The following is a 72,089-nucleotide window of genomic DNA, read 5'->3' as shown; positions in this document are numbered from 1 at the left end:
TTCTCCTCTAGAAAATGCTGATAATAAGATCGACTTCGCCGGGATTAAAGGAGATGCCACATGTAAAGGATGTAGTACCGTATAAACTGCAGACATGTGGAACTCTTTATTCTCTGCTTTTAATTTACGTATGTGATTCTTTTGAATATCAATTCTATATTAGATTTTTAATGACACCCGTTCTTTGCAGGATTTTGTCATTAAGAACTGTGAAATTAACCAAGTTCAGATTTGAAATATACCTACCGGTTATGGAAGACACACTAGTGCAAGTGTTTACTATTTCAATTTGATCTTAATTAGCAGGGTGAGAGATGCTTTTGATACAGCATGAAAGTGTTTAGCTAATTCTCCTATTCAGTACTCTCAAGGGTGATAGCTTCTGCTTTAGTGCTTGGTCAAGCCTTAAACTTTATGTGTTTTGGCACTGCTCTGTAACAGAAGTCTTCATGGCCGAGACTGCCAAGTGCACAGAGTAAATAGAAATTTTTATCAGTACAGTAAGTGTTCATAATACTGACTGTCAGTGTAAGGCTATGGTATGCTTTTATGATTCCAAATATTAGAAGAGCAGCCAGGCTTAGGAGTGGCTGTGGATGCTTCAAATGTCAGCTGCTGATGCCCACCAATCACTACTGTACATATAATAGTTCCCATGATATTTAGCATGGAATAAGCGAGGAACCAAGAGGCCAGGGTTCAGGATCTAACCCAAGCTTCATGATGACTCTCTGTGAGCCATGCAAAGTCCCCAGAAGTCTTATCTGTAAAATGAGACTATCACTGGTAGATCAACCTTGCTACAGGCTTGCTAGGAGAAAAAAATGCAATAGCACATGCAAGAATGACATGGAAGTTCTGAGGCATGACAGTACAACTGTGATGGCCTTCATCCAAGTCCACTCCATTGTTAAAGAATCCAGAGATTTTTCGAGTTAGCTGTTGCATTAACACAGGCTATGTATGTGATGATACAGGATAAACTCTTTTACACTCAGATCCATCAACTTCAGAGGGATCTTCAGAAATCGTGTTGCCTCCTCAATCTACTTCCAGTCATTTTTAACAAATGCAGATAACAAACAAAAATGCTCCATACACTTTACTTAGGGTTGATGACCTAGATTTCTCTCATCTATCAACTAGCAAAGCCTGGTTGAGCAAAGATCTGTGCTGATCTAGGGACTGGCTTCTAAGGGATGGTGGTACCACCATGCTTATCGTGGGAGAGATTCCAGTGTCACAGGAAAAAACTAAACAAGATATTACAGAGGGGAATAAACAGCCTATGGGGCAACGCCTCCTAAAGCAATTCCAATCTATTCCTCTTCTCTTCACCTGCTCTGTTCAAAACTGGGCCCACGCTCACAAGAGAGCATTGGAGCATCTGTGCCACTCCAGCACTTTTATATAAATATTAAGTCTACTTGCTGTCCAAAAAAAAAAAAAAAAGAAAGAAAGAAAAAATGAATCCTACTCTTCTCCCTTTGAATGTTATTAAATTAAGTCTCAAAGTGCCAACATTTTTTTGGAACTCCAAAAGATAGCTTGCTTAATCTAGGAACATTCTTGGCCAGAGAAAGGATCTGAGGTGAAATCAGAATGATATTTTCTGCCCTAGAAGGTCTTTTGAGATGTTATGCCTGGTCTGGGATTCCTGAAGCCCTGGTGAATCACGCATTTTCAAAACTGGTGATCTATCCTACTCTTGGATTGCTCTCTAATGGTTTTATGGTCCTTCATTTTATATTCTAAAGCAAAAAAGGGGCAAGGACAGCATCTTTTACTTCTGCCATATCCCCCGTACTACCCAACACAGAGCTAGCATTCAGTGCAATTTTAATACGTATTTTGTAAGTTCTCCTAGGTAACATGAATAATTCAGTAACTCTTTTGTTAGAATGATCCTTTCATTCATCCAATAGCACATGCTGTTTATCCTTTTATTTAGCAACAGAGATGCTCCAAATCTTTAAGCTAGTAGAGCCCAAAGGGCATTTCGTGCCTGGTTCATCTGGTTCATCTGGTTCATTCTTGCGCTGAGTGGGTACCTCTCGTTCTCCTTCTCACTTTTCTCTTCTCACCACATCCAGCTGATCATGTAGCTTTACCAGTTCCATCCACCAAATCTCTCCCCCATCCCCTTCTTCCCCTCTACCCCTAGTTCTGCTGCCCTAATTCAGACCCCCCTGTCTTCCACGCGGACTGTTTCACGACTCTCCAAGTTATTTTGCCACATTTACTTTTTAATGTAATCCATACGTCGTCTCGAGTACTGATGACGAACCTGGTGCTTCCTAGGCGCTGGGGATAAGGACTAAATCTCTGCTGTCAGGGGGCTTTCATTCTAATGCTCAAACAGTAACCAAGAAAACAAACTAGATCATTTCAGATGATTTCTAGATAATTTCAAAGGAAATTATTTTATTACTGACTGGAGGGTATTAAGGGAGGATACTTTTTTTAGGAAAGGCATTTTGAGTATGTAGCATTTAGCTGAGTTTTGAAAGATGAAAAGGAGCCAGCCAGCTGAAACTGGGTAGAGAGTCTCCCAGAAATAGACAGAGGCAAAAAACTGGAATAGAGAATAAGCCAGCATGAACGGAGACTAGACAAGGTGAAAGTGTCACAGCAGCTGAGATGGGGAGGGGGGCTGGTAGTAGATTATGAGGCTTCATCGGATATTGAAAGGAGTCTGGATTTCACTCTAGGAGCTAGGAGCGTCAAGATGGTACTGGAGAGTTTTAAGCAGGGAAGAATATTATTAAATATAAACTAATTTTTGATTAGCTCACTCTTGCTGTCCTGGGAGATTGGATCGCATACGAACAGAGCCTGAATCAGAAAAGCGCATTAGGGGACTATTACAACACTCTAGGTAAGGGAAAATGGTGATGGAGAATGAAACAAAGAAAAGAGATTTAGTGTGTATTTTAGATATGGGGAGTGAGCCCACATGAGAAATAAAGAATGACACTTAGGATTGGGGTTTGAACATTTGGATGGCTGATTTCCCCATTTATTAAGATGGGCAAGAATGGACAAGGAGTACATTTCTCTCCATTCTCCACAAATAGAGCAGTTTTTTTAAAATTTGTGTCTGGTGATGTTTTTGCTCACTTAATACATTTCCATCATCTCCTTGCCAGGCTAGACTCTGAGCTTTCTATCGTACGCATGGCAACGCCTGTACTCATGCCTCCTATCCGGCGTCCTCTGCCATCGCTTCTCCACAAGGCACCTGCAGCTGCGGCCATAATGAGCTGCCCACTTTTCTGCAGACTGTTTTCTCCCTTCTCCATGTCTCAGCACTCACTGTTCCTTCTGCCTAAGACTCCTTTGACCTTCCTCCTCTATGTTGCAACTTCCAACTTACCTTTCAAAGGCAGCCTGAGTGTTACCTTTTCTCCAGGGTAAGTTAGGCACTCCCCAGCATCCTCATGCTCTCCTGAACAGCCTCAGGGATTGGGCCAATCACATTGCCTCGACTGGACGTGTTCTGACTTTGAGCTTGGTCACCAGTAGGGAGTCTCACTCCACTTTGTGCCCTAGAACACAACACATGACCAGGAAACACATGAGTGGTGCTGAGTAACTGTATCTGAAGGACATTAAAGTTCGAGACACTTCTAACACACTACACTCCAAAACTATCAGTCTATGCAATTCTCCATCTATATAGACAGACAAATCGCCAGACAGAGGGTATTTAGAGGTCCACAGTGTGCAATCCTTAATTCCCCCAATAGCCCTCAGGCCTAGGCTGAGAGGAACCTCACTACAAAGTCACGTTTGGCAATTGCTCTGCAGCTATTCTTGATCTGATTTATTTTCTACTTATTTTGGTCCCTGAGGGGCATGGGCATGGATAGAACTGGAAAGGAAATTTCAATATAGATATATACCTGGATTTTAGCCGAGTTCGTGTTAGTGTCTCAGACAGCACCAGGAGCCCGCAAACGGACTTGAGGAGTCGCTGGTGACACAGCACTCCTGGGTAAGCCACATCACACAGCTCCCCCCAGGGGCCACGTAACCTGTATCTCACCCCAGTGATCACAGTACTATTCCTCCTTCTGGTGAGCAGGGTAGGGGTCTGTGCTAATTGCTCCTCTGTGTCCTATATACATGGCATACAGCCCACAGCACACCACCCACTACTCTTACCCAGTTGTGTGGGTAAAGCTTTTTTTTTTCCCCTCTAGCTTAGCCATGGACATTTAGAAACATGGAAGATATTTTTGTGCAAAAAAAAAAATAAAAACATGCCATCAGGATAATTACTTGATGGGTCCCGAGACCCCTGAGACTAGCCACTGAACTTTGAGGCAAGATGTTTTCTTAACGAGGAAGTCATTTTCAGCATGTCAAAGTCATAAAACTTAACGCCGACCCCTCCCTATATTTTATACTGCGTCTGTGCTGTGCTTGCCTCGATCTGCTGCCAGGAGATTTATATTCTAATAACTTGATTTTTAATTAGTGAGAAACCAAGGCAGTACCAGTTAAATGTCTCACAAAGCATTGCAGATGACTCTAAATGCCTTATGATATAAATACCTTTAGCAAAATGAAAACACAAGTAGCTTTGCATATATTTATATGTTTTGCCCTTTAAGTTTTGAGTTTAAAGGCTGAAAGCAGAGCCAGTGGTAAAAGGAAAGCAGCTTCCTCTGAAGATCCATGCATTAAATTAGTCTGACTCAACTCGGTGCATATTTACCAGGCACCTACTGTGTGCAGGGACCAGCAGAGACAGTGACACGGAGGGCCTGCCACCAAGCTGCTCTTCAAAGCAATGTATCTCCCAAAGGAAACCTCTTCTCTCTGTTGAGCAGTCTAAAAGACAGGGCAGGCCAGGAGTATGCATCAGCTCTGGGGTCCTAAAGCATTTTCTTGGCAATTGGTAAACCACACAAGTGGAAGTGATGAACTCTCTTCATTATAATTAATTTTTGAAAAGTCAATATTCATTTCCCCTAAGAACTTTAGGTCCTTTTTCAAGTAAAAATTTTGAAGTAAAATAATTTAAACAACTAAAACAGTTTAAAGGTTAAATTGTCTGAATGAATAAAAGAATGTATTCTGTGACATTTCAGCTCTGGACTAGAATAAAATTTCTGGTTCCTTTTAACTCTAGACTAGAATAAAATTCCTAAGCAAGCATGATCAAGAGTCTCTCTTTTATTAGGGAAACAGAATCAGGTGAATTCTTTTTACATAGAAATCTGTCACAGAATCAGTGTTCAAGACTGGGGAAGAGCAGAGTTTAGGTAAGCCGTTCGTTCATTCATTCATTCATTCACTCAGCCATCCAGCCGGCTCGGGAAGGCGCCAAGCACACACTCGTCGGGCACCTCTCTGCTTCAGGCTCTGCCTCCCGTGCTTCCGTTCTCTCTTCGTGCTTCAAATACAATTCCTCCATCAGGCAGAATCATTTTGGTGCATTCTCCCCTCGCTTACGGAACAGCATGTTTTGTTTATTTTGTTTGTTTGTTTTACCAGCGCTAGCATACCATCTGCATTCTGGGGCACTTCTTTCCTTTCCTTGAAGAAGTAGGAGCACCCTCCAGACTGATTTCCGACCCCTCGCTCCAGGCACTGCCCAGCGCGGCGAACGGTCAGGGCACAGCGACCCTGGGGAAGCCGGAGGTCCTGAGTTGCCCCGCGCTGAATGGTCAGCATTTCTAAGAGTCAGGAGAAGAGAGACAGATGGCCCAATGAACACTGAAGAAGGCTCCAGCCAACACTGTCTATTTCTCATTGTCACCACTCCTCTGCCATCTGGACGGATTCTGTTTGTCCTCTGTGCTGTCTTTGGGATCTGTCTTCGCTTGCTCAGGTTGCCGTAACAAAGTGCCACACGCTGGGTGGCTTAAAGCAACAGGACCTATTCCTTTACAGTTCTGGAGTCCCAAAGAAAAAAGTCACGGCATTAGCACGGTCATTCTCTCTGCGACTCGGTACATTCCTTCCTTGCCTCTCCCAGCTTCTGATGGTCGCCAGCATTCCTTGGTCTGTAGATGCATGGCCACAATCTCAGCCTCTAGCCTCACGTTGCCTTCACACTGTCCGTGTCTGAATTTCCCTCTTCTTCTGAGGACACCAGTCATTGAAGTAGGACCCATCCTGATCCCAATGAGATGACATCATTTCAACTGGATTATATCTGCAAAGACCTTATTTCCAATGATGTCAGGATTTAAAGGGCATGTCAGGTAGACAACGAATTCTGAGGGGACACTATTCAACCCAACACCATATCCAATTCCCCCTTCCTTAACCCTTCAAGTACAGGGCTTATTACTACCAGGAGTATTACTTTAGTCCTCGATCGTTTCCTTGACTTGTTCACGCAGTTGTAACTTGTTAACATCATGTGTACGCTGTCCTTAGTCTCCTCAAAGTACCCAGTGTGAATGCGTCATTTGTAGGCTGCTGGGACCCTGACTGATACACGGGTCCTCCCAGGTACCTCCTTCATTGCCTCCAATGTTTTGGCTTGCTTTGGCTTACAGGACCGTTAAGGATAGAAAATACTGAGCCAGGAATGGTTTGCTTTGGGGTGCCATAGCCTTTGCAGGGAAGGATCATCCTGCTTGAACAAGCTTCTGCTCTTAATCTGAACTGGGCTGAAAGTTTTTCAGATGTTTGACACTGATAAAAAAGAACTCCAGAGTAAAGAAAATCAAAAGGACGAGAAAGGAGATGGCCTTAGAATACAGTGGGGCAAGAGCACGAAAGCTCCCATACAGCCAAAGGGAAATATTTTAATAACCATGGAAAAGCAAGAAAGGGACAGAAATACTAACAAATCAGATATGCCTTTGCTAACCTGACTACAAAGGTATTTTTTTTTTCCTTTTTATCTGTGATTTATATCAACACATCCTTTAAGTCCTGGAGTACTTCATTTTGGTATTCCCATATTGTACTTCAACTACACCTATTATAAATGAAATTGTTCATTGTTTTCATTTTTATATCAGTCTCTGATTCGAGATTAGAGTTATGTTAATTTAAAAAATGACTTGGGAAGCCTTTTGTTCTTTATTTATATTCTGAAACAGCTCAACTAGAACAGGATTTCATTGTTCCGTGAGAGTTTGTCTCTTGAAGATTTAAAAAAAATTGCTGATGAAGTCATTTTGGCTTGACAAATATTTTGATAATCATTGACCAATTTAGACATGTCTTCTATAATAACTAATACAGTTAAGTTTTATATTGCTTTCATTATTTTGATTTTATTGGAAATGTTTATTTCACTGAGAATTTAATATCATCAATTTAGATCTATATAAGGCAGGTAGTTATAATATTTAAATTTTCCTATATCTGATTATATCCTCCTCTTTCTTCTCCATATAATAAACATATTAGCAACTGTCATAGTAATAATACCATTTGCCAGGTGCCATGCTAACCACTGTACACACCTCTGTTCTTTAAACCTTACAACAGTGCTCGGGTGTAGATGCCGTCATTTTCCCATTTTTGGATGAGAACACCAAGGCATATATTATGATGGCTACATTTTCCTCCTCTGATGTATTAATATATAAAAGACAGTAGCAGATACCCTCCCATGAGACAGCTTTGCTCAAAGTCCCTCGGATCAGAACGGCAGCTTGCAATTCCATCGCAGCTGTCTAACATCAGGAACTGCCCTCCTAACTCTCAACCTATGTGTACCGGTGGTTGTATTTCTTTTCTTCTTTCCTATATTGGTCTTGCCAGAGGTTTGGCTTTTTTATAGACAGAGAACCGATTCTTGGATTTATTAACAAATTCTACCTCTTCTCTTTTTTAAAAAATTCCCTACTTTCGGTTTTTCTTGTCATACTTAGGTTTATCTTTGCTATCTTTTTTGTTCCTTGAATTCAATGGTAGGCATTTTCATTATTCCTTATTTACTGATAAAAGAATTTAAAACTATGAAATTTTCTCTGATTGTAACTAGTAAGAAATCTTAGGTTGAACCATCTGAAATTGACATCAGTAGTTGACAGTTTTTGACATAACAAAAACGATCATTTCATATGGCTCAACCTAATGCAGTGTTACTGTCATAATTATTTTTTCAATATTCTATCATTACAGTTGATATGCTTTCTTGTTGCAAAGATTATTTTAGATCGAAGATTTAAAATTTGTAATGGCTTGATTTTTTACTCATTTTTCAAATAAAGAAAATTTGAAATTATTTTCTAAAACATAACTCCATTGTTCTCTCTAGTCAAAAAAATTCACTTTGGCATTTCTATGGTGACATTCATTACCCACCATTCTGCTTCTCAACATGGTGTGCCACCTGTTTCTGTGCCCCTCGCACCAGGGGTGCCAGGCTGAACCCCCTTCCTCCACCACCTCTGGCTTTCCTCACATTCTTGCTTCCCTGTGAAGTGTCCTGTCCCCTCATCTACACTTGCTGAAAATCCTAATCTTTGAGAAACAGAGTCATTTCCTCCACAAAGACTTCCCTCATTCCCAACTTATCCCACCAACTGATCTTGGTTAAATTATTTAATGCAATCACTGAATTTCAGCTTACTCATTTGTAAAGTGGAGATAATAATACTTCTTTTTTAGGTTGCCATGGGGATTAAGTGATATAAAGTGTCTCAGTCAGTAGGAGGATTCTTGGCATGTATAAGGTCAATTAATTTTTCCTGTGTGATACTCAGTGACTCCCTCAAACCACTGTCACATTTCCTCCCTCTCCTCCTGCCAAACGTCAGTCAGAGTTGTCTACGCTCATAGACTTCATTTCCTCAACTTCTATTGTAATTGGGCCTCAAGACCCCTTGCTCTACAGATGAACTACTTGCCAAACTTGCCAGTTTTCTTTTCCTTCTCATGTACTCCCGTGATCTGCCATTCTCTCTCCTCCTTGACTTTGTCTTCCCAACACCAGTCCCTGGCTCTAATCCTGACCGCTCCTTCTCCCTCATTCAATCAGCAACTATGGTTTTTCCCACCTGCTGAATACTATTGTTCCTCAGGCCTCCTCCCCTAGTTGTTTTTCTCTTTTTATCACAAACTTTTGGGTCATTTTACACATTTATGTAGGCATTTATATTACTAGTTGTAACTTTTTCTTGAGCTTCAGACTCACTTTTCCAACTGCCTCAAGTTTATTGCAGAACAATAGAACACCATGGCTAAGCCACAGCCTGGAGTCCTAGACACCTTGGATCTTATCATCCGAAAATGAGAGAATTACAGGAATACTGAGAGGTCAAATGAAATAATCCATGTGAAGAATTCTCATCTAGAACCTTGGGTCTGTCTCTCCTCCTCACTCCTGTCTTCTATCTCTTTCACAGACATTGAACATCTACCCCTAAGTACAAACTGACCAAAATCTGACAACTATCTCTAAATTACTCCTCAGACTCAGTTGGTCACTTCTCTCCTGTCCTATTCTTTAACATCTTCCATGTGTATCAGATCCCCACTCTCTCTCTCTTAGGTGGTTCTAATAGGTTTCTAATACCCAACTGGCCTCTCCTTTCTTTCCCATTCAGTACATTCTCTACACTGCTGCCTGAATTATAATTCTAAAACATAAATGAAGTATGCTTTAAAGCCTTTTAAAGCTCACCTTTGCTTAGAGTTTGTCATGCTCACAGGTCCTCAAAACATACCTTCCTTAAGTACTCTCTAGTTATTCATTCTTTAGCAACTGTTTTATCCGTTGGCCCATGATTGCAACAGAACTTACATGTCTTTGAGTTGTTTGAAATTAAAAGCTCTAACTTTTCCTTATAGCTTCCAGTGAAGCTGTTACAACGTTCTGCAGATGATCACCTCTTTAACATTGTTGTCAACCTGAATTCTGATGATAAATGCTACTATTATTGAGTATTTACTATGTGTCTTGTACTGTGTTATGTGCTTTGCTTATATTATCTCATTTAATTCCTATGGAATAAATACTAGTACTATTAAAATGACGCACAAAGAGATTAAGTAAGTTGTCCAAGGACCCGCAGCTAGTAAGCAGAAGACCTAGGATTTGAACCCAGGCAAGTACAGGACCTGCCTTTTTAAATACTACATTACTCACATAGTGCATAACAATACATGTTCGCTGAGGAAATGTTCAAAGGCTCAAAATGAAAGTAACTGTATTTCTTAAAAAATGCCTAAAACAAAGTGATGGGAATAAAAATGCTATTATTTAGCAATATATTAAATAAGAACTGATTACATACTTATCATGTGCAAAATGATGCTGTAAGAGGAAATGACAACGAATTCCTGGTGCTCTTCTTCCTGAGATGAAAAACATGGAAAATTGAACCATTAATTTCTGCGGTAATTTCTCAAAGTAAATAAGTCAACTAATTACATATTTTCTGATTACTTGTCTGTTTTAATGTTGGCAGCCTAAAAAGAAGTTTTTGAGGTTAACAGTTCCTCAGACTTCTTCATGTTTTCTACCCCATCTTTTAACATGGGTGCGTTCTGTTCTTTCTCAAGGAGAAAAGCCAATAAAGAAGATACCAGGGTAAAATTTAAAATTTCATGGAGATGTCTTGAAATAAAAAGAGATATAATCCATTCCCATATAACGTCTGAAAGACTTGTAAGAAGAATAATTAGAGATATGAACTCATTGGCAAAATCCCCGGATGCTGGTTCAAATTAACTAGCTTTGTCTGAGTTGGCTAAGTCTAAACATGCCTCTGTCAGCAAGTCCTTCCCGCCTTCCCCTTCTACTGTGACCCAGAGCTTCTTACTGGTCACACACACGTCTTAATGTTCTCAATATTGAAATCGATAGAAGGAACATCTTACTCTTCTCTTTCTAAAATAATCTACGGTCATGTATACTATCAGTGAACTTTTATTGATGGCAGTACTATAGAACAAAAAGTAACTTTAATAGCCTATATAATTTATAGTATTGCATGCTCAAAGATAAAGGGACCTGGTATAAAATAAGAACTTTATCAAGTAGGACTTGTTTTATGGAAAGCACTGTACCTTGAGAAGAGTACAAAGATCAGTCACGATGCGTGTCTGACTTGCACCGTAAAATTGTTCCTTCAATCATCATTGACCAATTACTGTTTTATTATATTTTCTTTTTATTTTTTATGGCAGAGAATGCAATTTTCCCACAATCAGTCCTTCAGCAGAAATACAATAACAATTTGGAGGAAGAGAGAGGAGAAAGGAATCTTAGTTTTATCTGCACAAAGGGACCAATTGGAGCTCAGTTGTGCATACAGTTGTATTTCAATAGAGTACTCTAAAGATATCTTCCTATTGTATATAGTTCTTATAAAAAAAAAAAACAATCAAGAGAAAACTTGTTTTGACTGTGTGGTTTGGAAATATTCCTAGAGATTTTCTATTTTTTTATGCACAATGGATTTGCAGAGATGTAAATGTGATAAATTAGCACATGACACTGCTTCTATTCCAGATAACTGTCTTTATCGTGGTCATTAGGGGCATAGCCAGGGTTCTTGTTTAAAAGGAAAAAGAAGTTATTTCCATTAAAAAAAAAAAAACTTCCCTTAAAAATTATTAGAGGTTTAATTTTAAAATCTAAGGGCTTACTTACTCACCATTTGAATAAAGAAACACATCTATTTTAATAAGAGATGCTCTTTAATTTTTAATTTAACACCTGTATTTTTTCCCATGCCTAATTTTAACTCCATGCTGGAGAAGGGATGTCCTTCCCATATTCACAATTCACCCTATTTTGTAGGGAAAGTGTGGCAAAGAGGTAGCCAGCAATGGTTTTATGTTTGCTTTACTGGTCCCTTCAGCACAGGTGTGATGCAGTAGGGATGTGGGTAACAATACAATAGAGTTACTATTTAGCTCCATTAAGAAATTAAATAAAGCAATAAATGCCAAATTAGGTGCTTTCTCCTTCCTATCCCTTCTCCTGGTACTTCTTCAGGGGTGTCGACAGCAGCCCCAAGAAAAGTGGAAGGTTGTGATACAATGGCTTAATAAAGCCTCTGATTGAAAAAAAAGAAAAAACAAAGAAAAACAAAGAAAAACAAAAACAGAAAGAAAAGAGGAAGAAATATAATATTTATCTCTTCCTGATAAATAGTAATATATGTCTAAACAAGTATACTTTATTATTTAGAGAACATAATTTTATTTGCGTATGTGTTTCCTTACATCAATGCTCACAGTTATGTATAAAGAAATGAGCCCATGTAATGCTTTTCTATGTATTTCAGAGGACATTCTGATGTGGTATGTTGTGCACTTCCCCACAAAAATTGTCCTCACATCACTACTTTGTGGAAATGTAATTTTATCCTGATAGAAAATTACTCCATAAATATGGTATGTGGGTGGTTTGAAGCATGCCATATAATTATTTCTTAATAATAACTATAAATATAGAATAACAGGCTACAAGTTGAGACTAAAAATAGTGAGGGTAGGTAATGGAGCGTTTACTATTTTTAAAGTAACACTCTAAATATAATACAGAGTATCAAAATTTCAACTTGTTAGATTGCCATCTGTTAAAAGATACTGTCATTTTCTTCCTTTCTTTCTTTTTTAAATATGTAAGATTTTTATGTGGTATTGTCTATGAAGCCTGAAGCAGACTTTGAAAGGTTACATATGTATTGTAGAATGTTCCCATTTTTTCTAAGATAGAGCCCAAATGAGATAATAAGACTTGGCTTTTATAACATAATGATAGAAAAGCAATACTCACATGCTAAAAAATCCAAAGAACTTAAAACATGTTTTTGTATGGTATATTTATTTTCTTCCTATATTTGCCTACATGTTTGTTAACTGATAAACTCTAATGATTTAAAATACGATTCTATTTACATCTCTATCCGCCTCCTTTCTTAAGCATTTTAGATAATTATTAAAGCAAAGCCACAAACTTCTCTCTGGCATCGGAAAATAACTTAGACTATTTTTAACCAAATAAAATACATCATATGAAATTATTATTTCTTCCACATCGATAAATGAGAAATTTAGGCTTAAGGAATTCTACCTAGTGAATTAAACCAAGTTGTGAAACTTCAAGCAAAACATAAAAACAGGGCAGGAAGTAGCTTCATCCTTTTGAATTTTATTTCTTCTAGAAAAGAGTATCGAATGTCCAAGGTTAGAAAAGGCCATGTCTCTGTACAAAAACACATCAGGGATAAAGATTACTATTGAATAATTAAGATTACTATTGAATAAGTCATGCCACGCAGTGAAGTAGGAGCTTGTTGGCCGTTTGTTGCTGGTGGGCTACGTTTTTCACAGCTCCCAAAGCACTTAAACAAGAATGTTGACTCCATCGCTGGACGGATTTCCGTTGCATGGAAAGAACCCACTGCAGCTTTGGAAGGCATCACGACTGGACTTCTGTCATGATTGAGACCTACAAGTTGTTAAAGGTTGCGGGGAGGTCTACCCCGAGTTCTGTTTCGTTTCATAAGCCTTTGGTTCTGACTTTAATTTTCTTCAGCTTGCCTTTGAGAGGCTGGAAACTACAAGATCTCGTTCACAAGCGTGTTCAGAATCTCTTTTAAACCCGTCCCAGCTTTATTTTCTTAAGTGACTTAATCAAAGGTAATTCGAGTTCACATTTTTGTATCAATGGTTGTATTTAAAGAGGTCTTATCTGATTTCCATCACCAATTACAGGCTTGCATTTCTTGTTTATATCCATCTCGAAGCTGACAAGGGCCCGGTTTGGTTTTGATAGGAAGTCAAGCCTTCATCTCATGTCAAAAGTCCCTAAAGCACATTTGTTCTGGTAAAATTATATCTCGGCAATGATGGGTTCTAATATGAAATGAGGATGTGGTGGCATGGGGTGGTCCCTGCCACTTTGTTTGAAAAATAAATTGTGAAACCTCAGTAGTAAATATTTGCCTGAGAGAACACAGTGGGAGGGAAATTACAGTGCTGGGGAATATTGCCATTAAGGGGACTGAAGTCAGAGGTTAACGTAACAGGAGTTGGTCTAGTCAGAAAGGTCAGAGTGGGTTGGCCCACTCCACAGAGAGCTCCTAGATGACTTTTAACTATTTTTGGCAAGATAAACATCATATGTCGCTGCCTTTGGGAGCAAAGAACAAAGGTCAAAGACCCAGGGGGATTAACTTCTTAAAAAGAGATACAATATTTAACTTGGCTGCCCTCAAATGCCTTGGGTTTTCTGGCCAGCTTTCCTTAGCAGTGGAATTCCAGGTTTTGTTGAAGACAAACAGACTGTCTTTTAGAAGTCAAGCTCCTAATGCTGCAAACCGAATACAGCACGAAACCGTAGGTAGGGTCCAAGTTAAATTTTAGACTCCTGGTTACTCAAGAGACACAGCGGTCCTATTTGTTGTGGGGCCGTGGGCCATGCCCCAGCACCCAGCGCGGCGCTTCCACCCTCCCGCGGTTCCCGACACCCTGCTCGTCCCGCTGCGCTCTGCACCAGGCGAAGGCACGTCTGTCCCCTCCCGCGGACTCGGGCTGGCTTGAGCTTCTCTTAGTCCATCCTATTAATCGTTGAAGTCATTGGCTTCAGAGCATGATTCCGGAGCCCTATGACCGTGGCTGCCATCATTCTAGCTGGGCGACACTGGATAAGGTATTTAACCTCATTACACCTCAGTTTCCTTGAACCAGCAGTGGCCATAATCAGTAACAGTATCAACTTCCTAGGTTAAAGTGGGACACAGTCCCTCACTAACAATTCGAAAATTCATAAAAAACCCATTTGAGGGGCTGAACTGACGTGAAAGGGTTTACAGGCTTTACCTCATTTAGTGCGCTAGTCACACATTTCCGCCCAGAAAAGTTAACGTGTTAGGTTAGGGCTGGTGCCCCAGACCCTCTGGGGAGGTTACATACTCCATACGTGTTATGTTGCTGTTTTAGGATCTTAAAAATGTTGAATTCTGAACCATATCTGACTCTAGAAGTTTCGGATTAGGAATTTCGCTTACTGGCAAAATTGAGAGAAAACAATCAAAATTGGTTAGCTGTAGTCCTTGTTCTTTGGATCCTAACAGCTGGATCAATATCTGACACAAAAAGGTGCTCGATAAATCCTAGTGCTGTTTGTTTTAGACACTAATGCTTACTGGTCACTTAGCACACGACGCTCTTCACACCAAGGCTTGGTGAGGTCCAGCTACTTGTCCAAAGCCACACTCTTAGGAGGGGACAGAGTTAGAATTCCAGAATGGGCCAGTTAATTCCACAGTCTATGCACCGGACTAGTTCACACGCTGCTGGTACTAAAACCCTGACCATCCACATCTCCTAGAACGAAGTTTTGGTTCTGCTGTGAATGGAATCCCATAAGCTGTGTCCATTGGCATTTTTAAGTGTTCCACTTTCCACTGAATTCTTTGCTAACACTAATAAAAACAGGACAGAACAATGAAATAGTGAGTATCCAAAAGAAAGATCAATGACATATTGTGTATGTGTGTATCTAGATGCTTAACGACTGCTCGGTTAAGATGCACTGAAATAAATAAAAGCATGTACTGCATAAGTTCTCTGTTGTTTCACATTCTGTAAATCACTTCTCCAAACTAAGTCGGGTAATATATGAATATTAAAGTCATTTAGTCTTCATCTTTTATCTTATTATTAAAGCTTGGATATGTATAACACAAAATAGCCTCAGCTTTATATCAGATTTGAGCCTTCATGGAAAAGACAGACTTATTCACTGATTAATGGTATTCTTTATTATATAAGCATCATACCAATTCTTTTTTGAAGATTTTATTTATTTGAGAGAGAGAGCACACACAAGAGCATGAGCTGGGAGGGGGGGGGCAGGGAGAAGGAGACTCCCCGCTGAGCCAGGAGCTGGACACCAGGCTCAATCCCAAGATCCGAGATCATGACCTGAGAGGAAGGCAGACGCTTAACTGACTGAGCCACCCAGGCGCCCCAGCATTATACCAGTTCTTCAGGGACAAAACTCCAGTGTATACATATGGAAACAATTATTTCCTCTTTTTAGTGCCAATTAAAACACCTTATCTGAAGCTTAAAAGAATGAGTTCGCTTTTAAAATATATTACCTTTTTTATGTTTTTTGAAATAGTACAGTGGTGGTAAGCGGGAGGTAGTGAGAGACCAGGCAGAAAAAAACAGATCCTTCTTGAGTTGACCACTGCCACACTCAGGCTCTTGCCCCCCACATTGTGTTACATGTCTGTTGTAAGCATGGGTGTGTGATTGCGATCAGCAAACTTAAACTCCGTTTACTATTTTATATCTAAAACAGATTGTTTTCACTTAACTTATGTAATAGAGAACATTAATAATAATTATTCAGTGTGACAGAAAGAGCTTAGGAGAAGGATGACAGCTGCTAAAATATTATGGTGTATTCTAAGTTATCAGTGTAACTGATCATACTAAGCGTCCCACATTTCATAATTCCCGGTATCCATACTCCTTGTGCTCACCTGCACAGACTCTGGCCTGAGTCTCATAGGACTAACTTTGATCAGTAAACACTAGCAAGTTGATAAAAACAAAGGCTTGAAAAAGTACATTTCCAGGGCACCTGGTTGGCTCAGTCAGTTGGGCGTCTGCCTTCGGCTTGGGTCATGATCCCAGGGTCTGGGATCGAACCCCACGTCTGGCTCCCTGCTCAGCAGGAAGTCTGCTTCTCCCTCTCCTTCTGCCCCTCCCCCTGCTTATGCTCTGTCTCTCCCTCTCTCTCAAATAAATAAATAAAACCTTAAAAAAAATTACATTTCCATTGTCTCATGAACATGAACGTATGTTTAGGCCACCCTGCTGAAACGAACAGGAAAGGCCTTTGGAGGAGAGCTAAGTCACAAACTGAGGCCATCCCAGACCAGCCAGCGGCTAGCCAAGTCACCAGCTCACTGTAAATGCTTGAGCAAGCCTAGCTGGGATCCCCAGAGCCCAGCCAGAGAGCAGATCTGCTAAGTCAACCCATAGACTCAAGAAATAACAAGCAGTTGCTGTTTTAAGCCACCATGTTTTGGAGTGGTTTCCATTACAGTAATAACTATCAGCATTTGCTCTGCTGTGTCTCATTTCCTCTGTCCATTGGAACAGAGAAGACAGAATTTCAGTCCAGTTTTGAAATTCTATACTAATTCTTCATATTAATTTTACATGTCCAAAGAATTATAGAGTTTACATTTCCATATTATTATCATCAGTAGCAATATATCGTCATGACCCACAAGCATTTATTGAGCATACACATGTTTGGCTTTAGATGGGACTAAGTAAGATTCGTCAAAGGAAAGAAATTCCCCACCATCTAGAGCAGAAGTTGGCAAACTTTTCCTACAAAAGGCCAGATAGAAAATAGTTTAGGTTTTGTGGGCCATAGGGTCTCAGTCACACCTATACAGCCCTGTCACTGTAGCACAAATGTGACCATAGACAATGTGTAAAAAGTTGGGCATGGCTGTGTTCCAATAAAAAATCATTTACAGAAATAGATGGCAGATTGAATTTGGCCCATGGTAGTAGTTTGCCAATCACTTATCAAGAAACCGCTGAAACCAGACAACTCTACTATTGTTATATATACAGAGCAGCAAATCAGCATAAGCATTTCATTTTTTTTATTGTGGGAAAAAAACACACAACATGAGATATACCCTCTTCATAAATGTTTAAGTATATAGTATAGTATTATTAACTATATGCACATTTTTCTACAGCAGATTTCTAGAACTTTTTCATCTTGCATGACTGAAACTCTATACTTATTGGATAGTAACTCCTCATTTCCCTCTTCCCCTCCCCCTGGAAACCACCATTCTACTTTCTGCTTCTATAATTTTCACTATTTTAGATAAACCTTATCGGTGGAATCATACAGTATTTGTCCTTCTATGACTAGTTTATTTCCCTTAGCATAATGTCCTTAAGGTTCATCCACGTGGTAGCATGACAGAATTTTTTTCTTTTTAAAGCATGGATATTATATTGTACATATATAGAATGTTTTCTTTACCCATTCATCTGTTGATAGACATTTAGATTGCTTCTACCTCTTGGATATTGCAAATGAGGCTGTAATGAACACAGGAGCTCAAATATTTCTCTAAGAACCTATTTTCAATTCCTTTGGATAAATATCCAGAAGTAGGATTGTTGCAGCATCATAGGGCAGTTCTATTTTTTTTGGCGGGGGGGCATCTCCATACTGCTTTCCCTTGTAGCTACACCATGTTACATTCTCACATTTTTGTTTTTTGCTTTATAATGGCCATCCTGATAGTAATGTTGTTCATCTTCATACATCTGTTGGCCATTTCTATATCTTCTTCTTCTTCTTCTTTTTTCAAAAACACGAGGCTCAAACTCACAACTGGGAGATTAAGACCTGAACTGAGATCAAGAGTTGGACACTTAGCCCACTGAGCCACCCAGGCGCCCCAGCCATTTGTATATCTTCTTTGGAAAAAATGTCTACCTAAGTCCTTTGCCCATTTTTTAAGTTGAGTTATTTGTATTTTTGGTATTGAGTCATATGAGTTTCTTATGTATTTTAGATACGAATCCCTAATCAGATTGATGGTTTGCAAATATTTTCTCCTGATTCACGGGTTGTATTTTCATTTTGTTAATTATTTCCTTTACCGTGCAGAAGACTTTTAGTTTGATGTAATCTCACTTGTTTATTGTGCTTTTGCTGCCTAAGCTTTTGGTATCATACCTAAAAAATCAATGCCGGGCCACCTGGTTGGCTCAGTCAGTGAAGCATTTGCCTTCGGCTCAGGTCATGATCTTGGGGTCCTGGGATCAAGCCCCATATCAGGCTCCCTGCTCAGTGGGGAGTCTGCTCCTCCCTCTGCCCCTCCCCCCACTCATGCTCTCTCTTTCTCTCTTTCTAATAAATCTTTAAAACAAACAAACAAACAAACAATGCCAAGTAAGGCCAATGTCAAGATTTTTCTTCTAGGAGTTTTATATTTTCGGTCCTACATTTAAATCTTTAATTCACCTTTGGTTGATTTTTGTGTATGGTATAAGGCTCCAATTTCATTCTTTTGCATGTGGATATCCAGTTTTCCCAAAACCATTTGCTGAAGAGACTATTCTTTCCCCATTGCATATTCTTAGCTCCTTTGTCATAAATTAATCGACCGTATATACATTGGTTTATTTCTAAGCTTTCTATTGTGTTCGCTTGGCTTATGCGTATGTTTTTATACCAGTATCATACTGCTTTGACTACTATGGTTTTGTAATATATTGAAATCAGGAAATGTGTTTCCTCCATATCTTTTCTTCTTTCTTAAGATTACTTTGGCTGTTCAGGGTCTTTTGTGGCTCCATATGAATTTTAGGATTGGTTTTTTTTCTATTTGTGAAACATGTCATTGAAATTCTGATAGGGATCGCATTTAAAGTATATATCCCTGGGAACTCAACACCCCAAAAAACCCAAAAAAATCCAGTCAAGAAATGGACAGAAGACATGAACAGACATTTTTCCAAAGAAAATATATAAATGGCCAACAGACACATGAAAAGATGCTCAACATCACTCATCATCAGCAAAATACAAATCAAAGCCACAATAAGATACCACCTCACACTAGTCAGAATGCCTAAAATTAACAAGTCAGGAAACAATAGATGGTGAGGATGCCGAGAAAAGGGAACCCTCTTGTACTGTTGGTGGGAATGCAGACTGGTACAGTCATCCTGGAAAACAGTATGGAGGTTCCTCAGAAAAGTTGAAAATAGAGCTACCCTACGACCCAGCAATTGCACTACTAGGTATTTATCCAAAGGATACAAAAGTGCTGATTTGATGGGGCACATACTCCCCAGTGTTATAGGAGCAATGTCCACAGTAGTCAAAATATGGAAAGAGCCCAAATGTCCATCGACAGATGAATGGATAAAGAAGATGTGGTGTATATATATATGTCTGTGTACACACACACACACACACACACACACACACACACACACAGGAATATTACTCAGCCATCAAAAAGAATGAAATCTTGCCATTTGCAATGATGTGGATGCAACTAGAGGGTATTCAGCTAAGAGAAATAACTCTGTCAGAGAAAGACAAGTACCGTATGATTTCACTCATATGTGGAATTCAAGAAACAAAAAAGATGAACATAGGGGAAGGGAAGGAAAAGTAAAATAAGGTAACAACAGAGAGGGAGGCAAACCATAAGAGACTCTAGACTATAGGGAACAAACTGAGGGTTGCTGGAGGGGGGGGAAAGTGGGGGGATAGGGTAACTGGGTGATGAGCATGAAGCAGGACATTGATGTAAGGAGCACTAGGTGTTATATACAACTGATGAATCTCTAAATTCTACCCTGAAACTAGTAATGCACTATATGTTAAATAAATTGAATTTAAATTATAAAAAAAATTGAAAAGAAAAAAGAAAAAAAAAGTATATATCCCTGGGTGCCTGGGTGGCTCAGTTGGTTAATTGTCTGACTCTTGATTTCAGCTCAGGTCATGATCTCCCAGTTGTGAGTGTCATGAGATTGAGCCCTGTGTCGGGCTTCACGCTGGCAATGGAGCCTGCTTAAGATACTCTCTCTCCCTCCCTTACCCCACCCATCCCTTCCTCTCTAAAAAAATAGTAATAAAAAATAAAGAATATATCCCTTAGGGAAGTATGGACATTTTAACAATATTAATTCTTCTAACCCATGAACTCAGAATATCTTTCCATTTATTTGTACATTCTCAATTTCTTTCATCAGTGTTTTATGGTTTTTAGTGTACAGTTCTGTTCGTGGGATTGATGTTCTTATGTTGAACTATCCTTGCATCCTAGTGATAAATCCCCTTGGTGATGATTTATGATCCTTTTAATGTGCTGTTGGATTCTGTTTGCTGGTATTTTCTTGAAGATTTTTGCACTGCATTTATCAGGGAAATGACTAGAAGTTGGGGGTTTTCTCCCACTTGTTCCATGCTGCCCCAGGAGAAACCATGGTGAACAATACGACTGGCACAAATCTTTGCCTTTAGCCTCAGCAGCCTCCAACCTGATGCCCTGTCCTGTCAGTGCTCAGATTTAGGCAAGACAGACATTGGTTCCTTGGGCAGCCCCCAGAGAAGTCTGCATATCATACTTAGGTTTTCGTTTTCTTCTTCCCTCCCTACGGAGAAGCCAGGAGCTGGGAGTTTTGTCACAACTGTGCCACACTGAGCTAGGGGACGGACTGTGGTGAGTGAGGGCCATAAATTGTCCTGTTAGTGTCAATGTACCTGGATACATGCTTATGTGGGGTGCAGGAACCCCTCATTCCCTGGATTTCTCATGAAGGGAGTTGATCCGTGTATTGTTAAATGGGTGTTTCCATTTGAGGACGGAGAGCCTAAGGCTTCCTGTTCTGCCATCTCAATGACATCATCCCCTCTGTTTTGTGTGTTTTTAATGGAAGTCACATTGCTTGCTTGAGGTTTTCACTGGGCAAAAAAATGTTCTAAGTAAAATGAAAGCTTAGGAACAGGGACAGGCATAGGGATAAGAAAAAAAGAATAATAGATACAGATAGGACAGTAAAAATCACTGATGATCCTTCCCCCACATGATGTCATGCAGTTGCAAACCACCTAATTTTATTCATAATAATGTTTTAAAAAGCTTTAATTTAAATACAGGATCAACAAATATTCATGTAAATAGCATAATGATTTTCAATACTGACTTTTAAAAAACCCTCATTAGTGACAAACTATCAATTTGCAATCATATTTCACATTCATCTTGTCCATATGCTACAATGAGCATAGCTTCCATTTGTGTTCAATAAAGGTTTGATAAATGAGAGAAGAATTCCATTATTTTTTGGAAGACACAATAAGAAAGAAGACTCTTTCTGCTCTCATTTTTTTTTTTTTTTTTTTTTTTTTTTTTTTTATGAACTGCAAAAGAGACCAGTCATTTCACTGGTAAGTTGGAAGTAAAACTAAGTATCCACTGATTGAGACTTTGCTTAATTGTGGACATAAAGCAGCACCGTATTTGATATTTAAAACTATCTCTAATAGATATGTTTATAACACAAGACCTTGCCAAAAAAAATAGCTTTTCTATATATGTTATCAAAAAGCAATTAGAAATTTTAATGGGAAAAAAGATCACAGTCTCAGTTGCAACACAAAGGATCACAACACAAGAGACAGAGTCATAAAATATCTAAATAGTCCTTAAGGACAAAGATGCTGGAGCCAGGCTGCCTGGGTGTGAATCCTGGCTCCACTGCTTACCAGCTGTGTGACCATCGGCAACTTGTGAAATGCCCTTTCCGCCTGTGTTAGAGTGTAGACAGTAACGCTAACGACTGCAGAGCTGCCGAAGGGATTCAATGAGCAAATATGTGTGAAGCTCGTGGAAAAGTGCCTGGCAAAAAGTAAGTGGTATCTTTGGGTTAGTTTATTATTTATTATTGCTATTATTTCATAAAGAATTACAAAATGGTAATGAGGGACATACTATACACTAGATGGAAATAGGAATAAATACCATGTCCCAGGACAGTTAAAGTCAAACTCAAATTAGCTAAGACAGTAAGTTAGAAATAGAATAGGGTACCTGGGCAGCTCAGTCAGTTAAGCCTCTGACTCTTGATTTCAGCTCAGGTCCTGATCTCAGGGTCATGAGATCGAACCCCGTGTTGGGCTCCACACTGAGTGTGGAGCCTGCCTGGGATTCTTTCTCCCCCTCTGCCTCTTCCCCCACTTGCTCTCTCTCTTGCTCAAAAAAAAAAGGAAGGAAGGAAGGAAGGAAGGAAGGAAGGAAGGAAGGAAGGAAGGAAGGAAAGAAAGAAAGAAAGAAAGAAAGAAAGAAAGAAAGAAAGAAAGAAAGAAAGAAAGAAAGAAATAGAATAGAAAGAACAGAAGAAAATAAATAATGTGTACCTGACTGGAATAATTCAAATGAATCTAAGATTTAAAATATTAAACTAAATTAATCTATAAATTTAATGCAGTTCCAATCAGAATTCCAATTTGGTTCTACAGAACTTGGTAAGTTGATTACTAAGTTAACTTGGAAGAGAATTTTGGAAAAATCACCAGTTATAAGGATAATGCCCTGACAGGTATTAAAATATACCATAAAACTATTAATTAAAAACATGTGGTATTGGTACAAGACCAGATAAGCATTAATAGAACAGAATAGAGAGCAAAGAATTACACTCATCATATATGGGAATTTAGTATGTGATATGATAGCATTTTAAATAATTAAGGAAAAGATAGACGACTTAATAACTGGTATGAGATGTGGCTCTTTAAATGGGGGAAGTAAAACAGATTTCTCTCACACCAAAAAACCTCACACTTTATCTTACAGAAACATAACTTTCAGACGGATTCAAGAATTACACAATTTACCAAAAATAGAAAACTACTAATATATGCTATTCAAGATAAAGGAAAAACCCAGTTCTTCCCACTGTGTTTCTCTCCTGTGTGTCTCCTTTACTACTCCCAGAGAACACTTCACTTCTGACACTGATAGTCACCAAATGTGTTCAGGTTTTTACCCACATCAAGCAATTCTCTAAACCACCAGCTGAGATGTCCTGTAATTTAACTCCATTCTGACCCTACCCGAAGACAGTGTCAGATTTCCTAGGTAAGGGCTTGGCCCATAAGACTGACACCCCTGCCCCCCATCCCCACTGCAGAGCCCCGTGCTTCTGACCAATCAGCTATAGATTGGAGGCCCCAATACCCACCCCCCTGCTCCTTGTATTCAATTAATTTGCTAGAATGGCTCACAAAACTCAGGGGAACACATTTCCCAGTTTACTAAAGAATTTGATAAAGAGTACAGATGAACAGCCATATGAAGAGATACATAGGGAAGGTCTGGGAGGGTCCCCAATACAGGAGCTTCTGTCTCTGCGGAGTTGGGGTGCAACATCCTTCCAGTGTGGATTTACCAACTTAGCTCTCTGAACCCCCATCTTATTGGGATTTTATGCATGTTCAATTATTAACTCAATTTCCAGCTCCTCCCCCTTTCTGGAGGATGGGAAGGTGAGGCTGAACTCTAGCTTCCAATCATGACTTGGTCTTTCTGGTGACCAGCCCCCATCCAGGAGCCCACCCCCACTGTCAATCACCTCATTAGAACAAAAGATGCTCCTAGAATTCTTATCACCTAGGAATTCACGGGGTTTTAGGAGCCCTGTGTCAGGGATGGGGTCAAAGTAAATATTAGAACAATAGATGCTCCTAGAATTCTTATCACTTAGGAATTTACAAGGGTTTTAAGAGCTCTGTGCCAGGAACCAGGGGCAGAGGCCTATATATATATTTTCTGTTATCTCACAACAGAACACATAATGCAGAAGCCATTAAAAATAATATTGTCTTTTTAAAAACATTAAAATGTAAAGCTTTTATAATAAAAACATTAAATTAGAAAGCAGATAAAAGAATAGGATAAATTGTTTCACATATGATTCAAATGACTAATATCTATAATACTAGATCATAAAAATCAATTAAAAAAATATAAATATCATCCATGAAAAGATGCCCAACCTCACCATTAATCAGAGAAGTGCAAAACTGAAAAAACTGAAGAAAAAAAAAAGATTTATCAATTTTTTTGCCTGTCAGATTACATGAAATTCAAAAGTTGTAACATTCTACTTAGCTGGTAATGCCCAATTGTGCCCCTGAGAGAAATGAAATTTTAAACCAAATTGTAACTTTTAAGAAGTTGTGAGAAATGGTTTGGTTACAGGGAAGACGCTTGTACTCATTGTCGGTGCAAATGCAAATTTCTAAAGCATTTTGGAGAGCAATTCAGGGGTATCTAAAAAATAATTAATATTGATACCATTTGATCTAGCAATTCCATTTCTAAGAATCTATGTTATAGGCAGGCACGTAAAGCAGACAGACAGACACACACAGACAGATGCTCATTACATTATGCTAATTGCAAAAAAAAAAAAAAAAGGAAAGGAAAGGAAAAGAGCTAAAGGTCCATCTATAGGAAAAGAGTCAACTAAATTCGTCCCAGAGTCTAGAATACTATGCAGCATTTGAAATGAATATGATAGATCTTTATGGAGTGATCTGGAAAGATATAAGATATTTTATTACGTGAAAAGAGGACATGGAGTTAAAAATAATAATCAATAATAATAACACTAACGCAATATTTATTATATGCTAGGAATAATGCAAAGTATTTCATCTATACAATTAATATAAGAAATAGTCAGAACTGTGGAACACACACAGACACTTCTCAAAACAATTCTTTGAGGTAAGTACTGTTACTATACATATTTGAAACGGAGGAAGCTGAGGCATAACGGGGTCAAGGACTTGAAGAAGGTTAAAGATTTTGAATTCAGGCCGTCTTACTCCTGAGTCTTAGGTGTATATGAGATGATGCCTCCCTAAAAATGAAATAAAGCAAATAAAACTGCGCAATGTCTAAGACTCCATAGGGATAGGTGGGCAGGTAGACAGATACGCCGTGAGCACATGGTAGAAGACCTTAAAGGATACGTATTGAATTATTGACAGTATTTGGTTTTTGAGTAAATGTGGAGAGGGAAATAATATCTTTTTACTGAATATATTTCTGTATTGTTTGAAGTCTTACAGCAAGCATGCATTCATTGAATACTTGTGTAACTTAAAATATTATTTAATTTTAAAAATAATCATTGAACCATTATACACACCCATGTATTCAGTTTACTCTCTATAAGATGTTGGTGTTTATTTGTGAAAAATGATATATTGATGATGACAACAATGGCTAGATTTTAAGAACTATTGAGATCATAGGCTTCAAATCGTTTACTGATCAGTAAATTAAACCATATTCTAAATTTCAATCCATCAAGGCACTGTTGGATGACTGCACAGTATAAAATATATTGGAGCATAATCATATAAACATCTTGATCCATTGTCATGTTCACTGCTCTGATATCTGTGTTATTAAATAGTTCATCTTCCTTTCCACCATTTGTGGTTTCCTTTTCCTTTTCTGTAAATCGTGACTTTTTTTCTATAAATGGGTAATCGCTAAATGGGTGACTAGCTTCTGTGACACAAAAGCAGTCTATAACAGTGACAAATCTTGGCAGGCCAAGTTCCCCGGTTTTTAAATAATTCTTTTATTCAAATGGACTTCTCATCCAAGCCTCCGAGAGCAATCTCAGGAGTCTCGAGGCCTGGGACCTGGAGCAGACCCGCTTCTAACTAGAGTGCCACCTTATTATGCCCGAAGCAATTCAGAAAAGCAACCTGAGAAAATAGTTGTTTACCAAGCACATGTTTGCTGTTTCCGAGACCCTTTGAAAAGCATCTCATGGCAAAGGGGGCCTCTGCTGGAATAGAAGGGGATGTTCTGATCTGAGTTTTCCTGGATAATTACAATGGTCTGATTTAATGCAGGAAAGATTTTTCCATACAAACATTAGACAACAACCAAGATTCTTTATGGTACAATGTGATATGAAATGATTTCATGCAGACAAAAATTTAAGGCTAGCAAAATTCTAAAGCTTGATTGCTCATGGGATAATATTTCAAGCCTCCAATCATTCCATTTTAAAATACCTCAAGTTTACAATGATGAATCTAAAAAGCACTAACAAACCCTACTCATTCAACTCTGGTTCTTGAAATGGCATCTGCCTTTGAGCTATAAAAATAACAGATGATTTTTTGATAGCTTATCAGTTAACAGACTGCTTAGTTAGGGTAGCACATTTTTATGCTAATGTCAGCAGAGAGGGAGAGGCAAAAGGAAAGTAAAAACACAGAGCACTACGGTGGGGTAGAGAGAGATTTAAGGACACATTTTGATCAAAAAATTAGAGATTTTCTTTTCCAGGATTCTTCCCCCGTAAGGCGAGAACATTGACTTAGAATTGTTCAAACCTAAAATAGACCGTAGGGCTAGGTGAGGGAAGTAGTAAAATGTGATTTAATGTTTAAATGCTATAAAATATGCCTTATACTAGGCACAAAATAAATGAGGAACCTTCATGGATAAAGAATTCCATTGAAGTGCCAGTGAGCTAAAAGATGTATTTTTTGAAATGTCAATATGACATTATAGTCTTAGAGTTAGGATTGCAATATTAATTCCAGGAATTCAAGCCTAGTCAATTGAGAAATACTGTTGGGGTCTTAATGTGTTTTTGTCATATTAACTGAAGGAAAATAGAAATGGGATTAATATTAGATTTTTCTAAACAGTTAAAATAAATCATAGAACCATAGAATCGTAGAAGGCACCTAGAATTATGTTGCTACAACCTGATATCCAGAGCCTGCATCCCATCTTCAATAGCATAATCATAATGTAACATGTATTATTAATAAAATATTTAACTAGACTTACTGTGGTGATCATTTCACAATACAGATGACCTTTGAACAACACGGATTTGAACTGGGCACGTTCACTTATACAAAGATTTTTTTCGATAAGTACAAGTACACTACTGTCAATGTATTTTCTCTTTCTTATGTTTTTTTAAATTTTAAAGTAATTCTTACTTTATTATAAGAATACGGTATAAAATACCTATAACATACAAGATATGTATTAATCGACTGTTTAAGTTATTGGTAAGGCTTCTGGTCAATAGCAAGCTACCAGTAGTTCCGTTTATGGGGAGTCGAAAGTTATACACAGATTTTGTCAGCGCCCCAACCCCTGCACTGTTCAAGGGTCAACTGTGTATTTGTTGTACACCTGAAACTAATATGTTCTATTCCAATTATACCCCAATTTAAAAAGTAATATATTTCATATTTAATACTTGTTAAGAATTTTTTATGTTCCAGACACTCTGCTCAATGCTAATTAACTGGGGGATCAAAGTATTTTAATGAGAATGGTGCATTTAAATTAAATATTAAAGGAAGGGTAAAGTTCACCAGATAGATGAAGAGGTGAATGGCATTTAGGAAAGGGTAATAGTAGACATAAAACCTAAAGGGAAAAAAAATGTTGTGCATTCGAAGAACTTCAAGTGCTCTAGCAGGAGGAGAAGACAGACTATCCCAGGGGGCTGGGAAGGTTAACCTGGGCTGGCCGATAGAAAACTTGTGTGCCACGCCAATGGATGAGCCAAGATTGAACCAAATGAACATAGATTTTATTTATGTTCAGAAGAGATCATTTTGACAGTTTTGAAGGATAGGTTAAAGATGATAGTGATGGTTAGGTGATATTTCATGCAGCAAGAAATGTAGGTATAGGACTCCTTCCCTCTGATCATAGTCCAAATAAAATGTAATAAAGAGCTAAACATAGCCAGCGAACAGAACAGAAGGCAACTGATCTGAGACATATCTAGTAGCTAATCTCTTCAAGTTTCAGGGAGAAAAGAGCCCAGGATTTCTCCTGAACTTTCTGAGCAAGTGATTGGGCAGTTGTACATCCTTAGTCATGAGGATAAAGAAAAAGTTCTCAGGAGAAAATGCCAGGTTTGAAGGGCTCTGGTTTGTCCAGGTAATAGCGAGTAAGATGTTGGAAATATGTCTTCAGCAGTCTGGGCCAGAAAGATTTTGGAGAGTTACCTTTTTCAGTCTGAATTCCACGCAGGAATTAAATCTTAAAGAAAAGGATTTGAGTGACCACTTTCTCAATTCTCCCAAGGATGGTACATAGCTGGCACTATTCCAAATGCATAAAACTTACGTCATTTCATGGAATGGATAATTAGGGCATTAAAGTTTCCTTTTCTCTATGCACCCTTGTTGAGATGGGATAAGTTTACCCAGGGAAAAGAGAAAAGAGTCAAGAGCTGTGCCCACCTATATTTCAGGGTCAAGAAAAGAAAATCCCAAAAAAAAGAACCTAAGAACAGCTCCCCCCCCCAAAATAACTGGATGAGATATTTGAAATGTTGATTTCACAAATGAATTGTAGAAACCACAGAAAGTTTTGAGAAAAAATCAAGGTAAATTATGCCAAAAATCTCAAGCTTAGAGAATATGAAGATTATGACAATAACATTTATTGAATATGCACTGAAAACTAGATGTAGCATATTTAAGAACTGAAAGCTTATTAGATCCAGGAATTAGAAAGTCATTAATGGCATCGCAAAGAATAGTCAATGGAATCGTTAATTTAAAACATAGATGTGAAAAATTTGAAGTAAAAAAGAAAATACAGAAAGACAGATTTTGGTTCAAATATAGGAAAAAAAATTTCTTCAATAGCAAATTTTTTTTGGTGAGGCTTATGTCAAGTCTGAAATCTCTCACCACCGAACAACAGTGTGCCCCTGCATAATCTGATGTTCTCATTTTGGGGTGAGTTCTGACATTAAAAGTGATGTTGCTTACAGAGAGACAAGTTCTGTTCTCATGTGACCTCCACTCACTTTGTCACACACCTACCCCTGAGCATCATGGGAATATGTGCCGAGACTTCAACAATATTTTAAATATTCTATGACCACCTTGTGTTTGCTTTGAGCCACTGCCTCTTCAAGTTGAACATCCCCAGACACACTGACCAGTCATTTGGCCTATTCCATGGTCCCCCTTGCTCAGTGCTCTCCTTACACATCCATGCCCCTGTTCCATCTTTATTTAGCAAGGGTGCTTTTGGGGTTTGCACATGGTAGAAGCAAAATCAAGGTGTGGAAGAAAAGGACATAATATCACTTACTACAAGTGAGTGATATTTTTTGCTTCTTTACTTTTTTTGAGCTTATGAGAAAAAGAAAATGATGGGATAACTATAAGTCAGGAAAACGAAACTTTAATTCTTAAGAACTATCACTAAGTCAGCCTTTCTGGATAACAAATGCAATGCTTATCACGTGTCAGGTCTTATGCTAACCCCTTATCTGTATTACCTCACCTAATTATTGAAATAATTCCACAGTGTACATATTTTCCAATAAATGGGGAGACTAAGGCAGGAGTCTACACAATAGTAAATGACATGCCAGGAATCTGAATCCAGGTCCATCTACTCTATAATGTCTTCCGCATAATAAATATGAGGAAAATGAGGTCCTGAAGGTGACTTATTCAGAGTCATGAGCTAATCAGCAGGAGAGTCCGGCTGGCATCCAAACTCTCCGATGAATGGTCCAGTACTCCACTATACCTACTGAGAAGGGTTCCCGTGAGGACACAAGGCAACTATGAAATAAGAGATCATGGTTCTCTGAGTTTGTTCAACTTGTGTTTAGGAGTGGATAAGTTTAACAAGAAAAAATTCATGAGAACAAGAAAAAATTAAAATACACCTGAATATCTGAAGGAGTATTTGCAGATCTCTGAGGCAGACACAAGTCTGAACAAAAGGCTTTGCTGAGGACCAGAAGTCCTATGTCATGCTAGGCTCATCTTCCCTGTAACAAAACTGTCTACACGTACAAAGCTGAATAAAAATGGAAGCCATGTCTCCATCCTCACGTAATCTGTTGGTTTTCATTTCTCTGGTCACTTTCTCCCATGGTTTGAGTTATGTAAGTGTATGGGTTCGTACAGTAGATTGTTACAGATTCCTGTGTAAATGGATGGAAGCTATGGACTCTCTCCCTAAAAAGCACATGCGGAACCCATCTTGAAAATGGCCCCTGTACCCCCAGGCAACCCTCAACAGGCAGAGAAAATGGGGAAGGAGCCGAATCTAAACTAAAAGTGGAGAAGAAAAAAAAAAACTGTTTCACATCTGACAGGGCTACTAATTGATTTTAAGGCAGATTTTTAAACAGATACCAAAAGTATTGATATCAAGGATGTTTACTGCTGCTACCTTACTAGAAAAATAAAAGCTATGTTTTTACCTCAATAGTTTTTCATTAAACATGTGATAAATAACCAATGAGATGACAATAGAAATACAACTTTGTTTCGTGATTTGAACTAAATCAAATATCCTCCATGAAATCACAAAATTTAAATTTTGCCTAACTGCAGGGGTGAATCAGACACTCCTCTAATGCATAAGGTTTGAAAGATGGGCCATTTGGACTTACAAATCAAATTTTAAAAATTTTATAACAAGATTTGTGGATCTGTTGTAAACCAGTTGAGGAATTCAAGTACACGAGCCTCGTGCATTTTCTAGTCAGAGCACATCACACGCAATCACATACATTCAACATATTCCAGACCGAGTCTAAATATGCTTGCTTCCCATGAAAACACGTATATTTTAAATGGATTATTTTACTGACACAGGAGGAATAATCTAGTCATCACATCTAGCATGATGTCCAGCTGGATTTCTGAATTTCATTTTGAAATATGTCTGTGCATTGGAGGTAAATATACATAAAGAAAATAATTCAGCATGGAAAGGTAGACAAATATTATGCCCCCGCACCTAAGGCCTTTGAAAACAATCATGTCTCTTACATATTGATAACTGTAAGATAATACATTTTTACTCTGGATGTATAGTTTAAGCTTTGTATTTGCAAATCAAGGGACAAAGAGGGGACTTAAGCATAATATTATCTACCATAATAAATCTGTGACTCCTAGTTTGAAGAGGTCATCAAGCATACACCAATTTTTGGATGTGTGGTAAACAAATATTTCATGCGTAGCTGACAGATACCTTTAAATATTGGGGGCTTTCTTCCTTGATCTTATCAGTAGCAGCCACTGTACGAAAAAAAGTAACCAGATATACAGTGAAGTGAATGTGGTTCTTAAGTGGAGTGTGTTACTCCTTCCCACTCTACTGAATGAACTGTTAAAAGACCAAGAAGGCTGTCATAGAGATATCACAGGAAATAAAGAACTCCAAGCCAAGGGTGTGTCCAATGGGGTTGGCATGGAATGACAGACCGCCCTCCCCACATGGAAAATCTCGTCACCCATCTGAGATATCACATAACGGTGGCAGCGCTCCAGAGACAGAATGAGCTCCACCTGTTTGCAATGTGTTTAGCTATTAATATTTATGTAGTAATTCAAGGGAGTAAAAAATGACAAAATGAACCAAGTTGTATCACTGTTGGTGCTTTCAACCAAGATTGCTTAAAAAAAAAAAAAAAGTAACAGCATGAATCTGTCCTCCGCTGTGGGAAGAAATTGTGTGACATCCTTAGGATGCCAAGGATTGTTGAAGAGAAGGCAGTAGCCATGTCCTTGGCATGTCCAGAACATTTACTCTACCATTGACTTAATAAGACAATTTTACTATTTGTAGTTGTGCTTCTGACTCATGTAAAAGCCATGTAAATCAGAAAAATATGTTTTCAGAGCTCTAATATTAGTGAGCCTTACCATTAAACTTAGAGGAGGCAAGGATGGCACACATTTCTCATAGCTCATCTGAAACAAAAGAAATCAGGAAGATGGTCGTCCTTATCGACGTCCCTAAGGATATTTGTCTAAGGTCATGGGCATTCTCCACAACAGCAGCCTCAAAAGGTGAGCTATATTCTATGAAGATATTTTCTTGATGTTTATGGCCCTGAATCTACTGATTTAGCTAAACTGATTAGCTGTTTTGGACTCTATGACATCTTAAGGAAATGAACTTCTTAAATGTAGTGGTAGAAGGATGCAGTCTCCTGTTTATCCTGAAATGGCCTCTTTCAGGAATTGACCCTGTGGTGCGTGGCATAATGGCAAACCCGATTTTGGATCTAAGGACATCTAACCTCCAATTCTGTTTCTGGGCAATAAGGTTGTTATGATGGAATAATCATGAGCACTGGGGTCAGACTAATTTGAATTCTACCAACAGACCCACTCCAAATTTGCTATATGACTTCATAAAAGTATTGAACTTTTGAACCATGATTTATTATTTGTTAAATGGTGATGATAATATTATCTCACAGAGTTGTGAGAATTGAGTATTATAGCACATGTAAAGTGCCCAAAAACACTTCTGAGTCTCCCTGCCACCATAATCTGGGCTAGGACTGGTATGTTGCAGGCCCAGAGAACACCTAGAACTTATTTTATTTACTCCTAGTGTAGAACTTCCTCCATGAGATCTAGTCATTGTGAGCTGGAACCTACGACAGTGCCTGGTGTTCAAAGGTTTTATCTTGGTTGGTTTTTGCTTGTTTTGAGTAAAAGAACCATTCCCAGCATTGAGTGTATGGTTCAGACAAAGACCCTACTTTGGAAGTTTTAACCCGTCCTAGTCAAACTGTGAGGAGATGCTTTAAGACAGGGCCCTCCAGAGACCACAGAGAAAACTCCCTTGGATTTAATCCCTGTGGGAAGCACAAAATGGCATTGGCTTTGCTCTCACATTTCTTATGATCCACTTCACTGCAAGTAAGCACTAAATTACTCCAAGCACCTTTGCGATAACTTTTTCCCAAGGGCCCTCCCGACAGCTGCGTGGCGTGTTACAGCACAGAACCGCCAGGGGGCTAGAGTCATCCTTAGAGGAACGTTGAATGTTTGCTTCCGCATTGGAGTTTAAGACTTGAATCTTCGAATAGTTACATGGAAGGCTATTTTACCTTTTCCTTCAACACTGAAGATGTTAAGGACTGTAAGTATTGTAGTTGGCTGCAAACTGGCCCTCCAAGGGTATCAGATCCTAATCCCCAGAACGTTTAAATGTTATGTTATATGACAAAGTCTTTGCTGGTGTGATTAAATTAAGTCTTGAAATGGGAAGGTTATCCTGAATAATGAGGGTGGGCCCTAAAGTCTCTCACAAATGTCCTTATAAGAGAAAGACAGACACACAGGGGAGATGGCAAGGTGAAGACAGAGATGGAGGGTGGCATGATGCAATCCCAAACCAAGGAAAGCCAGTAGACACCAGAAGCTCAAAGAAGCCAGGAGTCAATTCTCCACTAGAACCTTAGGAGGGAGGTCAGCCCTGCCAAGAACCTCATTTCGGGCTGATCTTGGAGGTCTGGCCTCCAGAACTGTGACAGGATAGACTTCTGTCGTTTTCAGCCTCTAAGTCTGTGGTAATGTGCTAGAGCGGTCACGAGTACTAATACAGCCCCTGGATTCTGCTTCCTAACATTTTATTGAGCAGCTACTATCTGCCGGTCTCCATGCTGGAACGGAGAAAGGGTTTATGGGTATGCGAAGGTGACTATGGCTTTAACCATAGTTCTGCAGGAATGTGTGAGGCTCACGAACTCTCTTTAACTCCTGAAAGTCAAGGTTTACCATCTAAGCTTCTGCTGCCAACACGCCAAGCAGGACATGGTCTTTCCTGATCCTTTCAGCCTATCCTGGTGATTAGTTCTCCATCCCTTCTTCTCTGATTGTCATGTTGTAAAACCCTTCAGTGGCCTCTCTTCTCAAGACCCACTACTGCTTGGACTCTACTTGTCTATTCATCTTCATGGCTTATCATTCTCTCTCTTCCATTATACCCATTTGAGTCTTCCAGAACTTTCACTTCCTCCAATCTATCTATCTCACTGCTGAGCCTGCACATTTATCAGTCCCTCTTCTAGGAACAACCTTTTCTTTTCTCATTCCTGACTTCTAGGCTAGATTAGATCTCTATAATCCGTGCTCCCATATATACCCTATATACCCTCTAGGATTATCTTTATTATTATTTATTATAATTGCTGGTCTAATATATTTTCCCCAGTGGCTTACAGGCTCTGTGAAGACACAGTGTGCCCATCTTATCACTGGACCCTTAACACCCTGTTATTATGTGTGCCTGGCTTTGCAAAACAAGTGTTCGATAAATATTTGTTGCCCAGCGGATCACTGAGTGACTCCCTCAGAGGCTGAAGCCTCAGCCTGCATGTTCATTTTCTTTTCAAAATATGATTCAATTATTTCAAGCCAATATGATTTTATTTTCACCCCGGGCACATAAGCCTGAGCCTAAAAAAATATTTAATTGCTGCAATAAAGGCCCTGTTACCCTCAGCTCTATTTATGAAACTAGGTGTGAGATTCATGGCAAGTACATGGATAACCTTTGCGGACATGGTTCCACCCACCAGCAAAGGGAGTCACTCATGGTTCCACGTGAAATAAAATCTGTAAAGAGATCTATTAAAAAAACACCCTAAGACCTATCTCCACTTGTTTCAGAGAACTTTCCCGAGGTGGTGTTGCCCTTGTTCTCTCTCCACAGGCTCTTTGGGGAGCTACACGGAGCGGCCGAGGTCACTTACGTGACACTCCTGGGCCCTGCATCCCGTACATTGGCCCGTTATTGGAGTTGATGCCCGTTCGATCGTGATCAAAATTTGCTCTCATCAAATGCCAACTCTTTGGACCTTCTGGAATTAGTTAGTGACCATAGCTCGTTTCTAGTGGAAAAGGCTGTATGCAACAGCCAGCTGTCTTATCAGGAAGGGAAATGATTTGCTTTTTCAAATTGGCTTTAAAAAGTGTATATGCTGCCAGACGGCCTCTGGGCATGTGTATGAAACATCGAAAACAGACACAATACACACGAAAAAGAAATGAATTCCCAAAGCAGGCTCCCCATGAAGTAGCCAAGTAGGCTCTACTGATGGAACGAAACAGCCTTAGAAACATCTCTCTTCTTCTATAAATGACTTTTCTCTGTGAAAGTGGAAATCCATGGGGGTGGGTGGGTACGCACTGGAATCATTCTATGAATTAAGCTAAAAAAAAATCAGTGCCACACCTAAACGGCTTTACTATTACTATCTAAACTACTGTACTATTTTTAAGTCTGTTTTCTGTTTCAGAAAAATATTCTATCTCAGAAATACTATCATTTATTTTTAAGGATCCACAAAGATCCTGCAAACTCTCCTAAAATTTAGAGATGTTTATTAACTTAACATTTAATTGTGGTAATTCTTTTTTAAAAGTCTTTAACTTGCTGGTTTCTTTATATAAATAGATGCTTATTTACCTTCTTACTCATAGGGGAATCTAGAATTCACATTTAATGTTCTGATTAATGATCATAAACAATGCTTTTAAGATTTCCTTTTTTTTTTTTTTTTAACCTGTGTATAATCAAGCCATCTAGTTACTAGTAACTGCAAATGTCACAGATTTCAATGGTCTCTTTGGGACTTTTAATCTGTTTGCTTTTATAAAGAAGGTGATTTTATTTTTACATTAAGGAAGCATTAACATCATTAAATGGGCTCCCACTTTATGATAACTGCAAATGTCACATTGATCCAGAAAGATAAGAAAATGTGCTCATCTTTGGAACAAATATCCAAGGCATGAGCAGGCAACCCACACTATTTGCATTAAAAAACAAATTGTATAAATGCAGAAGATTGATGTACCATCTGTTCATGTCCTTCACTTTTCTGGCTCTTCTGTGTTGAGATATTTTTATGGAATAGTTACGTTTATTATTTTGAAAATGAGCCACAGGTTAAAGAAGTTTACGATGGGTAATATAACTCAAAGCTACTGCCTTACTGTATTCCAGGTATTAAAGCGTGCATTATGTTACATGCCGTGCTATTAAATGCATCACTCTATCACTTATGCAGTCCGATGTTCAGACCAGGATAAAATGTATACAAAACTATAAAGGATATTTAGGACCAAATCCAAAATATCTCACTAAGATGCCTCTTGGCAAGGAGAAGGGGGGGAAAAAAACCTTTAAAATTAATGACTTCTAAAACCACTGGCAATAGGCATCAACTTGTTCTGTTACTTCTAAGGAAAACAAAGGAGTAAAACAGAGTAAATAAATATCTCTGGGAGAAGTACATTGCAGTTCCAACCTTCCACTCAGGCACTATTTTCTTCTTTCAATTTGTCATCTAAAGATCTCCTAACAAATCTAACAAGAAATTTCATTTCCCTTTGCCCTTCCTTCCTTCCTAATACCAACAATATTTACTTCTGTTTTGAAGTTGAAAATGAACTTGCAGTCAGAGTTATCCTGTATAAAGTTTAAGGTTCCATTGTGAGAATGTTACATCTTTTGTTAACTGGACAACAAGGACAAAAAAAAAAAAAAGAAAAAGAAAAGAAAAGAAAAAGCAATTGTGTAGAATGAAGTTTGCTATAGTAATCGCCCTCTGGTGGCAACTGCCTTAGACACCCGAGGCCAAGTTTTTTCTACCATAGCCTTCCAAACCACACAAGCCTCCTTTTTTTGCTGTGAAAATTCTACATTGTGTGATGTACGTAGTTCAATAACCATTTTATGCACGACCATCATATTTGTGCATATGAATATGAAGGATTTACTAAGGTCGATGCCCCCTTAGAATCTAACCTTATGCTTTTGTCAACCTTGGTTTCTGATTAGAAAAAGAATGACCAAAAAAAAAGATTTCCTGATTTCTGACCAATTTTGAAGCAATAAAATCAAAAGCCTCAAAGAATTTTGCAACACGTACTTTCCTCTTGTATTCCAAAAGATACTACCTGATTTCCTACAACCCCCAACCAAAAGGAGATTGCTATAGTTGAAAAAAGATATATGATGGCAATCATACAGATTCCTAGTTTATTCTTGTCTCAGTGAACCTATGAAAGATCCAAACTGCAATAGCTCACACCATCAATAATAAACCTTCCTTATGAAATTTAATTTTTAGTATGTGTCATTTTATTACCCTTCCGCAAAAGATGACTCTTTTGATTTTTTTTTTTTTTTTTTGCAAATGAAACACTGGAATATGGGGGGGGAACCAATATTATCTGCTGAGAAACTCAGTCATGTCACTTAGCATGGCTGGGCTTGGAAGGACCTCGCATCCATGGAGGTCGTCTATGATTCATTCAGAGTCTGAAGAGTAAGAGAAAGCTTCTAAGTGAGGGAAGAGAGAACAAAGGCAGCAACTAAAAAGAGCCAAGAAAATCCACAGAATGGAAGAAGAAGGGACAAAAGCATGAACATAGAAAAAGGCACAGCAGAGGACTTTAAAATACCGAAAACAGCAAACGCATAAGCCTTCTTGATAATTAACTTGGAAAATAATTATGAAAGGTTCACAGAGTCAAATATACATTGAAGAAGAAGGAAACCAAACACCTGATTTCTTTACATGTTAAAATTAAATCATTCTCTTAATTTTCATTTTCCTCAACTGCAGCTTTTTCTTAGAATTGTTCTCATTTAACCCTAGACAATAAATTGGTCCGCCCAATGACTTCCAGACTACAAGGATAAAGCTGGAGATCAGGTTGGAAACGTGATATGGAAAACATTAGTAAAATAGAGTCTTCGCTCATTACAGATCATAAGTGACCTTCGTATTGTATACAGAAGAATAAAACGCTGTAATATAATCTGCCATTGCATTTTATAAACATCTGAGAAAATTCCTATAAGTCCATATTTATTCATGAAAAAAGGAGAATCCATTCTTAGAAGAAGCAATGTTTAAAACAATTTTGTAATTGCTAATATTGGAAACATGCAGAAAATATATAGACTCATATATACATATTTTTCCCATTTTGAAAATCTAAAAGAATATTTTTATTTGAAACCATAAATTGATCAATGGAAAAGGCTGGAAGTGACTATTTTGACTCATTCTCTCTTTTCTATTTGCAAAATTTGAAAACCAAAATTCACATTTCTTTTTCTGACTCAAATTTTGTTTATAAAATAATTCCAAATGCATTCTATCTGGGTGCGTCCACGGGGTCTAGTTCAGAAGTCTTCATGTTCACATGAGAAGACACACAGGACTTCGGGGACCCATAACATAAAACGGATCTGGACACAGTTTTCTGAGTATTCAGGAGCACATAATAATCTTTTGCCTAACCATTCTCCAAATCACAGTTGTGCGTTTTTATTTTATGTCAAACACACTAAAATCTCAGCTTATTGAACTTGCATTCTGTTCCTCTTTTTCTTTCAGAAAGTAGTATTTGGCTCTTTTCTCTCATGTTTTATTTAAAAATAATGGTATACAGCTGCAAAATATAGCTCGTATCCAGTATACAAGTGAATGTTATATCTTCCTCAGTTCACTGCTCTGTTCTTGACATTTAGTCTCTAAAATCATGTACATCTCTTTAAAAGCAAGATGAGAGATCTACCTATATGTTTTAAAAGACATAAAAGAGGATTCCTTCGGTTACTGCAATTTCCTAATAGTACGTTTGACTGTATGTTATTCTTTTCCGCACTATTTTCAAAGAGTGATTTACTGGGGATTTTTACGAACTATGATTTTCCCTGATTGGAAGGAACTAAGCAGAGTGTAGTCCAAATCTGCATTGTGAATCCTAAGGTTACTTTGATCCCCATGACTACTGAAAGTTAAAATAAAATGTAGTTAAATTCTGGTGGAACTATTGTCTTGAGTCCCTTCCCAAAGCAAGGGAGAATGCCCTTGAGTCCATTAGAAACCTCTTCCATTAGAACAATGTTGTACATCTTTTTCAGACAACTGTCCAGTTACGTAGCTGGATTTTATCAGCATGAAGTTCCAAAGAGGATGCTACACTGTGTCTTCCAAAAAAAAAAGAGTGATCAACTCTTCCTGTTTTCTGTATTCTTTCCTCAATGTTAGCTTAAGCTTTGCTGAGATAATGTCAGGATCTGGTTTGTTTGTTTCCTTCCTCCCTTCCTCCCTCCCTTCCTTCCTTCCTTAAGAAAAACTATTTTAATCAAGATATAGATCATGATAATTACTTCAAATATTAAAAGCAGAAAAAAAATTTTCTGAGTGTAAATCTTACTATTAAAGGTATTTTTAAGTTTTTTCTTTATTTTTATGCCACGGAGAATGTTCGCGTATTTGATTTTTCAGAATAAGGAGGTGTAGGGAAGAAAATCCATTGATACAACTGTAAGAATACACTAAAAATAAGTAATAATAACACTGGCAAACCTTTTAGAATATTTGTGCCAGATTGTGGTGAGTTTGGCATTTTTCTTACCAGGAAGTTTTAATACATGGGAGCTCCGGGCAGTATGGTAAGTGACAAACAGCAAGCTAGGTCTCTCGGCGCTCCATCTTGCGGACACTCACCATCTAAGACAGAGCGTTCCCATGTGAAATGCCTTAAAAAAAGAAAACAAGCAGAGCCGTGCACTCTCCAAGACAGAACAGAGCACTGTGGCTTGGGGCAAGAAAGATCTAAGCAATGGGCTTCTCAGTAAGAGCAGAAACCCCTCCCACAGAAAGGGAGTGTGGGTCAGGTGCTCTCCGTACTGGTCAAATAATCTTCTCCAACAACTAAGTGAAATAATCCATCTTAAGTGGCAAGGAAAACAGGCTTTAGGAAGAAGTTCACGCACTGGCTACAACATGAAGTGTGTAGAGAGATGGTAGCTACGGCACTAGTCAGCCCACTTCCTGCTTCCGTGACAGGGCCAGAAGTAACGCCTTTGGATACGAGTCTCTGTAGCTGAACTGACTGATTGGTGTGGCACCATGGACAAGAGAACAAGTAACAACAGGGCTCAAGCACGTATTTTCTTTTTCCCAGGGCAATAAGCTATGATGCAAAAAAATTTTAAAGTATTGTTTCCCTTTCAGTCTTTCCACATTTTTAACTATAAACAAATTTACACAAAATTAAGCAAAATTAAGCCTTAAGACATGTGTGTTTTTCCGTACAGTGTGGTAGAGGAAAGAAAACAGATAGGTGGAGAGAAAAGCATGGATAGTAAAATAGGAAATTTTCAAGTACACATACAGATCACATTTATATAAATAAAGAGGCATAATTTTTCTTTTGCATGCATATGATAAGTGGGGCCATATTACTATAAATACTAGCACTATAAAAGCTAATACTTTATAATATCTATGGTTAATTATATTTACAGTGCTCATGAAATAAAATAAATTCTTCGAAAGAACAAGATGAATCTTTGGAGGGAAATAATGCTCAAGCTGGCATGAAATTGTTTCCTAAATGCTTTCCAATGAGATCTAGTTAAAATTTCTTACTGAACTCTTGTGCTTTTAGACTAACACCTTGCAATAACTTTCCTTGAGTTTGAGAAAAAATAGAAACCGTGACTTTTAATCATCAAAAGAACTTTCAGAATGCAATCTTCTCATGTTGTTCATAAGACACGATTTTGTATGTGGCTTTGCTCTCCTTGGACCGTCCCCCCCCGCCCCCCGTGTCCCCTGCACACCGAACCCCAGGTTGTGCTCCTTTTCGTGCATTTCTCCTTTTGTAAGCACGGGAGTACCTCCTCCTCCTAGTGATTAAGCACCAAAGTTATGCTCAGAATTATATAGAATATAAAATTAGATATTGTCCCTTCCCAGTGGGCTCACAGTATCTCCAAATTTGCTGTAAAATATGTCTACATATTGTATAACAGATGCACTTCAAGTGCTAAATGTCTGGAGATAAATCTATTATTGACTTCATCCTCTCAACCTTTCCAATTTCCTTTATCATTTGTCAGCTCTCTTTATGTACATGCCCGGGCAGATTGGTAATGGCAGAGCATGTCCTTTATTTTGTAAGGAGTGCCACGGTTCAAATGCACCATGACAGATTTGGGTCCTGTGCACAGGGGCACTAGTAATATTCTTGACCCCAATCCATGGGCACGTGCCTCCCTACACTTACAGCCCTAGTAAATACTCAAGTACGTTCTAAAATACCCTTTACATAGTATCAGCATTTCTTCTGCCGTGCTGAAAACTCAGGATTCTGTCCATTTTTAAATATTTTATAACTTGTCTTGAAAAATATTCCTTTTTCTTCTGGGCTGGAGGGACAGCTATGGAATTGGCTGTGAAAATCCCGGACAAGACAAAGGTGACTTTTTAGCTATGTGTTTTAGCACATACCCAGAGTGGTCTATGTGTGTGTGTGTGTGTGTGTGTGTGTGTACGCATCTTTACACTGGCCGGTTTATATTTTGTATTCCAATACAGATGCCTATTTGATGCATACAACTTATACATTTAAACATATAAAAGCATTGCTTTCTTGATACTTCAGTGCAATCCACTTTACCTGCATACTTTAATTACAGAACTATTGCTTTGGCAGACATCTAGGTAGAAATCGTAATCTGTAAGAAAGCAGTTTTATAATACTATAAATGTTAAAAACGTATCATTCATTCCCTGATTTAAGATCTGTGGATTCAGTAGTTATAGTTTAGTTATAGTTACACATTCCTTCAGACCATAGGGACGCCTGGGTGGCTCAATCAGTAAAGCATCTACCTTTGGCTCAGGTCATGATCCCAAGGTCCTGGGATTGAGTCCTGCATCGGAATCCTTGCTCAGCGGGGAGCCTGCTTCTCCCTCTGCCTGCCTCTCCCCCTGCTTGTGCTCACTCACTCTCTCTCTGACAAATAAATAAAATCTTAAAAAAAAAAACGATTCTTCAGACTTTAGAGTTGAAATGTGAGTTTTCAGCCTACCTCAATACCACTTTTGCCATTTTTTAATAAAAGAACAGTTTTACTTCTCATCTTAAAAATAAAGCAAGAAAAAATGTGAAATTAAAATATCCTCTTTCTCCCTCCCTTTTTTGTTTATTTCTGAGTCTTTTCTTCATTTCAAATGAGTTTTTAAACACATTTGGCAGTCAGTACCCCTAATCATTCAAAGAGTTGTGTGACAAGGGGGAGCTGGCCAGATACCATCAGTTCTTTTAAAATGTATTAGCCTTTAACCACCTGTCTTCTCCCTTAAAATTGAAATAGAAAAAAGTATATATTTTGATGGAGGAAATCAGCTTAATGATTCTATAATGGCGCTTTGGGATACATACTTTAGCATATCTCATGACTTAAGACTTGTCAACATGATGGAAATGAGCTCATTTGTTCAAAGTTTGTCTTTTGGTAAAAATCATCCCTTTTACCACAATGGGCCTAGATGCGGTAAATGAAATTGATCATCAAGAATAAAGGTTTTTTATTACTGGCTTGGTCTTTATGGCCCAATGTAAAGCTATATTTTGGTTTCCATGTTAGTGTCCTGCTTCTGTCCCCAGGGTAAGGAGAGCAGAATCTCACTGTTGTTACGCTGTTGCCAATAATCTCTTCTGTGTTCATTGACTTTCCACCTCATAAAATACGGTTTGACCATTAAGACATTAGTACCTGGTGATCTATTTTATATATCCTCAGTCTGGCTACATTCTGTCACGTAAATACGTGCTGCATCCATCGGCCTAGTAGTTTTGGTTTTTTTAAAAGATTTTATTTATTTATTTTTGAGAGAGCTCACGTGTGCAAGCATAAGCAGGGCGGGGGTGGGGGGCAGAGGGAGAAGCAGGCTCCCCACTGAGCAGGGAGCCCAATGTGGGACTCAGTCCCAGGACCCTGGGATCATGACCTGAGCCAAAGGCAGATGCTCAACTGACTGAGCCACCCAGGCACCCATGACCTAATAGTTTCAACTGAAAGGAGGTCAGTAGAGTTCTGAGACCAGTTCTCTAAAGTCCGGAGACCATCATATTCTGAAAGTAATGTGTAGCTTGCATGGACTTAGTAAATCTTGCCCAGAGTGATCTGAAGCAATTTCATTTTAAAAGTATAGAGTTTCTCAAGAAACAAAAACATTTTTATATAATGTTTTCCCAGCATTTCATTAGGATTCCAAAAATCTCAAAATTGTTCTGGGGAATACAAGCTGTGTTTCCTCCCCCGGAGATTTTGACATTTTCACTAGAGGTAGGAGAGAGGGTTCAGATCATGGAGTTGGGGCAGAAATAGTGCTGTGTGGTGTGACAGGGGAGGAAGAACCAATACTCTCGGGCTGTCCTTGCCCAGGCTAGCATTCGCAGGGAGGGGCGAGGGGATGGAAATCAGAGAGAGGAGAAACACCATCACCAGCCTAAGACACAAGGTGAAATTTCTGGTTTGAGACATTGAAGGCAGATAAAAGTTGGAAAATACAGAAAAGAAAATCTAATGTTAATATTCCTTAATAAATTAATGGCTATATTTTGAAAAATCATAGCAATCACCCTGTGGCAGTCAGATTTCATTCATTTAATAAAAGTTATTAAGTCAACAAGGTACTGGGTATTAGTGGGGACCTGGGTATTACGTCCTAGGGATGAAACGGTGAATAAAAGCTGTACACGATCCCTTACGCAGCTTGCAGACTTGTGACTAAGACAGGGATGAACCAAATACAGATAGAACCACAGGTTAAAATTCGGGCACTATAAAGCCGAGATATACGGTGATGTAAGGGCAGATTATAAGCACCTGGCCTTGAATTGAGACTTGAAGGATAGGTAGAAGTTACATTATTATTCCATTGACATTAAAAGGGTCAAAATAAAATAATAAAGCAGACACATTAATAACAAAGCTAGCTTTAAGTGTTGCATATCTGAGATAATTGTTAATTCATAACCTCATATGCTATTCGGATCTTACAATGTAAAGCTCACAGGCAGTAGTTTTACTATATATCTATAAACTTCAGTTTTCAGTTGAAAATCTCAGATGTTTCCATTTGCATTTAGCTAAAAATTGGCAAGAAGATTATCATCTCTGATCCAATTTTTTTAATGGAAAACTAATTTTGATTTATGGAGTGGCAAAAATATAAACATTTTAGATAAATCTTTTGCCAATTTCTAGATAAAAAATGGTTTTAACTGTTAACTTTGGCCTTTTGAAGGATTATTTTTAACTGAACATGTCAATGTTTTTACCCTATAATGTTTTTCTATATAAAATCACACAGTATTACCTTGTTCGCTTTCACAGGACGTAACCCTTTTATGAGACCTTGGCACTTGTCTCCTCCTTAGTAAGAGTCACAGTCTAATGAAGCCTGAGTCTTCATACCATTACCATCTTTTCAGGCAGGAGTGTGAGAGTTATTAGCACATTATGTTAAATATGGAAGCTCTTTAAAATAAATTTAATATCTTCTGTGATTGCTTTTATGAAAAGAGAGACACCAGTGAAAACCACTCATGATGACCAGTATTAGCATTAGTGGCCGATTTGTTGATGGTCTGGAGATACGCAGGTAAAAAGATGAAGTTAAAAGGAAGCTTAGAGAGAAAAAAATATTCTGAGCAGTGTCTTTTTGGGAAATTAATTATTAGCAAGTTAAGAACATCCAAGCCTTCTGAAGTTTCCACAGGAGAACTAATTTGATTATTTCTAAATCCTTGCTTTTTAACTTTGGGTTTGTTTGGTTTTTTTTTTTCCTTTTCAGATCTTATTTTTACGAAGTAAATAGACATTAATACTGAAAATATTTCTCTATTTTTTAAAAAATAAATTATCTGATACCTTCGCCTGACTCTTTCATAGCACTCTGGCCTTTCCCTTTCAAAGCATTTATCACAATTTGTAATTATGGCCTTATTCCTTTACGTGCTTTTTCCTTAACTATGTGGAAATATTTTACTAAGTGATACGCTATGACAGCTAACCCTCGTCAGTTTTAGAAGTCGATCTAGTAAGTCTGTTTTATTTATTTATTTATTTAAAGATTTTATTTATTTAGTTGAGAGAGAGACAGCCAGTGAGACAGGGAACGCAGGGAGGGGGAGTGGGAGAGGAAGAAGCAGGCTTCCGGCAAAGGAGCCTGATGTGGGGCTCGATCCCAGAACCCTGGGATCACGCCCTGAGCCAAAGGCAGACGCTTAATGACTGAGCCACCCAGGCGCCCCAGTAAGTCTGTTTTAAATGATTTTAGTACTCTGTGCAAAAAAGTATTAGTAACTTTTGATTATTCTCAAGAATAACCCATTTCAGATTTATTGCTCACATTAAATAAGAGGGAGGATTTTTTAAGACCTCTGAAATTCTAGTTTTACATCTCACTCTTTCAAAATGTGATATACATATGTACACATGCATACATATATACATACAATTATATATAATTTAAGAAATTAGAAATGTCTTAAAATATGTACATGCATTATATGTACATACACATATTTTCATCTGTTATATATAGTTGTTTAAGATTATATATATGTATGTCTGTATGTATATATAGCCATACATGTATATATAAATTTTAACAAATTCAAAATCTTAAATATTTTTTGATTTAAAATAGTCTTAAAATCACAAAGTTTGTGGCAACTTTTTACAGCTTCATTATAATATAATTTATGTACAATAAAATTCAACAATTTTAATTGTACATTTGTATTTATTTTTTAAGAAATTTATTATTGAAGAATGGTGGCCATACAAAGTTATATTAGTTTCAGATACACAAAATAGTGATTTGACAAATTAAGCGTATCTTTATACCTTTTGACAAATAATGTATTTGGTTTCTCATGACCACCATGAAAATCAGGACATAGAACTTTTCCATCACCCCCCCTTTTTTTGGTGCCCATTTGCAGTCAACCCCCTCCCTCTGCTTTCCATCCCCGTAGTTTTACTTTCTACCTAGGATTTTGATTTTTGTTCTCCTTTTTCTAGCCATCTATCTCCTCCCAAAGGCTGTAAACTCTCTGGGATCAGGGACTAGGTTAGTTCAACAGAAGACTGGATTTGAGAATTGAGAAAACAGAATGCTCAGACATGTAGATTTCATGTAGATTACCCTTTCTTGCAGCCAGCTTTAAAGGAACAAGGACAGGATCTAACATCAAGTTGGATGAGCGTGATCCTCAGCTCGCCCTCGCTCTCATAGTTCTGTCATGAGACCCATGCTGGTGGCTGTGATCACTAGGCTAAATGAGATGAAGGTGCTGCCCTTTTGTACAAAGATACTCCTCAGCACTCCTGTATTCCCTGCCTCATCACCCTGAAATCACCCCCATATGTTTGCATCTAGCTCTCATATTTCTGGTATAACTTCATTCTGGGTTACATTATTCACAAGTCCACGCGCATCCACTAGCCTTCATGCGTGCAGAAGTGCACTGCAAATGACCCAAGACTGACTGGCTGCCTGCGTGCCGATTATCATCTGCGTCATGTCTTGGCCCAGGAGGGTCTGAGCAGCAGGTCTAAGATCCATCTCAGCCTTTTTTTTTTTTTTTTTAAGATTTTATTTATTTATTTGACATAGAAAGACAGCCAGAGAGGGAACACAAACAAGGGGAGTGTGAGAGGGAGAAGCAGGCTTCCCGCTGAGCAGGGAGTCCAATGCGGGCCTCTATCCCAGGACCCTGGGATCACGCCCTGAGCCTAAGGCAGACGCTTAATGGCTGAGCCACCCAGGCACCCCTCAGCCTCTTTGATTCATTGCCACAAATTCAGTGCCCAGCACAGGTCCTATAACAGAATAGTTATTCAAATAGATCTGTTGAATGAATAAATGTGAAGCCTCTGTTCACTCATCTATAAAATAGACCTAAACACAGGTATTTTTCTCAGGTAAAAATATATGTAGAACACTTACCCTGATGCCTGGCACGTATTTGAAAAAACACAGATAAAATGTTTATTGCTATGATTATTAGAATAGTTATACAAATTAGAAGTCTAGATTAATTATCCAGAGGCCCCAAGAAGGATTTCTGTAACTTGTCTTGTTCTAAATTTTTCCTACAGAGAACTCAGCTAATTGAATGACCGCAAATATAACGCCCCACAAGCACGGTGTTGGGTACGGTGTCATGAAAGCCGAAGAGCCCCTATATGATTTTCTTATGGACGTGACAATGAGAAAGAACACTGAGATTATCTAGTCCAACCCTTTGATCTTTCAGAGGAGAGATTAGCAGATTGCCCCGGGGAAGTTAAAGATAGGGCTGGAGCCTCCAGGTTGCTTCCATTTCTGTCCCCACTCTACCTCTGTTTCACTTTCTCCTGTCAACTGGGGAGGCATAAAAGTCTCCTAAAATTGCAATATGATTTATTATCCATTTTTTTTAACTAGGCGATTTAGTTTAATAAGGCCATTAAGAATGGTCAATGCGGAGTACGTAATTTGTGTAACTTCTGCAATGTATTGGCTCGCTGTTCTTATTAGTTACATCTACACCATTATCATCTGTTAAGGTCATCTGCATCAGGAGAAGGGAGAAACTAAATTTTTTATGCACAACTTCCTCACAAAAATTCAGATACAAATCAAAAAGGGAAAAGTGAAGGAAAAAGGAGATCCAGTATGAGATATTGAACTTCCTCTGTGCCTATTCTCTGGTTTCTTTCAGACAACTTTTATATGTGATGGTCACAAATATTATAAACAAATAGAATAAAAGCCCCAACCTTGCTATAAATCAGTTGAGGTTCACGTTCCTATTTTGTCTTCAACTAATCTTTATTTTAGTTTGTTTTAGTGACTTTATTACTTTATTTTAGTGACGTGGTTGCAATGGATAATAGTTGGAGAGACGAAACCTAACAAGAATCGGTTCCTGGGGAGAAATAACCAACTGAACCAAGCTTCTGTCCAGTAAGTTCTACAAGACAATCAGGTAGGAGTGCCTCCTGGAACATTATCCTGAGCAATTCGAATAACCCACAATCGCATGAATAAACACAGATAACAAACTCTTACATATCAAAAAGAAACAGTCCTCTAGTTGAAGGAGGCCAGGGGCATGGAAGATGGGATAAAAAAACATAATATCCATGTGAAAACAGCAAAAAGGTTTAGAAATAAAATTGGCAGGTGAAAGCTCAGAAGGAGACACAGTGGGATACACTGAAAGTCATGTTTATAGAACTGAACAGTGCTATGAAAACGTGAGTGACAGACAGAAGGTAATTGTAACAACGACAATAGCATTGGAAATATTACTTTCTCTTAATTAAACTTTTTCATTGTAAAAATGAGACCTGTGCCGGGTTAAAAAAAAATGCCAGCGGGTGAACTGCATAATGAAGAGTGTTTATCCACCACAATCCCTAATTCCACTTCCCAGAATCAGCCACTAGTGTTTTCTCAATCCTTTTTTATCTGCCTTCTGAATGTTCTCCAATGCCCACTGAGGGCACGTCACAGATGCTTGAGAAAATATTATAGTTTCAAAATGATGCCGATGGAAGCAGACTGATTCCTGCAAGCCCTTTAAGGAAACCTATACATTTTTCACATTTCTAGGGCATCATTTCATAAACCTACACTAAAAATCATCCAAAATTGAACATATTGGAGGCAATCAGCCAAAAATCAAGACTACACCATGTTAAGCATTAAGAGCCAAGAAGAGTGACTGGATGTCATGTGCAGAGCTGTGAAAACCCAGCCCATCTTGACAAAAAATAGATTTACTGTATCCCGTGTACTGTAAATGGCAGCATGTGGAGCGAGCAGTCACATAAGCTAAAAGAAACTCTGTGACAAGCCACATCGCGAGCTCTGCAGGCTGAGAGGCAGATGAACTTTTTGGTTACTTCCTCTCACAAACCGTCTTTTGGGTGTACCACACGGGAGCGACTAAGGAAGGGGACGCTTTTCAACTGCTGTCGGCTGTTCTGTGACGCAGAGTGAACAGGTCTGGCTGAAGTGAAGTTGCTGAGCCAAGTCATCCCGGGTTCTCTCTGAGCAGGGGGTGCGGCACATCCTGGGATGGGTCAGACACAAAAGTACTTCGCAATCCCAAGGGACAGCAGCATCAAAACAGCGTAAAAACGTTTTAGCATTAGATGGGAGAGACACTTTTACTCTCTTTCTTTTCTGAAAGTGAAGAGAATTACTAATAGAGAGAAAACCTGGCTTTCGATCTCCTACATTCCTAACCCCTAGCAGAAGGTAGTTGAGAAATGATCCTGGGAGGTTTAATGATTTTAGGCCATTTATTCTTTGCATAAAGCACAGAAGAGTAACTATCATTTAGTTATTTGCCTTTTGGCCATCACAGACGTTTAACATAGAGCCAAGAGCTCCTGACCCCCCAAAATGTTAAGGGCTGCTAAAATCAGTTGGTGTACATTTCTTCCTCCCTTAATGAAAGGTGCCCTTTTACACTGTATTTTCCACTTGAGAATTAAACAACACACGGTAACTTTACATATAATTACTACGATGGTGCGCTGTTGTCATGGGTTAGTGTTATCAATAACTTTGTAAATACTCCAAGTGTAAATGTATTATATAATATTAATTAGATAGCAATTTATAATTAATCATATGAGTTACCAAATATTTTCAATTACATTATGTTACATATTTTATTCTATATTATATATCATGCCATATGCATTAAACATAATATATTTTATGTTATGACATATATACATATATTTTATGTCATTATAACTGTTGATAATGCATCTGTATAATTATAAAATAAAAACACTACATCTACTGCTTAAACCTATTGATTTCGTGTTCACAGATTCTTCCTTAAAATCAAAGGCACTTAAGCACTGTCAGAGAACTTGATACGTTAATAACAGTGACATTGCAATTTAAATATTTAACTTGAAAGCTTCAAAGTGTACGCTTTTCATATGCAGGGGGCTGTTTTCATCAGCAGTTCTTGAATATCCCATGCAGAATTACACCGTATATTTTAGTATGAACCAAGGTGATATTTTCAAGAAACTGTAAGATTGTTTTCTGATATATTTGTGTAATTACAAATAGTAAGTCTTCAGGCACTGATATAACTTTATTGTGTGGCAGCCTTCAAGAAAAACAGTATTTATTGTAAAAGATGATTGCAGTTTCAATATCTGTTTCCTCTTATTGTTTAAAAAAAAAACCCATATATTTAGCCAGATACCATATTCACTACCTTTAGTTCACTTGGAAATGCTCTGACTAGCTTTTTCTTTATGATCTTTGTATTTAAAATAAATCCCAAAGTCTACTTCACTGGACATGCCGAGCAATAATTCATATCCTCTCTTCACAGAAAAGTATACAATTAAGATATGACCAATTATTTTAAAAAATATATAATGTACTGAAATTGTATAGAAAAAAAACCCACATTGGTCTTCATTTTATCTGAGAACAAAAAATATTGGGAACGAGGGGTAGTTGGAGAGAAGAAACCTAACAAGAATTGATTTCTGGGGAGAAACAGCTTTCCTAGTAGCTATACTATAATAAAATGAAAAGAAAGTGACTAACACAGCATTTCTTAGTAACAAGGCAATGACACTTAACATCATTCCATATTTAAAACCACAAATGTAGAATGGATGTACTTTATTTCATCAGGAGATTGAAATCTGGAGGATGTACCGTCCAGCATGATGACTACAGTTAATAATACTGTATTGCCTATTTGAAAGTTGCTAAGAGAGTAGATCTTAAAAAGTCCTCATTCCAAGAAAAGGAAATTTCTGTAACTATGTAAGGTGACAGATGTTAACCACACTTACGTGGCGATCATTTCATAATATGTTCAAATAGAAAATTATGTTGCATACCTAAAACTAATATAGTGTTATGTGTTAATTATACATCAGTTTAAAAAAAAAGATTAAAATTTGAGCCTTCCTTTCTTAGCTCCTCCAAGAGAGGCACTTAGAGGTAAGACGTAAAGGGCTACTTCTCCATCTCCTACCACACGAGAGTATTTTCAAAGTCCATCAGAACTGTATCTTGAGGGACCATGAATATGGCATGTGCTTGCAGAACACAGATGACTTATCACCATCTCTTTCCTATTTTAATCCATTTGGATGGGAACGAGAAATCTTCTGTCCCACTGCCTCAAATGCCTTCAAAACAATTTGTTTTTTTTTTTTTTCTGCTACCACTTTCCTTATAATTATGCTATGTAATGCGTATTGGACCAAATTAGCTATTTAGAGTTCAAATCTGTTACTATGCTAACACATTCTTTCATCCATTTCTTTCTTTCTTGAGTCAGGACTCAGAGCAGTTTCTTTGGGGCAAAAGACTGTATCCTTCTATTTCTGTTTTTGTTTACAAAGACAGCCCTCTTTGTAAGAACTGCATCTGTCTCCCAAACTGTCATTCAGAAAACAAAGAAGCAAGAGTCTAAGCTGAGTCCAATGCAGTCTGCAGTTTTAACACCTTCCTTGGAAGAAGTCGAATATAGATAAGCTACCATTTCGTGGTTGTTCCTGGTGTGGACAGGATGCAGGGGGCGGCTTTGAGAGGTCAACTCTTTCAGTTTCCTCAGGCAAGAGAAACTCCAGATCGGGCAGAAGGCCTTTGCCTCCCACCATTTCTCTCCTCTCCTCGGGGTTTCTAGCATCCATGCTAACAAGCACTTCCCATAGCTGATTTGGGCTCAGTCCATGTTCCATCAATTTTTGTTTGTTTGTTTTGAATATGCTACCTAAGCACAAACAAAATTGCAAAATCGTTTGCTTGAAAACTGGCAAAGGATACAAGGGCATGATTTTTAATAGGCCCACGTACCCTCTGTGGTCCTTGAAAGCTTGGGACTCTTACAGTTTTCTTCAAGTTTCTTATTAGAAATTATCTTGTTTCTTTACAAGTGTGGTTCGGCAATTCCTTTGTGGGTCCCTTCTAGTCCATGTTTTCTGTGCATCGTTCTCCAAACGTGATTCTTGAGGTAGTATGACGTGGTAACTCCGAACTTGGCCATTGCCACAATCTGAACAGAGCTTTCATCCTGTGAAAGAGCACCTGCTTCCCGAGGAAGAGGCAGACCCGAACTTTGGTTGTGTTCTCGCTCTACTACACACTGAGGGGGGACTAACGGATAGTGTATCCTTTACCGCTCTCCACCCTGTAAGCCATGGAGCTACCATCATCTCCGAGGCACACACGTGGAGGCTGAGGTGCAGAGAGGTTAAATAATTTGTCCAAGGCTGGAGCTGTATGTGAAATCAAATTTGTGCTTTACCATGTCAGCTTCCTGGTTTTTAATAAACAGATCGAGCTGTTCTTTTGGTTCCACCATCTTGGTGAGAAAACTACATTGTTAACTGAAAGAAAAACAGTCGGTATTTATTTTGTGTCACTGTGATATAGTGATTTATAAGGAGAACTATATATTTGGTCTTTGTCCCGGTTTCACACATTGAGTTCTCAAAACCTTTGGAATTTCCTCAGTGAGGTGAGCAGGAAAGGCGCCTTTTGTTATGTTAATGAGGTGACTTTTGCAAGGTACCTAAGGATGGGGGTAGGCATGTGATTAGATGATTGGCATTTTCAATCTTGCACCCCTGACCTTCTAGGAGGGGAGAGGGAATGGAGGCTGAATCAATCACCAATGGCCAATTTAACCAATCATGCCCGTGTAACAATGTCTCCATAAAAACTCCAAGGGACAAGGTTGGGGGAGTTTCCAGGTTGGAGAGTTTCCAGGTTGGTGAACTTGTGGAGACTGGGGAGAGCGGCTTACTCAGAGAGAACACGGAAGCTCCTCACCCTTTCCCCGTATCTTGCCCTACCCATTGCTTCCATCTTGCTGCTCCTGAGATATCTTTTTATAATAAACCAGGAATCTATTAAGTACAATGTTTCTCTGAATTCTGTGAGCCACTCTAGCAATTTAGTTGAACCCAGGAGGGGGTGTCAAAACCTCCAATCTAGGGCTGGTTGGTCAGAAGCACAGGTGACAGGGGCGTCTGGGTGGTTCAGTCCTTAAGCGTCTGTCTTCGGCTCAGGGCATGATCCCGGCGTTCTGGGATCGAGCCCCACATCAGGCTCCTCCTCTGGGAGCCTGCTCCTTCCTCTCCCACTCCCCCTGCTTGTGTTCCCTCTCTCGCTGGCTGTCTCTGTTGAATGAATAAATAAAATCTTAAAAAAAAAAAAAAAGAAGCACAGGTGACAGCCTAGACTTGACTGGCTCCTGAAGTGGATGGCAGTCATGTGGGACTGAGCTCCCAGCTCTGGGATCTGAGGCTATCTCCAGGTAGATAACGTCAGAATGGAGTTGACTGCAGGACACCTAGTTGATGTCACAGAACTGGTGGTGTGGGAAAAAACCCACACCTTGGAAATGGGTACAGGAGCGTAGTCACTCTCCACCAAAGACTTTCAAGTTGTTTCCTTTCCTAAATTTTGTTAAACAGCAGCTATCCACAAGTTCTTAAACATCATTCGGTGGTAAGTCATAGAGAGGGCTACAAAGGAGCGTAATGGGAAGGAACTCATCTTGCAGTCAAGATGACATACACACTGCGAGGACGTCCCATTCCTGTTCCTTCCCCAGCCATCTCTAATGAGGGAGATTTTAAACTTACTCCCTACTACATGACCATGTTTCGAACCTCTCTTTGTAGCCGTTATTCCTAGAGTTGAACCTCAATCCTTTAAAAAGCATCCTGGCTAGTGCGGACTAATTAAATGTGTGAAAAGTTCCTTACTCTGTTCTCAGGAGGATAATGTGCCCCTTAAAATAATTTTTGAGTGTGTGCCTTAGGATCTAGGCGAAGTTTTCTAAAATACAGACAACTATGGAGTAATCTTAAAGACAGTGTTTTATTATTTTAGTACAATTTTTAAAATATGTTAATTGGAAGTTTCGCTTCCATGAATTGTGATGAGAGCACTTCATGAGGTTTTAGATTTGTGTGTCTGTGTGAGGGACTATGAGAATATGGGACAGAAACTTCCCAAGGTTAAGAAAAAGGGGTGAGGCACAGAAAGTGTAGGACATAGGTATCGTAGTGCCCAGCACACCACGGATTTTTATAATATGCAATAAATGCTTTAAGAAAAATTTTAACACTGACAATTTTCTTAAATGACTATGTGCCTGCATTGGCTCTAGCATGTTCTTGGTCCATAGCAGACACTTGAGTAAATATTTATTGAATCGAAAAATGAAGCAAGAAAAAAAGGAAAGAAGGAAGGAATTTAAAATTAAAAATTCAATGGCATTAATTACACTACACATTCTTAAATTAACAAATTTAAAAACACCCACAAGGTTTCCTACTTTTCTAAGCTAAATTCATTCTAAAGAAATTCCAGATAAGAGTTTGTGTTTCCACTGAGAAATCCACAAGAGAGTAAATGCAGAAATTTTTTTGACATTAAAAACCACCCCTCCACTTTTTGCTAAGCAGTTAAAGACCAGAGTTTAAGGAGAAAGGCAGTGAATTGTTTCAATAAAATCCACGAATGTGCATAGAATGTCTAAAACTGGCGCTCTGAAAGAGGCACAGATAAGGGGTACGTAGTAGCTACCCGCAAGGAGGTTGAAATTTGGAAGCAGCATTTAGTTAGAGACATAAAGGGCAATCACAAAAAAGATACGAATCTTTCCCAAAGAGAAGTGCAAATGTAGTGTGTAGGCTGATCGAGAGAGAGTTCTGAGCGCAGAGCGAGGAGAAGCCAGGAGGACAGGAAATTCACTGGATGACCTCGGACCCGCTGCTTTTCAGTCTCCGTTTGTAACACTGGAATATTAATATGTACTATGCACTAATTTTCGTGGACACATAAAGATGAATAAATGTGCATTAAAGCAGTTTGATCTCTTACAATGTAAGCCATTACTCATCTAAAATATTAGCATAAATATGTGGCTCTTTTAAAGGCGTTCCAGGTGCTCACTGAATTTAAGTTCGGGTTGGAAAAGCTGTGTTTGTCAACAAATAACGGTAGGCAATGACATGTAAAAGAAATCAAACTCTTTCAAAATGTGCTCCAAATGGTTCAAGTGATGTTTCTGATTATAAAAGGACTTTTCTGCTGATAGACGTTTCCTACTGTGTTTGTCAAATGGTAGGTTCATGGCTTAGTCAGGGACAAAGTTATTAAGGACATAAAACGCCATCTGGATGGAGCTAATAAACATAAAACATAACCTTCAGATACACTGCAGCAGTGGCCAGACTGTGCCAGCCCAGATTACCCTTTGTTTGTGTTTAAATCTGAGCCATGTTCTAAGCCTTCGACTGTGGTATCTTTAGGTGTTTCCCCTTGACTCAAACGCAAAGATCGCACGAGGCGAGCAGACTCCCCTTGCGCGCCAGAGCCGTGGAGATTCAATGCCTCGCTGACTGAGGGGTCATCTCAAAACTGTTCTCCCATATTTTCTTCAGCAATTTCCAAAAGCAGTAATTTTATTGATGTAGAAAGTTCAAACTCTAAAATTATGGAGTGAAATGGGTCTCACGTTATTATACAAACTTCTTTTTAGTGAAGTCTAAGGAAGTGAAACATTATAACCAGGAAAATCTGACCAGGAATGAGTAAATCCCTTGAAAAACATCGTCTCCAATCCAAAACACCATGCAAGCACTCAGCTCCAGTGCCTAAGTTTGGTTGAAACAGAAAAATCAATGTATTTCTATATAGACTTGCAGTAATATAATCATTTGATCTCTCTCGTAGGTAAGACAAATAGCTAAAATTTCCAAAGACCTTTTATATTATATAAGTTTATATAAACAGTTTGCTATATTGCAATTATATAGATGGCTTAATTCAGTGATTCATGATATATTAAATTATTATGCAACGGGGAACAGATTCTTGAATAATATTCCACAGAAAGACTTTCTCACAAAAGTCAGTAGGAGATACCCTGGTGCTCAGGTGGTGTCCGATTGAGCCTCTGTTATTAGGAGAAATATGACAGATTATGATGAACACTGTGACATGCCACCCATGTCAGTTTCCTGTCAGGAACGAAGGACTCATTTCCCCAGCTGCTGGGAGTGTCCTCCGGAGACAGTCCTCAGTTGTCGGCCATCCTCACGGATTCCCTCATCCGACTGCATGCCAACCTCTTGTTAGGCTTCCCACACTCAGCGACTGATCAGTTTGGGGGTAGAAGAGCCCAGTCCTCTCGCCACTACTTGGGTCAACTCTGAGACACAGTGTCGTCTTCAGGAGGCCCCTGAGAGTCGGCCTAGGTTTCCATGAAGACTGCACTGTAGTCCAACTCTTCCCTCTGTCTAATCTCCCTTCCTCCTCTTCCACAGGTGTCCGTCCCCAGGAAGGCTCCCCAACATTCATCCCTGCCGCAGGGCCCACATCCTCTGCAGACCTACCTACGGTGACCATCTTCCCACAGGATGGAGAGACTGAACTGTGCCAGCTGGGATGCCCTTCCCCAACTGCCTCGCTGCTCGCCAAGTGAGGGATATGTTCTCTCACTCTGCAGAGGTGCCCCAGACGCTAGGCAGCACCCGAAGAGTTAAACAGATTTAGTGACTAACAAGTAGGATTATTTTAAAAAGAAAAATCATAAAACACTATGAGCCATGCTATGCAAATTACCCTGAAAGCAATGGCAGTAAAGGCTGACTACTGAGCAGCATCGCTCCATACCCACAGGCCTCTGCAATTAGTCTAGCGTGGGGAAATTGCAGCGACAGACACATGTTTCATTCTTCATTTCTGGGGAGCCTCAACATTTGAAAATCTCCTCTCTTCCTAAGTAAGAGGCATTTCATTAGATCACAATGACAGCTATATAGTAAGAGTTTTAAAGCAAAAATGCAGATTACAAGTGGGAATGCTATGCAAAATGGTGATTAAATTAATTATGAGGTCTTTTTAAAATTTTCAAAGCCACATTATGTTAATATTCCCCAAGAGATTAGGAATCCGAATGTTTTTCTTTCAAACACTAACAGCATTAGGTAGGATTATGGTGGCGTCTAATGCTATTTGGTTATTAATATTTTCCTTACACTCATTTATTTTAGTAATCCCATCTTTTGTTGATTGGCTGAAGTTGATTTACTCATGAAGACATACGTTTATGCTAATGAAAAACAGAGCTCTCAGGAAACGTATTTTGCCAGCCTACTGGGACCCCAACCCTCTTCTGAAAGCGGTTTACCTTTTGACACCTATCATATGGGACTAGCCGCCATTGCTTCGACTCTTGTCCTCCGTTGCGGATATTGGTTTTTCTACTTGATTCCACTTTGCCTGTCAGGATTCTCCCTTGAAAGACTGTTCTGAGCTGGAAGGTTTTTAAAGCTTTTTGGTAGATCTTAAAACACTTAACAAAGTGGCTCTAATATGGACAATGTTGGATGTTATATCATTAAATTTTTTTTCCTATTTTGACAAGAGATGATGTTATTCATGGCTCGGAAACGAAGTAGTTGACTGCAAAATTTAATGACTATCTCTGTCTCCCTTTAACAATGAACAACTCTGCTATTCCTGATGAACCTCTCCCTCAGGCTTTGGAAACGCTAAGCTAGTCCAGCTCGTGTCCGCCAAGCACCTCACATTTCCAGCTTCCTTTCCAGCTCTTCTCTTCCCTCTGTTCTCTCACTACACACCGCGGGCATTCTGCCAGATGCCGGGGATTCAAAGCCCAATAGCCTTTAATCCCTATGCTCAACAAGAGGAGGGGCTTATCCAACAAGAAAGACTCTTGCATCGCCAACCTTTTACGTTTACATTGTATTCATTTAACAAAATGGTTTATTGAACATCTACAATGTGCCATGCTTTATTCCAAGAGCATGGGTAAAATGGGGATAATGCTAGAATTTCCTTCTTAGCGTTGTTAGAGGATTGAATGAGTCAATATTTTAAAAGCCTCTACAACAGTGACTGGCACGATGTCGTATTTATGAAATAAGGAAAAAATAGTGATAAGTGCTATGAAGAAAAATAGAGCCAGGTTAGAACATAGAGAGGGTGAATGGGGAGCTGCGACATCACACAGGGTCACCAGGGAAAACCCCAAAAGAACCAGGGTGCAAGGCTTGCAGACACCTTTGGGAGGAGTGTTCCAGAATGAACAAGCAGGTGGTGCCAAGGTTTGTTAAACGCTCGGTGTACTCAGCAACACGCGAGAGCCTAGTGTGGTTTGCAAAAGTGAGAGGAGCACAGGGAGGTAGGAGGGGGATCACCCCCCGCCCTGGGCTTCTGTTGTTACCTGACTAAATTTCCAAAACACATTTGAGTAATTATTTAATTTTTTTAAGGGATTGCTATCAGGCATATTGTCTACATTTTCTAAAGATTTCCCACCGTTCTTTCTTTGAACACAGCAATATTACTGTCCATCTCCAACCTTTAGATTCTTCTCATTGCCTCAATTCCTCCAGGGTTATCAGCAGTGCTTCTGTGATGAACATTTCTAAGAATCTGGGGATGTAATTTGTCTTGACTTCATGGCTTGAACTTGTTCAAAGTGAAGCTTAAGTGGAGAAGCATCCCCTCAAACCAGATGCACATCTCTCTTGGGTCCTGTCTTTCTATCTTGTCTGTAGTGCTTTTTCCAGAGATTTCTCTCAGCACTAACAACTCCCTCAGGCAGTTAAGATACCCTTTCTGTCTTCCTGTTGTTCTGAAAAAATCTCAGTTTAGGGGGTCTGAGGATCCTACCTGGCATCATTAGAACAGTTGCATTTAACTTTTCCATATTTCTTTCTGATTTTATGTTTTTCCTTTTTTCCTTGTAAGAATTATTTAACTTTCAAGGTTATCAGAAAACTTCCTGGGTAGCCTTTTTCCCTTTCTTGCTTTTTTCTTTTCTCTACACTCAGATACCTTATACTTTGTTTGCTTTCAAAGACCACAAGACATAGTATTGTCACATGTTTTTTCAGGTTCTTCCCAACGTCTGGACCCATTTTCCTTTGATGTGGTACCAGACATCAAGAAGGCAACTTAAATTATTAAAATGGACTGGCTGGGGCTTTGGTGAACTGCAGAACGTCTCATGGAAAGGGGACAGCTGCTATTCTGTTCCAGCTGATCAGCTGAGTGTTGTCCTACCTGGCCGTTTTTCAGAGATGCTGAAAACCCAGAGTTTTTATATGCCACTTGTGCTAGTTTCCCAAGGCTGCTGGCTAACCAGCTAAGTGACTTAAACAGGAGCTATTTACTGACTCACAGTTCTGGATGCTGCAAGTCTGAGATCAAGGTGTCATCAGTAATGGTTCCTTCTTAGGACCATGAGAAAGAATCTATACTATGCCTCTCTCCTAGCTTCTGGTGGTTTCCTGGCAAATGTGGCCCTCCTTGACTTGCAGAAAGTATCACCCCAACCTCTGTCTTCATTTTTGTGTGGTATTCTCCCTGTCTGCATGTCTGTGTCCAAATTTCCCTATTTTATTTTTTAAAGATTTTATTTATTTATTTATTTATTTATTTATTTATTTATTTATTTGACAGAGAAAGAGAGAGAGCACAAGCAGGAGCAGAGGGAGAAGCAGGCTCCCTGCCGAGCAGGGAGCCTGATGCGGGACTCAATCCCAGGACCCCGGATTATGACCTGAGCCGAAGGCAGACACTTAATCAACTGAGCCACCCAGGCGTCCCAAAATTTCTCTATTTTAATGGCACCAGTCATAGTGGATTAGGGGTCCACTCTATTCCAGTATGATGTCACCTTAACTACTTGCGTTTGCAATGACATCTGCACCTATTTCCAAATAAGATCCCATTCTAAGGTACGAGAGGTTAGGCCTCAACCCCTACATTTTTGGAAGACACAATTCAACTCATAACACAAGTAACTGATTTTAAAATGTTAGCAATCATTTCTTTTTCTTTTTCTTTTTTTTTTTTTTTGCAATTTTTGAAGATTTCAGTTTTTTTAGAGCGTTTTCAGGTTCACAGCAAAATTAAGAGGAAAGCACAGAGATTTTCCATATACCTCCTGCTCCCACAGATGCACAACCTCTCCTGTTATCAACATCCCCCACCAGAGTGACATGGTTGTTACACCCACATTAATACATCATAACCACCCATGCCGGAGGTTACATTAGGGTTCACTCTAAGTGTCGTACATTTGATGAGTTTGGACAAATGTATGATACATATCCATCATTATGGTATCATACAATACAGAGCCTTTTCACCATCGAACTTATTTTTTTATCCCAAGGCAGTCCATGTAAAACATACCCATAAGCCAAACCCAGTCCATGGTTGCAAGTTTGTAACTCCGCTTCAGTTTTTACCTCTGGGATCTCAGTTGCTTCTGTCTTAGGTGGTGTGCAGTGCGTTTCTGAAGCTTAAGGTCCTGATTTGACCAGATCCGGGGTTATTCACTTTTACAAATGATAGATAACATGGTTATCTGCCACCAAGTTTCTCTAACCAAGCCTGCTCGCAAACTTCATATGTATTAATATTATGTATGGAGAAGCCCTCAAGGTTATCCACCACGGTGCAGGCTTTGATGGGAGCCTCTGAGTACCGCAGTCATTTAATTGTAATGAACAGCTTTTTTGTGCTTAAATTTTTTGCAAAGCATTAGCAAATGAACCCAGATATTCCCAAACTGTGAATATTTAGTCAAACTTCATTCATACACATCTTATTCTGCATATTGCATTATAAATAATTAAGATGAAGATAAAATTGTAAAATATATTCAGGACGACTTTTTGTTTACAAAATATCAATTTTTTAACCTCCCTCTGAATTTAAAAACATGACTAGATGGTGTGTGCTTGTAAAAAATAGAACCAAATAAAATTTCATAGAAATTAGGGAAAATGTTGAACTGAACACTCTAGGCCAAGAGATTTAAAAAAATATTTAGATGCCATTTTGAAAATCTGTCCCTTTAATGAATTGGGAGATGAGAGAAAGTTTTCAAAGTGGCTAATTATAACTATTAAAATTGCATGAGGAGCTTTCTGTATTATCTATAAAAATTCAGCTCATAGATTTGCACAAACTTTTATCTCTAGAGCAAATAAAACTATAAATAGGAAATTTCCCTCACTCTTCCTTTCTTTTGGAAGTTTGTTGCACATTTCCAGAACAGAGAGATTATATTTGCTCTCGACGAAAATTCAAATTATCTCCAAAACACTACATCCCTGCATTGTTTCAGGTCTTATATTTATGGAAGATGAATTGCTTGGTTGTGTAGTATTTTTTACCAGTTTTTGCTTTGACAGAATCAATAAGTCAAGCCTGCTTTTTCTGAAGTTCATGCTTATAACCAGCTCATAAGTTCTTTTATCAAAGTGGGTCTTCTCATGCGATTCAAGTTTATATGCACAACTTCTTCACAAAGATAAAACTAATGTTAATTTTCACAAAGAAGAGTTAAGGAAAGGGAAGTCTTTGGAAAGAGATCACGATGAGAGAACTTTTTTAATAATGTAAATGGATAGGGAACTCCTGACGTAATGCACCTTCTTGTCAGGAATTCTGGCTCTGATCACAGAGCTGATGTTCATAGTTGGCTCCTATCAGCCAGCCTGCTGGATCTGAGCCCTTTCTACTCCTCTCTAGGCCCTGTGCTTCGTATTTGGGCCAATCTGGATGCTCATCTGCAAACAGTAGACATCAGCTCTGGCTCATGTGTAAAGAAGAAAAAATTCACCAGAGGGATGTCAGGGAGCTTGCTGAATGAGAAGAGAGTTGGAGAACCTGGCTAAGGAAACTGGAGACCCAAGGGAGACTGGGCAGCGAGAATCCACACCAGAGGCCATTCACAACGCACCCCCAGGCGCTATCGGGTTCGGATGACACAACAGAAATGCAGCCACAGAACCACTCACGAGTCACAGACACTGGAAGTAGGCCCCTCTGTCACACCACAGGTCCCTTAACTGCCCTCCCACAATAGCCAACAGATTAGACAAGCTAGGTCAAATCCACGCCCTTGCTTGCAAAAAGTAAGAAAAACACTGCTTTACTTTGGTTTCCGAAATGGAATGTGGAGCTCTTCCTCCTACTGATTCTGGAATTTCCTCAAAAAGGAAACGTATTTAATTTCTGGGTTGCCCAAGTTGTTTAAATTCTACTAAGCTCCGCCCCTCTGGTTCTCCCAGTATTTATATACACCCTTCTTAAAATCAGAGTTCCAAAAAATATCATGCAACTTACTCCTTCATACAATTGAAAAACACACATACCTCCTCTTCGAGGGAAGACAGACCACGATTCCATCGGATGGTGCCTCAAGCTCAAGCACAAGACTCTGGAATGATGTCCACTCTTCCTCTATCTAGTTCGGTCACAATTCTGAGTGGATGTTCTGGTACCTGCGGGGTAAATTGTAGAGTTATCTATCACTAACACTCTTGAAACTCAATAGTGAGAGACAGGAAGATTAATGAAAAGAAAAAATAGTTAAAATATACATATGACTCAGCAAAAAGTTATAGATGTATACAGATATGGATGTATAGATATATATATAGATATATATGATATATATCTATATATCAACAGCGTCCTATGGCAATTTCTACCGTATTTATTACTTCGCTCCGGTATCAACCATTCCATACGCCTTCTACTTCAACTGTACTTCCGCCAGTGTGTGTTCTATATTCAATGAATGGCAGAACCTAAACCTTTATTCTTGAAGAATCTGTACCTGGATGCTTTTATTCACAGAGTTCCATCAAGTTTAACCACTGGATCTAGTTGTACAAGGAAGTATCTCATACAAGATTACCCATTTCGTCATTGTTGTTTGTTTGTCGTAAGCACCTGTCTCCTATTGTTCCTGACACGAGGATCCAAAAAGGCTGAGTGTCCACTTCCAACTCAGTGAAAACACTCACACATCTCCTGACTGAGGCATTGCTCCCTTAGACAATAAAACCTCTACAAAGCAGAGCCCAGAATTACAGAGTAGAGAAGCAAATATTTTTAAAAAATATTTATTAATTATTAGAGAGAGAGAGGGAGAGTGTGTGTGTGGAGGTGGAACCGACGGAGAGAGAGAACCTCGGGCAGACTTCCCACGGAGCACAGAGCAGGAGGCAGGGCTGGAGCTCATGACCCTGAGATGACGACCTGAGCCGAAATCAAGAGTCGGACGCTCAACTGACTGAGCTACCCAGGTGTCCCGAGAAGCAAATATTTTTGCTAGTCTGGAGTTTGTTATTATGAGAGGTGCGACCCCATTGCCATTCCTTTGGAGTCTGGGAGGAAACAGCAACATAAATTGGTTGAGATTATACATTAGCTCAGGAGATACACGGAATCTTACAGGGCAGCATTCCAACTTGGCAGAGTGATTGTTCATCTGACATTTTCACAGAGAGTCCTGAATGGCCATTTTACTATTGTATGAGGTCACCTGTCTTGGAAGAGGGGGTACATAAATATAGTAAAATCCCATGGAAATTGATAAATTGCTTTACTTTTTTTTTTCTAATCTCAGAGGAATTTACATGTGAAATATCTTAATAGTGTTTAAGATATGCAGTAAATCCATGGATGGTGGGTTGAGACAATCACGGCGGGCAAGAAAAACAAAACTGACTCCTTTTAGCGTCTATTCCCATAAGAAAATAATATCTCAGTTTTTCAGATAGCAGTCTCATCCTTAGGAGACTGGGAGTTAATTACTATTTCTGCTGGTGAGTTGGAAACTCAGCAAAGCAGTAGCGTTAGTGTGCTGCTGAGGATTGTAGTTGTGTAAAGGAGTTGGAAGTGTTTAGACAAGAAGCTCAGAAAAGATCTGATGTTGGAGGCTGGAGTATGAAAGTAGAGCAGCACTGTTGGGAGCATTGGTAACTTACTGGACTTCCAGAGACGGGGCATAGCAAAATTAGTCATGCTTCTTTTATTAGCAAATTCAGGGTATTAAATACATCTACTGCCTTAGTGTTCAAAGAAGATACACTGTTTTGACATCGCAGAGAAAAAAAGGTAGTCTTTTAAAGAGTTTGCTGTTTGAAAGCCACCTACTTCAAAATTAAATAATTAAGGGGATGAAAAAAAGGAATTCCCTTAGTACCAGAATTAAGATTGGTAGGCAACTGAGTGCCAGAATCCATCACAGATTTCAACTAAATATGACATTAAAGCAGTTGGACTGAGGAGCAGAAATGATTCATATTTCATTTTAGAGCATATTCAGTTTTGCTTCATTAACAGTTTACCTGGAAAAAAGGGCAGGGAGCCTCTCACCCCCAACAAATACCATCAGCAGCATACTTTGGCTCTTGATTCAGCGAACTAGGCTCAAAATTTTTTTTTTTAATTCCACAGATGCTTTACTATCAAACATGTGAAAATTGAGGCTACCAGTCCAATGTGTCCTTCTCATAGCTTTCCACTATTTTTTTTTTCTGTATTCTTCCAGACATGAGAACTTCTAGGCAATAGTGAGATGGGAAGTAAAAGTGGGGACAGAATAGTGGAAGGCTGTCTGATAAGAGTCATAGTCACAAGAAAGATTCTATCAGAGAGAGGAGTCTTGGCTGTCACACATTTTTGGAACTGTGATTTTGGATGTATTCTCCTGGTTCAAGGACTGAAGAGAACCAGATTAGGAGAGTAGGAGAGGATCCCACCTCAGTTATTCAAAATCATGAAAGAAATCCCAACAGAAACCTGAAGATACACTAGGGTCAATATACAGCAGCCTTCTCCCCAGATATAGAGCTGTTCATCTAAGTGGACAGTGACAAGGGCAAGGGACAGTCATGTGTTCCGCATTAAGACACATCTGGCGGGGACACACCCTATTTGTAGATTCATAAAGAGAAAACAAGGTGTTGTATGAAGAAGTACTGAGAATAGGACAAAGAATACATCATTTCAGAAACTAAGACAATGAGTAGATGTTTGGAAAATAGAAAAATAACTTATAGTGACGTTCATTGGTTCAACAAATATTTATTATGTGCCTAGTATATCCAAGCATTGGTGGTCTCTGGGAGATTCGATAAAAAATAAAAAGACACACATAATTCCTGCCTCCAAAAAGGTTCAGTCTAGGGGGAGATATGGCCCAATATATAGGTATTTATAACATCACGTAGTAAGCTTTATAAAAGTAGAATTATAGACTGCTACAGAAACACACAGAAAGAACAGTAAATCCAAATGGGGAAGGTCTGATGACTTGGTCAGAAATGAGGTGCTAGATAACGTGATATGTAAATTGAAACCTAATATATTAGTAGGGTTTGATTTGCTAAATGGCAAAAGATGATGGATGTCCAAGAGGATGACTGGATGGAGGAGAGCAAGGAACTCCAGCAGTTCAGTCTTCCTGGACCACAGGCTATGTGGAGTGTGAGCAGACAGGGACAGCAGCTGGTGGAAGTGACTGGGCATGGTAATGGGTGGCATGGTGGAGGGAAATAGGGACCAGAACATGAGAGGCCTCATGAAGCACATTAAGTAGTGAAGACTTTACCTTGAGGTCAACATAAAGCCATTAATACTTGTTTAGGAGAGTGGTGTGATCATTTTGTGGCTCTGAAACCATATGCTGCAGTGTGGAGAAGTATTTAGAAGCAGGTAAGATGGAAACAAAGAGACCAAATAAGAGGAAATTGTCATAATTAGGAAAAATAATGGCCTGAAATGGTGCTTAAAGAAAATGCTAAAATGGAGAGAAGTGGATGGAATTTACTGAAAGGAGTTCAAACAAGAATATTTGGTGATTATGTAACAAACATGATGAGGAAGACGGATGAGTCATGGACAACCTGGGTTCTGCTTGGGTAACTTGACGGTGGTGATGTGTCTACTCTGAGAGGAAACCTACATAGATTGGATGAGTGGGGAGGGATGCTGAGTTGAATTTACCATGTGTTGAATTTGAATTTTCTGTGAAATATTTGAGTGAAAATGTCCAACAGGTAGTTGGAGATAGGATGTTGAAGCTCTGTAGATACTTGGGCAGAAGCTCTAAATTCCCTGATTGCCAGCACACAGACAGTGAATGAAGACACTGTGCTGTCTGACATGAGGCAGAAAGTATGTAGAGTGAGAAGGGATGAAAGGAACAGCCCCACCTGGGAGGATGGAGATCTTGGCTGCAAACACGGGAAGAAGCAAAGATGGGAGCAGATGTAAGGCCGGTAGTCCTTCATAAGTCAGAAATTTGATTGGCTGGTTTGCATTGTCTGTGGATATTAGGAGGCCAAGTCATCAACAGGAAGGCACATCGAGGAAAATGCAGGAGAGAAATGAGCAGAAAACAGAACTGCTAGGCGGTTGGTTGTGTTTGGAGCCCAGGAATTTATAACCATTCCAGACTATAAGGCAGAGAAGGCTTCCCTTTCTCTCCCGGCCAGAATTCTCAGCAGCCCTTGTGTAAACTCAGGGGATATAAAGACCAGCACTGAGTGATGAAATGGGATGATAGAGGTGATGATTGCTACAAGCCAATTTCCAGAGTAAAGAAAAAATGGAAATAAGAACATACGTTTTAATAAATAAAAGGTATCCTGCCCTCTCCATTCTTTTGGAAGACTTCCCACAAGACAGGTCACTTAGATTGCAAGATCGATTGTGATGATGTGTCACTGTTACTGTTGTTTTAAAAAACTGAATTTGCAAAGATACAGGAAGAAAACAAAAGCAAAGCAAAGCAAAACAAAACAAAAAATGTTTGTCTACAACATAAATAAAATAAGGTTAACTCAGACTCCTCTGTGACACTAAATGGAAGAAGAGTTTTGAGGGGGGAAAAGTGATGGAGTTATACCAAACATTTGTATTTATTTATTTAAAAAAACACAAACACTTAATTACTCACAATATCCAATTAGAATATAAAAGCCTTGAACGAATCATCCCGAAATAGAGCATCTTCCTGGACTCTCTCCATCTTGCAATTTGACAAGAATCATCCTACTTGTCTGCTCCTCTGCCCAGGAATCTGGAGAGGTGACTAGATTTGCCAGGTTGTTTGTGGGGGGCACCATATTTTCTTTACAATCAACTTTTACGTTCTGCAGGTTAGCAAAGGTCAGGAAGACCTGTTCCAGTGTTACCTGACTGATGGAATAATTTTCTAAACTGAATTGCTCTTTAGCTTCCTCCAAATTACCAAGTACCTTCCCCCAGCTATCGGCCATGCTGGGAATGTAGTCGCAAAGGATCCTTTGATTTCTCCGGTTTTAATATACTACCAGCAGTTCTTATGCAGAAGCTTCTCAAATCATTTCTTAGTAAATGTAAAATATTTGTGTCTACAGTCTCCAGAAAAAGCCATTGGGAACAACAGCCTCTGAATTCTTGTGTATTCATGACTGAATTTTACTGAAGGTGATTTAGGCTGTAAATACTTTGGCTTACATTTTTTTTTTTTTTTTTTTTTTAGTATAAAATGTCCTGTCACAAAATCTAAGGTCAATATAACTTTCTTTCCCTTATAAATTTTTTCTTTCCCTTGTCTTATTATTCAGATATCCAAAGCTGCCACCCCCTTTCTTATTAAGATATGATAGTTATATTGAAATATTCCTTGTTGATGATACCTGGTCCATTCTTCAGGTTGTCCTTTCAATAAGTAGGCTTGTTTCATCTCAAGAAATTTTCTTCAGTGATAGTTTTTAGTATTTGTTCTATTCCATGGCTTTGCTTTTCTTCTTTGTGGATTATTTTCCTATTTGTTTTGGATTGCCCTTACCTTGCCTCTCATTTTCTCCCTCAAATACTTGTCTCTATTTCTGTTGGCTTTCTGTTTTTCTCCTTTTCAATCTCAATTTCTCTTGTACTTTCTATGTTGTTTGTTCTTGATAGTTATTTCTGAAAGGTTTACTTAAAAAAAATCCTCTCCAATACTGTCTAAAGGCAAATGCTAAAAAATACGTTCATAAAGAATGCTATGTGATATTTTTGAATAAAGTAGCTCATACATAAATTGTACACCTAGTACACTCACTTATCTGAGCACAAAGAAACAAAATGTTGGTATGTCTAGTTGTTAAAAAATTAGAGAAGGCACAATTATACAAAATTTGTCATAAGCGAGTTTGTTGCTGATAGATATTTTTGGAAATTCAGTATAAATGTATATCTATAAACTTAAAATTTTAATAATAGAAATTTTCAAAACTGATTAAAAAACAGACATTTAAATAATTTAATAATTATAGAAATTTACAGTTATCAAAAATTACTATTAAATACAATGCAACAATTCTAGGCATTTTTACAGAGAAATTATTTCAAATTTTTATATGAAGGATAATTTCTGTATGTTTAAAAATTCCAAGAAGTTCCAAGTGTCTGAACTGACAAAGCCTGTATGATCTTGATACTGAAACCAGACAAGAAAAGTACATACACAAAAACTACAGACCAATTTTATTTGTAAGAAACAAGTTATCCTATATATATATCCTATATATTCTATACTAGAATATATAATATATATTAGAACATAATACTATTCAGGTATATTTTATACCAATTATCCTATACTAGTGCATCTTTTAAAAATTTTGTCTTAATGTTTTTTTCCAATTCCAAAAGTAATACATAACAATTATTAAAAAATGAAATTCTAGACACTAGTATACTAAAGACTGTTAAGAGAATAATATACCAAGAGCAAGTAAGTTTCATTCCAGTAATGTACAGATGCTTCAATATTAGAAAATTAATTAGGGTCTGGGAGTTCTTCATTATTCCAGGATAATAGACACTGTTCTTTAGAAGTCAATTCAGTTAAAACAGAAACTATACTTTTATAGTCAGTTTTTAAAAATCAAAAGCTTAGGGGGCGCCTGGGTGGCACAGCGGTTAAGCGCCTGCCTTCGGCTCAGGGCGTGATCCCGGCGTTACGGGATCGAGCCCCACATCAGGCTCCTCCGCTATGAGCCTGCTTCTTCCTCTCTCACTCCCCCTGCTTGTGTTCCCTCTCTCGCTGGCTGTCTCTATCTCTGTCGAATAAATAAATAAAATCTTAAAAAAAAATAAATAAAATAAAAAATAAAAATCAAAAGCTTATTGGGAATTTATCTAAAAACAAATAAATTTGTGAAATGTCTGCTTGTATCTAACAACATATAGCTAATTGAAACTATGAACTAATTTCTACAAAATAAAAATGAATCAAAAATTAAGAATTTTTTTTAGTATTTCTCCAATAAAATTATAAGGCCACATTTTCATCATTATTGTAATAGGTCCTCTGGCACCATTTTTGGAAGGCTCCGTGCACTTTCCAAGGGCCTTTGACCCACTGAGAGTCAAAGCTCTCTCTCTCTCTCTCTCTCTCAAATGCGTTTAATGTCACCAACCTGTTTGATGCTTCCCTCTTCGCATACGGTGCTGGTTTAAATCTCTCAGAGATTTAGTGGATTGTGTATAATTGTATCAATGCACCTGTGTATGATTCTAGCAATTGTTCAACATTTTTCTCTTAATTTTATGAAATCATATATATGTTACATTTGCTATTTCACTTTACAATTGATTTGCATTGTCTGATGCTTACTGTCTAAAATCATTATAATATATAAAATTAATATTATAATGAGATATGCTCATGAGAAAGGGACTAAATTTAAAAGTGTTCAGGTTGTTAGTGAATATTTTCGCATTCTGATGACATTTACATCCTTATGTAATCAAATGAGCTCTGGGGGCTTAAATAATAAATAGTATATCAATGAGACCACATATTTCCTTTACCCTCCTCCCTCACACCATCATAAATCTTTATTTCACCATGTGAAAGGGGGGAAATGGGAACAAGTATTTCTAAAGTTATAGAAATAAGTATTTAGAAAACAAAACATACCTCATTAGGAAAAAAAAATCATGTGAACTAAAAACTGATAGGTAGTTCTTTAACAAGAGTTTTTAAGATCTCAAACTTACACTTATTTGGTTGATGGGGAAGTACTAGAGGCGTTATCATTAAAAAAAAATCATTCTAAGACAAAGATGAGTTTTAGCACCACTTTACTGAACCTAGTTTTAGAATTTCTGATTAAATCAAAAAGACTAGAAAAGGGAGTGAGGCAAATTCCTTGAAAATAGACGAAATCTTTGGTATTTTAAAATGATATACTTATATAATTAGAACAGCTAAGAGAGTAAACTAAAATATTATTGAGATAATAAAGAAAATTCCTCTCCCATACAGCAGCAAAAATCAGGTCCAAAAATATTGAGGAGTTCCTCTATCTGGACTAGCAGGAAAACATAAAATATTAGAGTATTTAGCCAAATAATCAACAGATTTTACATGAAGATAACTACATCATTTTACTGAGGGAAATAGATTTAAATAACTACAGAAATAAAAATCTTACTGAAGAGAAAAATTTGATATTGTGAAGGTGTTACTTGCCCTCAAATTAATTTATGTAAGTAATGAATCAATCATAATCCCTTTATGCAAAACCTCACAAAATAATTCTAATTTTCACCTGGAAAAATACAGACAAAATTAGCCAAGAAGAAGAAATGAAAAAGACAAGTAATGAGGAGAACTTGAATTATCAGACATAAAAATATATTATAACATCGCCATAGTAAGAAACACTGAGGTATTTATTTGCTCAGGAAATGATGAATCATAGGAACAGAATGGAAATTCTAGAAACAAGATGTTTACACAGACTTGTAGTATCATGAGATACCATGTAAATGATAAATGTAACACACAAAATTACTAAGGAAGTACTGAATTAATAATAAATAATTTTGGGATGTTTTTGGTTAGAAAACAATTTATTATTTTTAGAATCAGAGCTACTCAACAAGTAAACAAAATTTGAATCTGATTCTGGACTTTGGAGAGAGAGATACCTAGAAGGACAATTACGGTCAAAATTGTAGGAAAGCAGGTATGAATGGAAACAAAGGGAATGGACGGATACACAAATTTGAGGATTTAACGTATTCTCGTGGCAGAAAAGGAAAAAGAGTCTGTTGAACAAAGTCTACAAAGCAAAAGGTGCCAAGAAGGCGAGGCACCGTAAAAACAGTTTCAAAAAATATCAAAGAGATTAAAGAAAACACTGCGTTTGAGAGTAGAATGGTCATTGGTGTTTTGCAAAAGAGTAAACATCAGTTGACAAGAGGTAAAGGAGGAAATCAATAAAGAATTGCATTCAGAGGTAGACTCTGTCTGTAAAATACTTGGCTGGGAAACAAAGAGAAGTGACCAAAGTCTGTTTATAGGCAATCGTGCTAAGGCATCTCCAATTTTTTAACCTTCATTTGGTTTTTAACCTTTCTATGCCTTACTTTCAGGGGGCGGTTAAGTTTATCGACGTATAATTTACCTAGTAAAATTCACCCACTTTAGTTCTGCTCTTCTGAATTGGCAAACTTATAAAACCACATGACCACCACCACAATCAAGATTACAGGATATTTTCATCACTCCAAAAAGCTCTCTCTCTCCTTTCTTTTTGCAAGAAGTCTCCATCCCCACCCTGAAACTTCGGATCCACTGCTCTGTTTTCTGTCCCGACGGCTTTGCCTTTTCCGGAGTGTAGTACAAGTGAAATCATACAGTATACAGCCCTTCGAGTCTGGCTTCTTTCATTCAGCGTAATACTTTTGAGATTCATCCATGTTTTGCATGTATCTCTCTTATTGCTGAGTAGCATTTGATTTTCTGAGTACGATACAATTTCAACGCCATCAAAGCAATCCTTACAACTACTGAGGCAGATGTCAGTATATCCATTTCACTGAAGAAAGATCTAAGGATCCAAGGGGTTAACTAGCTTCCTGATATCTAATTTCATGGGACCTCGATCTGGGATCCACACCCAGGCTGATCTACGTCCCAAGCACCAGGATACCCTCCACCTTAGACA

At 38.5% G+C, this 72,089-nt stretch overlaps 1 long non-coding RNA gene across 1 annotated transcript; it reads left to right on the top strand.

Annotated features, from left to right (window-relative positions):
- Nucleotides 1-22,271: 22,271 nt before the first annotated feature.
- On the top strand, nucleotides 22,272-57,620 carry LOC123000678 (uncharacterized). Its single transcript, XR_006408823.3, has 3 exons — nucleotides 22,272-22,380; nucleotides 48,093-48,208; nucleotides 56,574-57,620. It is a non-coding gene; the product is annotated as an uncharacterized LOC123000678 (long non-coding RNA).
- The last annotated feature ends 14,469 nt before the right edge of the window (nucleotides 57,621-72,089 follow it).

This window comes from Ursus arctos, unplaced genomic scaffold (genome assembly GCF_023065955.2).
Source record: "Ursus arctos isolate Adak ecotype North America unplaced genomic scaffold, UrsArc2.0 scaffold_1, whole genome shotgun sequence".
In the NCBI taxonomy this organism is placed as follows: Eukaryota; Metazoa; Chordata; class Mammalia; order Carnivora; family Ursidae; genus Ursus; species Ursus arctos.
The sequence above is the reverse complement of the archived record's forward strand: the minus strand, read 5'-3'. Positions and strand labels throughout refer to the sequence as shown.